The 72,089-nt window shown below is 38.3% G+C and overlaps 2 protein-coding genes across 8 annotated transcripts in view; both read left to right on the top strand.

Annotated features, from left to right (window-relative positions):
• The window catches only part of ANO5 (anoctamin 5), a 60,922-nt gene extending 50,534 nt beyond the window's left edge, over window positions 1-10,388 (top strand). For all 7 annotated transcript variants that reach the window (XM_075048222.1, XM_075048221.1, XM_075048225.1 and 4 more), the window contains 6 exons: window positions 870-967; window positions 1,234-1,364; window positions 3,068-3,273; window positions 4,350-4,531; window positions 5,647-5,752; window positions 6,609-10,388. In XM_075048222.1, the coding sequence (XP_074904323.1) occupies window positions 870-967; window positions 1,234-1,364; window positions 3,068-3,273; window positions 4,350-4,531; window positions 5,647-5,752; window positions 6,609-6,830 (945 nt within the window). In that variant the 3' untranslated portion in view covers window positions 6,831-10,388. The remainder of the gene's footprint in view (window positions 1-869; window positions 968-1,233; window positions 1,365-3,067; window positions 3,274-4,349; window positions 4,532-5,646; window positions 5,753-6,608) is intronic.
• A 19,492-nt stretch (window positions 10,389-29,880) lies between these two features.
• On the top strand, window positions 29,881-61,496 carry SLC17A6 (solute carrier family 17 member 6). The gene is made up of 12 exons (XM_075047116.1): window positions 29,881-29,966; window positions 32,903-33,155; window positions 33,890-34,008; window positions 50,732-50,846; window positions 52,732-52,819; window positions 52,921-53,007; window positions 53,928-54,070; window positions 55,995-56,144; window positions 58,302-58,434; window positions 59,131-59,241; window positions 60,675-60,802; window positions 61,164-61,496. The coding sequence occupies exons 1-12, from the start codon at window positions 29,881-29,883 to the stop codon at window positions 61,494-61,496; spliced, it is 1,746 nt and encodes a 581-aa protein (XP_074903217.1).
• The last annotated feature ends 10,593 nt before the right edge of the window (window positions 61,497-72,089 follow it).

Raw genomic sequence — 72,089 nt, 5'->3', positions numbered from 1 at the left:
TTTTCTTGGCCCCAGTTGTCCTGAAATACCAGCGGATGTCGCCATAGGTCTTAAAAGTGATTGTCTAGGTTGAAGAAACCTAGTATAAATGGAAATGGTGTCTGGCCTTTGGGTGTCTCCTTAGCTTTTTGAGGCACTACGTTTTCAGAGAAACCATTTGGTAAAAGGTACTTCTGTAAGCTTTTGCTTTTTTCCTCATATCATTGCTAATTATGCTGTTTGTACAGAGATGAAATGCAATATTTAATGTGAAGCGTTGCCTGGGAGTCAATGGTGGAGGAAAAACTTCATGCAAAACACAATCAAGTAATGCAGTGCACTTACTGATTAGAGTATCCCCTAATACTGGTCTGGCTGCTAAAGTCTTAAGAAGACCTCAATAAAGAGTTGAAACGTTAAAACTAGTGTTCTCAGCAAACAGCAAAGGCTAGATACTGGCAGGTGTTTAAATACCTCTGGTGTAGGGATATGAATAGAAAATGCATGTGCTTGGTAGGTCAGGGTTGGTCTGGTGCTGAGGGCTAACTGAGCACTATAGATTCACTTTGCTGGGGCTGTGGGCGGGCTGCTGCACGCAGATCCTGCTGCCCCGTCTTTGTGCATCTACACAGTGGTCAGCCTGAAGCATCTCTGAATTACTCTGCCTTCCAATGGTCGTCATGTTTTGGTGTGTGTTTCATCAAGCCCGTTGAGCATTGAAAGCCCTTCTGTAACAGCTTTCCTGAGAGGGTATCTTAGCTGGCAGTCCAAGTGAAAATGAAGTACAAGTTTTAATAACTCCTTTCTTTCATTTATACAGTCATATAATATAGTTTATCTGGGTAACGTCCATTATTTATGTCCATTAACCCCCACTTTGTCTCTGCCAGTGTGATCCTGCGGGCTGTTTGATAGAATTGACGACACAGCTCACCATAGTCATGGCTGGCAAACAGATCTGGGGAAATATCCAAGAGGCCGTTGTACCGTAAGTTATCTCTTACACTGAGATGTCCGTGTTATAGACAGAGGAAATTCTTGGAAATTCTGATAACAAGTATTGCCATATGAAGAAGCCAAGCAATATTCTGTAAATTAAGTACAAATTCTAACAAGTAGACTCATTTTATAGAGGCTTTTGGCCTCTTTTTCTGAAAGCCATTCTTGTAAAAGCATGTTGCAACAAGGAGCTTGCTTAGAGAAAGGGATACTTGATCTGCTTCTCTCATTGTTAATTTTTTTCTGCATATACAGCTGGATTTGTAACTGGTGGGGACGCCGGAAAGCCAGAAATAATCCAGAAAATTTATACAGTCGCTGGGAGCAAGACCATGATCTGCAGATATTTGGAGCCTTAGGCCTATTCTATGAGTATCTAGAAATGGGTAAGTTTAAAAATACACATTTGGAATTGAGGACAAGACACCTTGTACTGACACTTCTAAAACAACAGCTTCAATTAATTGTTATGGGTTGATGCCACCACTTTCATCTGGTAAACAGTAGACAGTTAACTGCTGGAAATCATTAAATAGGTCAGCCCGATTAAAAAAAAAAAAAAAAGCTGCCTTTGCATCTTAGACTGCGGGGAGTTTCACAGAAACGCTGCAAAGACTGTTTTCCCTCATTTGAATGGGGAACATTATTCTTGGTGCAGCCAGCTGTCTCAGTGTCTGTTCTGTTCTTGTTCCCAAGCATGTTCTCAGCTGATGTCAGTGGAAGTTGTAAGTATGGGATGAGTGCCAAATATCCTGTGAGGATGGGTACTGCAGATACGAGATCTACGAACTGGATCAGAAAGAATCAGTTTAGTTTTAGCTTTGCCCTGATTAGTGCTTCGATACAGTCCAGTAGACCAGCAGAGGGAGCATGAGCAACAGAATAGGATTTTTCAAAAGTAACCGTGAACAGGTCAGCACATGAAATCACTTTACGAAACCTGAGAAACTAAAACTAGAAATTGAAGCCAAACTAAAATTAAAAGAGACTAAAACAAAAAATCAGTATTTGTCTCTTAGAAGGACAAAATTTGTTGAAAAGTGGTCCCTTGTATTGTTTTATCTGTACAAAAATAATTATTGCCTAGAGCTTTGCAACTGTATTATTGTCACTTCGTACACTTCATGATATTTCATACAGGACTGTGATCTTGTGAAATTCGTATGCTAAAAACCATCAGTGTTGTCAGCCATGCCCGTTAATAGATGTCCTTGCTCTTCCTAAATCAGAACTGAACCAGTACGCTCTAGCATTGTCCTGGGACTGCTAAGCTAGTAGGAATTCTGTTGCTTGTCTAAGATGAAGAACTCGTCACTGAAATCATGGAAGAGCTGGTGACTGGTGTGTGGGAATTTATTTTTATCCACTGCCTAAACCAGACAAGATGTTCTATTTCCTATCTTTAAAATACAGTGGCAGTATTGGCTCTGCACTGAGGACTGTCACATTCTGTACCAAGAGACATTTCATTTTGGTAATAACTAAAGGGATCATTTGTGTATTTTATTTGCAATTGTTAAAGTAATGTTAAGGCTCCCCAGTGGAACTATTACATACAGAATCGCTATTAATATTTTGACTGAACCAATAACAATAGGTGGAGGTAAGCTTGTGATAAGTGAAAGTATTTTCTCTTTTTCATTTAGGAGTGTAGCCGATAAGTAGAAGGAGAATGGGCTTGCTCCGTACAAACTGCAGGAGAGAATAACTAGCCTGTTTTTGTTTCTCTCTGGTAATTCAGAAACTTGATGTATGAGTACATTCCCATTCCCCTACAGTTATGTTCCGTTCATGAGAGGAGAACTGCAACACCATGAAAGAATTAGTATCTGGCACTGCTGGCAGCATCATTTGACGGCACCCGAATGCCCCGTTCCCTTGAGTGCTGCTGAATGGCAGCCCTAAGAGACTGGAGAAGTCTTAGGGCTGGGGCAGGTTGTCGCTTAGCTCAGGGCAGGGCTGGAGGTGAATTGTGCAGCCTGGCAAAAGTTTGCCATTTGTTTGTGAGTAGCAACCTGCGTGTTTCATTGTCACCCTGAGGGTACTTTCATTGGGACAGCTTTTGGCACTTTTCTTTTCTCCCTTGCAGTCATTCAGTTTGGATTCATTACTCTCTTTGTGGCGTCCTTTCCCCTGGCTCCCCTTCTTGCTCTGATGAATAATATCCTGGAGATTCGAGTAGACTCCTGGAAGTTAACCACTCAGTACAGGAGACCTGTGGCTGCGAAAGCACATAGCATAGGAGTTTGGCAAGAAATCCTGAACGGAATGGCCATCTTGTCTGTTGTCACTAATGTAAGTACGTAAACGGTGCTATATCAACTTTGATTCTTCCATGTACCCAGAATCTGCAGATTTAAAAATCAGCTGATGCTTTTTCTCCTTCATCAGTAGTATTCACTTTATCACATGCTACCCTACAGCGATGTGGTGAAGGCATTTGGGTGGTTCGGCTTGTCCGTACGTTGACAACATGCAGCTTCAAATGCACATTTCACGGGACCATAATTGTTCATTCACTTGTCTGTGTTTTCCAGTGGTTTGGAATGGCATAAGCCAGCCTGAAGCTTAGTCTGATGAAGCACACTGATTGCCCAGAGGGGACTGTAGGGGACAGGAGTCGTGGATTAACTCTGTCAGCCAGATGACGTTTTCTGTCTTGTCACTCTGAGGCCTGTTCTGTGGGAATTCTGCTCGTTCAACTGCTTCTGGATGCCCCTATGGGGGAGGTGGCTCAGAGTACCTTTTATGATCTGGAAACTAAATGCTGTGCTAGTATTTCACCTTAAATATAATGTAAAGCAGACTGCTGAGCAAAAGAGTTGCCTCTTTTTAATGTAGAGTAATAAACAGTATCAGATCTGCAAGTGTCTAAGGCAACAAGCCCACTTGCAGGTATTGCCTAATTAGCAAGGTACCAGAGCATCTTAAGTATCTCAAGTTTCCAGGCAAAATGTGCTGGTAGCCATTGTTTCCTTTTTAAATACAACTGGAGAAAATGGCTCCCCTTCTTTCACGAAGTGATCACACACTGGGTTCGAGTTCATCCTTCCTCACAAGAATTCAAAACCACATCTCCTTTTTCACTAAGGAGTGCTGTTATCACAGGTAGAAGACAGTGTGGTCTGAGGGGATATTTGGTGCCTCTTGTAAGGACTATTCACATATTTTTGTTCACTGAGTGCTGGTCCTTGCAGCAGAGGCTGCAGTCAGCATCTTTTCCAAGGTGAAGTGCCCTAACCATGCTGCTCATCCTTGCTTAAAAGATCCTGGGTTATGCCACAGAGTCACAGTACCAAAACCCTTTTATGAATCTGCTTACAAATATTGTGTGCCACTTCCTTAATTTCTTTTTCCAATTTCTTTTTCAGGCTTTTATTGTTGCATTCACATCAGATATGATTCCTCGTTTAGTTTACTACTATGCTTATTCTGAAAATGAAGACTCACCTATGTCTGGGTACATAAACAATAGTTTGTCAGTGTTTCAAATCTCAGATTTTCCTGACAGAAACAAGCCTAAACTGAATCCGGAAAACTTTGTCATATGCAGGTTGGTATTGGTGTAATAATAAGTATTTTCTTGCTTTCCTTAGAATACAGCGTAAAAAGTTGATGCAGATCCAAGTAGTCCACTAGAAATTAAATGATGTCATTCTCATCGTTCTAAAGTGTGAGAGGTAATATTTAGGCTGTTAGCAAGGCAGTGCTTGAGATGGTAAGAGATCATGCCAGTAAGGAAAAAAATCACCTTTTTCTTGTTTAAGAGCGCCTCATTGCTAATGGTTTTTTTTGTTTGGTTTTGGGTTTTTTACTTAAACTATTGATTTTTGAGTGATGGAGGAGATTTACATCCCTAAGGTTGCAAAATTCAGCCTATATTTTCAAAGCTTTTTTGGCTGCAGTGCCTAAGTGAGCAAGGAAGTATCATTAGGGGGATGTTTAGATTCCAAAGCTGAAAATGAGATATGGTATTTAAAAGCCAATTGTTATTATGCTAGATACCACCAAGGATCTGGGCCATGCTGCTTTCATTAAAAAAAATAGTCCTTTCTTGCTAGAAGCAGCATTGGAGGTTCTAGAAGAATTGAGAAACAACTTTGGAGAAGACTGTGGTAAAAGAAAAGTACTGATTTGATGAAAAAAAAGAAATCCCCAAACAAATGAACCGAACAAAAAAAAAACCCAACACTTTAAGAAGCAGCTACATTTGTACAATGTTTTAGCTTTAAAGGCCCAGGAGTCTTATCCTACTTCTACATGTGAGTGTAAAACACATACTCAAGGCTGTCCTTCCATTAAACCCTGCATCTGTCCAGTCCATAATCTGTCACGTTTATTCAATACTTGTCCGTTACTGTGTGATACGTTCCATCACTCTGTCCTGTATTATTTGATCATGGACTGAAAAAAAAGTAACCTATGTACAAAATTTCACTTCTCACACATCCTCATCTCTGTTGCTGTGAATGTGAGGTTGTTTAAGCAAACATAAGACAGAAACAAATTGAGAGGCAACCTTTTTCTGCAAAAGGAAACAGACCATTTAAAACAAGATGAAAAGGTTCCTTAAATGACAGCTGTATTTGCCTGTAAGTGTCACTGAGCTTGTAGTCTGTCTCAGACTGAATATGACATTTCACCTTTGCATGTCTTTCTGTCCAACAGGTACAGAGACTATCGATATCCTCCAGATCATGAGAGGAAATATTTACACACTATGCAGTTCTGGCACATTCTTGCTGCAAAACTGGCCTTTATAATTATTATGGAGGTATGTTCCCTACAAAATTTCCTTGCGAAATCGGTGCCGTATCGATTCTCTAGGCAGTTACTAATGTTAGAGAAAACAGAATATACTCTGCTGAGAGTATAAAATAGTGCCTTCCCTAAGTAATACAAAACACTCATGTCCTAAATGATTCCTATAACTAAGTCTTTCAACTTCAGGGTGTTAACCTCCAAGTAAGAACAGTGAAAACAGCTGAGGAAGCTGCTAAATTTGATCAAAATAAAACAGTAGAATAAAAAAGGTCTTTATGCAGATGGAAGAGACATGAAGCACCAGGACTAGCACTTTCACTCCTACTGGTTTCATTCAAGAGCTGTATGCAAGATGACTGTATTCAAAATCCAGAAAGCATTTTGCAGTGATGTATATTGGCTCAAAATAGCTAAATCAATAATTTGGATAACTGGCACTTCAGTATTAAGACACTGTCTTACAAGTTCTGAAGGAAAAAGGGAGTTGTTAAAGTGCTGCTCTTACCACTTCTCCTACTGTATCTTATCAGTTCTCAATAGTGTTTTCAGCACGGCCATATGAATTTTCTAAGAAACAACATAGTGGTATTAGAAAGTGGTGCTAGGGATTCAGAACCTGACACTTTCCTCTTGGGTTTGTTAATTCATAAGTTGTTTAGAATTAAAGTTTCTGCATAAAAGGAAGTCTTTTAATCTTTGTGCACATCTCAGATACACATTATTTTGTTATGTATTGTTCCAGGACAGCCAAATGAAATGTATTCTGTTTGTGGAAAAAAGATTCATCTATTTGGGGTTGGATAAGACAATAGGAGTTTCATTTGGTAATGAGTTGTAACATTTCTCCTTTTTTTTTTTTTTTTTAGCATGTTGTATTCATCGTCAAATTCTTTGTAGCATGGATGATTCCTGATGTCCCTGCAGATGTGAAAGCCAAAATAAAACGTGAAAAATATTTAACACAGAAAATCCTCCATGAGTATGAACTTGAAAAACTGAAGGAGAGACTGTGTCAAGGTGATAAACGAGCCACGGAAAAGGAGTTCATCGCCACAGAAGGGAGGATGGAGTTATCCAGAGCAATGTAGTTGAAAAAACAACTGTTTGGGATTTAGCTCATTTTAGCTTTTTTTATCTGTGGTTTGCTCAGTATGCATCATCTTGAAAACTATAGGACAGTTTCAACCCTTTGCTTTCAGTCCAAAGATTTTAGACTTTAAAAAAAGTCTTACTGAGCATTCTAGGTTTAGCAAATCTACTTAACTGTATGACTTCAGCACTGTTTTCTATTTACCCATCACTTTGAATAATAAGTGTAATCTTGTAATCCTAGAGTTCGGATTCCCAGTATAGGGAATGTTACCCTCAAAGGGCTCACAGGATATGATAATGTCATTAACACCAAGCCCTCCCTCTGTTGCTAAATGCAAAGTTCCAGGCTGTATCCCAGCTGAATGAAAAGGATATCATAGAGGACTCCTGCTGTGGAAAATGCTGAGAATTATTATTGTTATGACATGATCATTTAAACAGGAGAACACTCCTGATACAGCGGTTAGGGTTTGGGGCTTTTTTTAATATCCATTAGTCCTTATGAAACATTTGTTTGCAGCTTTGAACTTCTATACACTTTTTAGAAGGAATTGATTTTTAAAGATATATTGGCTTAATTCCACTTGGAATTATTTATAGGCGCAGTCTTCAGTTAATACATACTAATGAAGGAAAAAAGAATCCGTAATTTATTTTCATAAAGATATGATCTGCCAAAGAGTTTGGTCTTTAAATGCAAATATTGTGGAATCATCTAATTAGTGTTTTTTGAAAAGGTGTATACAATTTGGAGAAGTCCAGCTAATTTATTTCTCAATCTCAAAAACTGCCATTGGAAGACCATATGTGATGTTAGTTTTGGCCAAAGGTCCTTCTTCATTTGGATTCTTTGTTTGGATTCTCTGTGAATGCCAACAAAGGGCTAAAGCTGTGTGTCTGTACTTGATGCACACTATGGAGTATGACTGCACAGTGCAGTGGATTGGGAGCTGCACTGCCATACTAATTGATCTAGCCAGATGGTTTGTACGTGGATTTGTATTCAAAAGGTTTTAAGCATGCCAAATAATCTCTGTTTACATTGTTACTTTCCTTATACATAGGAGCCTGGGGTTTTTGTTTTGGTTTTTTTTCTTTTTAATCTTTAAGAAGGATTTTTTTTTTCTGTTTTGTCATGGGGCTTTTCTACAGTTATCAAGTTTATAAATATGTAATAACTACTTGTGCAAAGTAGCTACCAGCTGTTTATGAATGTGCCCTCATTTTATAATTTGAAGCAGTTAGGCATTTTTATGATTTTGCTGTATATTTAAAACATATCAACACTTCCATGCTTAGTGCCTTGTTTATTTGCGTTTGGCAAAAGATGTGAAGATGATCACTATGTGGAAATCAGTATTTCCAAAGTGTGCTTCCAGGCATCGTGATACTGTGAACCTGCACACATAGCTGTACAGTGTTAGCCAAACCATGCCTGCCTTGGCACACTTCTGTTTTAGTACTATGTGAACTGTTCACGGGGAGCAGTTCATACCGAGACTGCTTAGATAAAGTAACACCGGACTGTTGAGTTCTCTCGTGCTGAACTACACTAGCTAGAGAGATTAGAAATTTTACTATATTTGCACTTTGAAAGTTATACTTCCTTGCAAGTATACACACAAAAATACAGATTTGTATTCCATATCAGCCAAGTGATGTACTGTTTACTAGATCCACAACTTAAGGTTTCTGTATTTTGTCTTAGCAGACCTAGCCTACATCTTGGAATACTTGGCTAGTAACCTTAATGTTGTAGCAGAGTTTTAAATCAATGTCTTGAGTGGAACTGTCATTATTAGCAAAGGTTTTCACATTGAAGTGCCTACCTCGAACAAGCATCACGTGGTTTGGCTGTCAGTCAAGGAGTTGAAGCAGATGTACATTTCTCATTACTGTAAGTTATTCAGCTTCCTTCTGTAAGTTTGCTTGATAAATCAAGTATGTTGGCAATTCATGTTCATGATGAACTGACCATGTTCTTGAATATTCAGATACATTTGAAGCAATGGATTTATTGGAGGAATGCATGTATAAATAAATTAGCTCTGCTGCTTAATGTATAAGCCAAAGAAGAGTATCAGTCACCATAATTATATATGCGACACCAGAATTTACACAACACAAGCACTTTGCTGCTTCTCACACATATACTGTTAACTAAACTGCTTAATTTAGATTTCACAGGTTTTTTACTGTTAGCAATGCAAACAATTGCTTCAAACGGTAAGGTGATGAGATGCAAAACGATATTTCTATGCAAAATGTACAATCTGATTGAAGCTGAAAACAGATTTGAAAATTCAGCATTAGGTGCACTATTCCTGCTTACAAAACGTGAGTTTCTTCAGGTCCTGTAATAAAGTGTCCTAATATACTACACTTGAAAAGATGTCAGCAAAATAGATGTATTGTGAATGACTAATGCTATTTAAAAGCAAGATGGAGGAAAACAAGGAGATACCTTAGTTTCAGATACAAGGTTGATATGCGGAAGCTCTGCAGGCAGACCCTGAATTTGAATTGATGTTTTGATCCCTACTTCTTGCTTCTTTCCAACTTATTTTTTGAGGTCACTTCCTATTTAATGCTATACAAACAGATGTTTTGCATATGTTGTATCATACAGTAGAAAGTGGAAAAAAATCTGGGATCAGCTTATTTGAAAATAAATATATGTATATTTAAAATATATCATTACACTTCATAGCATTACTTCTTCATATATAGAAACTGTTGAAAAAAGAATGTGTTGTCATATTAAGAGCTAACATCATGTAACAAAATAAGTCTAACACCTCTTTACATAAGAGTTTGCCTTTACTTGTCATTAAGCAGTATTTTGACAAAAGATTATTAGTATGATTAGGATTATAATGGTTCACATACGTATACATTTCCTGAAGTGTTCTTGGAAAGTGACAAAAATAAGACAAATGAACTGGTCGGTTTGGGGATGTGCTTATTGTTACTGTTGGAATATTTTGTTTTGATGTGTTTAATATAAGTATCTAAAAGTGTCCTTTAACCAAAGTGAAGATAGTTCTCTGTTGGAACTACTCTACTTTAAGCAACAGTAGATTGCTTCATTAGAATCAGTTAGAAAAAGAAAATTGGCCTTTCAAGTGTAATACAATCAGGGATTTTTACTTTTTTTTTTCCCTCAATTTAAAACTTAGTATTTTTACCTTGGAAAGATTTAGTATGGTATGTTCTAAGCAAATGACTGCAAGATAAGATTGCCACTATAAGACACTATACTGTTTTTTCTAGAAGATTTTGTTATTATGCTTTTACTTTTTTATGTAATACTATTAGTTTGAGAAGAACAGAACGGAGTGAAAATAGATGGACTTTCCTACTGTTCTATATGTACTGCTTGTTTTGACTTGTACTGTTATGTAATGAGTGGCATTTTTGTCTGCTAAGTATGTTGCTGATTTACATGATACACTAGCATTGGAATAATTTTTTTAAACATTGCATTCAGCTAACTTATATATGTACATTTAATAAGATCTAGATCTGGCAAATAAAGAAGTGTTTATTTTTAATGTGCTGTCAACTTGTTTTTGAAAATTCCAAGAACTCAGAGAGGAGCTGAAGTATTAAAAGTTAAGTGCCCGGAGAGCCTCATGGAGAAAAGTATTCATACAGATTTCTGCAACTCATTGCAGGATATTTGGATGCTGTATCTAGATTTCCTGCAGTTGTAACTTTGCAAGTTTCTAACTGAGATTATTGAAGAAAGCCCCTGACTGCCATCTTCCACTTGATAATCACATTGGGTAACTGTCTTTTCTGTCTTCATACATTTTCTTTAGAAGGAGTTACCAAGGAAAACCTGTACTAAGTTCTGCATATATTGTAGGCAATGCACATAGACCGAGATGGCATGAGTGTGTGATAGCCCATGAGGGAACAGGTTTGCACAGTCCCTGCATTAGGAGACCTCAGTTCAGTGAAAAAGGCTCAGCACTTTCATCTTCCTTTAGGTATGGTACAAACGGTATGTTAACACGCATTCATTTTCAGCCAGGCTGCTTCTCCCGTCATTCTCTGGCTACAGTTTTTATTCTTGTGATGCCAGGACCTGAGGTGACTTCTCAAGTTCTCAGTCAGTCACACACGCAGTTTTCACACGCAACGCAAGTGGTTCACATACGTGCACTTAAATAGCTTTGAGCACATATCCTGGGAAATATGGCAGAGCTAAAGCTTTTCCAAGGGACTGGTACAGTCTTACTGTTCATAGATACCTCTACATCTTTTACTCTTTCTTAAAACTCACTTCTGACACCAGTGTAGGGCTTTGGATTAAATCACAGAGAATCTGGATTCAAGTTTAGGACTTGCTCTCAGTAGACGGCATCAGCATATTCTCACTCCTGTTATACCATGTTATCAGAACTTCTCTGGGAACAGGGTCACCTGCCAGACTTGGTAGGTTATTTCCTTTGTAACTTTGAAATGATAAATTAAGAGAGATGCAATAGCAATAATCAAATGAAGGAAATGTGTGAGATGAATAAAACAAATCTATATTAAAAAAAAGATAAGAACAAAACAAGGTGTAATTCTGTATTATGCTCCTACTGCTGTGCTGATTACTGAGGTGGAACAGGTTACTTAATTACGTGGAACAGGTTACTTAATTTGGTATCAGAAGGAAAAATAAAGCATTAAGAAAGATGGAGAAGAAAGTGGTAGCAAAAGGAAAGTGGGAAAGGAGGAAGAAAAGACAAAGGTGCTGTTGCTATGCAGGTTATAGGGGATATTTAGGTATTATGAAAGTGTTAACTTTTCAGGTGCGTTCAAGCTTTGCTCTTGGAGGTTAAACCTTGCCTCCATTGAGGCCTGTGGTAAATGGGTAATCAAGTTTAGTTGGGGGTACAATTTCATCTAGAGCCAATTATATAATATAAGAAAGAGTAGCATGGCAACTTGCGAGACATTCGCAAATCCCGGAGCGTACCTGGCTCTTCCCACGATCAGAAATGGTAGCTACCCTTCAAAAGTCTTAATTCTTTCATTTATCTTGTGCAGTAAATGAAGAGATGCACCAAAGTTTGGTGGTTGTACTTTTTGCATTGGAAAAAAAGGAGAGGCATCTAATTTGATCAGTGTCTTCACCTACCCAGATTAAAGGGTCTTTCTAAAAGTAAGTCCATGTTTATTCTATGCAAAAAATGGTAGGGAGCACTGAAATAGAAGAAATGTTTTGAACACATGCATCGCAATCAAACTGGTTTAAAATACATTGTCTTAACAGGAGTAGAAAAATACGTAACCCGCTCACTAGTAGATCAGTGGAAAAGAACAGCAAGATGTGGAGGAAATGATATCCCAACATCTGAAGTATGCAGAATTCATCTCTGTTTCAGACATGTGGGCTCTGCAACAAATAAAATCTTGTCTAATGCTCCTCAAAATGCTCAAAATTAAAAGAAAATGAGTGTTTCTGAAAATAACGTCTTAAACATGGCACCAGAAATACACTGAGGTCAGCACAACTGTACCGATGGCAGCTCCTGCAGTCCGAGAGCCCAGCTTGTAACTGGAAGGAGATGTAGAACGATGCACGGCTGAGGGACGCAGGGGCTGGGGTCAGGGTTCCTAACATCTGGTGTGGCGAAGAGATCGTACCAAGAGAGGGCAAAGGCAGCCCTCACAAAGGACTCATTTAGAAATGAAAATCCTTCTTTCCCTAAACAGATGGAAAGAGGCGAAGGGAAAAAAATTATGATCATTATCACATGAATAATAACAAAATAACTTCCAAAATATTTGAATTACTTCGTAACTTCATTAAGCCACAGCTACTATTTCTTGCCTGTCTTCCTGTGTGTTCAGGGTGGTCACAACAACTCTGCAGCATAGTCTTGGCATCCTTAAAAAATAATAGCTAATTTAAATCTTGCTCTGGTTTTAAATAATCAGTTGTCTCTACCCAACACTTACATCATTCAAATGCAGCTCAGGAAGTTGGTTGTTTTTTTTTTTTTTTTTTATGTAAGCATGTGTACCGAGAAATCTGCTGGGAGATGAGTAGGATGTGAAATTCAGCAGCCGTACCAATTTTTGGACGGCGCATATGCACATTCTGCTGCAATAATTAGTGACTATGCTTTCTCAGTCAGAAATGAGTCAGTCTGAAACATTTAGTAAGGGTATGACTCTTTTTAATTCTTTTTTCAACTCCTCAACAAATCAGTGCTGTTAGCTAGTCAGAAACACGTTTGTATTTAAATTACTGGCTGACCTAGCTTCGTCCTTGGGTGTTCTAAACATCCAGCGCTATTCAGCATTTCAGTTTCGGTACTGAAAGATGTAGGGGACATCCTAGCTATTTCGGTAGGCAAGAGGCATTAAATAAATGTGCCTTTTTATTATGTTGTCCCTTCCATACCACAGTAGGTTCGAAATGCTTGATGTTGCTAGTATATCTGAACCATACCATCCTCAGCAGTGAAAAGCCATGGTGGAAAAGTTCTGTCTCTGATGGCCCTTAGTTCCATGCATCTTCAACACTGATGGCTTTTACTAATTGATCTCGGCTAGTGCTTGGTGCGATGTAATAGGAAACCAATGTTCAAGAAGCACGTGCTGCACGCTTGCTGGCTCTTTTAATAAGTTTTCAAAAAGGAATAAAAATACCCCAGACAGAAGTTTTTATTAGGGAAAACCGATAGAAAGGCTGGATTCTCTGCCACGTTACAACCTCATCACAACAGACAGTTTTGCTATCAGATTCTCTCAAATAAACGTTTCTGTTGATGTTAGCCCATTAGCAGAGTGTCAGCAAACAGTAATGCTACAGTTAAGCCTGTTTTCTGGTTGTGGCATCTATATTATTCTTCAGATAAAATCCTGGCTCTGTCTGTACTGATAGAGATTGTACTATTACTTTCAGACGTGGCTAAGATTTCAACATTTCCCTTAACAAAGATCCAGGTTAAAAAAACCCGGCTGAAATAGGTGGGCCAAGAGATTTCCATACAGTGCACCATATAATGGCAATCTGTTAATTTTAAGGTGTCTAGGCTTCATGCTGCTCTAAGCAAGCTGCTAATGCATTGCCATCAGGAAGGATTCCCTGCTTTGCCCTTTCACATAGGATTGCCTCTGTGTCACGACAGCTTTTTTGCCTTCCTCAGCAGCAGTCCGTGAGACCATGTGGCAGAAGTACCCAACACCGAATCCTAGGTGCCAGGTCACACTTCCACTCATCTGCTGACAGCAGCATCCTTGCATGGGTTTCACTTTCTCAGCTAGAAGTGAGATTCATGTGCCTCCCGATCATCCTTCCAAGATGCTGCAGAGTGTGCAGGGGCACGCATCAGGCAATAGACAATTTTGCTGGGAAGTAGGATATTCGTGATGACGCCACGTTGCGTGAGCATTTCAAGAAATATTCCTTGTATCTCAGCCAAGAACTCAAGGCACTCTGCGGCAATGATGGTTCCTGCCACTTCAACTCCACTGAAGCTGGTGTGTGTAGGTTCAGGCCAGAGAAATGACAAGAGATGATCATGTAGGGTGTGTCAGGGGTGTTTCCTTCAGAAAAGACAAACATTCCAGCCCTCTACATTTTTCTTTTTCTTTTTTTTTTAATGGGACAGTCTGATATATCATCATAAAGGGATTTTTTTCACAAAGATTTCTAAGTAGAAAAGTCTCATGTTTTGAGTGAAGGAACAACAAGATCCTGTATGTTTTATGGTAAGCAATAAGTGGCTCAATGCTTTTTTATCATATTTTTGTTGCTGGGCACTCCATGTGAAAATAGCAAATGATTCTGTGGCTACACCCAGCCTGTCACTATGACTCGTGTTTTAATTAGAAGATGCCACAATATGCCAATTCACCACGTACCAATGAACAACATTCAACTTTTTCATCAAACGAAGGTACTCTCTCTGGGATTGGTAAAAAGATGATGATCTAGTTAATGGGGTCACTACTGTGATTAGACCTGAAGGAGGTGACATGGGTACAGGAAATCAAAGCAGAAAGAAACCTACTCTGTACTTTTACTGTAAATTCACAGTGCTAGGGTTACCTGCTGAACATGTAGAGGGAACTGAATTTAGCAAGAGACTATGAAGTCCTTATTAACGACTTTATCTTCAAAAGGGAGAGAGTGAATAAAGGGAAGTGTAAGGGCTCATGAACTGGAGAAGATAGAAAAACTGAGGCACCAGACGGGCTTGAAGCCGGATCATGTAGAGAAACTGCTATGGAGACTTGTTAATATTCAGATGTGTAGAAGAAGCCTTTAAATGTAAATGCTAGTCTGTCAGCAGGTCTCCCCTGCCTAGGAGACAGCAGCCAATTTTATTAGCAGTTAATACGGGAACTGAAATGGGGCATCCAAGAGGTTGATTCTTCAGGGAAGGGAAAAGCAGGCTTTCCTTTTCTTTTGCACCTGGAAGAAATTAAATGCAAAGAAATCATTTGGAGCATTTGCTTCACTTTCAGTGGTAGGATAAACTCTACTTCAGATGTCTATCCAGCGTAACCAGACACTTCCCTGCGCGTGGAGCAGCCTCGCCTTCTCCTGGGCGCACACCACTCGTCAGTGATTTGTTCATGCGTCTGTCGTTGTAGGGACCTGACTCATACCTGGCACAAAGACAGTCACAGAAGCAAGCGCTTTTCCAAAGAGCTCAGGGTGTCTAATGAGGATGGGGCAAATGCTAAGCAAGGTAACTGCAGTTTCTTTCGTGGAGAGAACAATTACAACTTCCTATAAGGCTACCTTGGAGAGTTTCTTCATTCTGCAATAAATGCCAATCGTTTGGTGTATATTTGGCATACAAATGCACATAATTCTCAGTCATTCTGAAACTTTATAATCAAACCTCTATCGTGCAAAAGGGTTGATATTATTTACCATAAGAAAAGCAAGTGATATGGGATCATTGGCTTTGAAGAATGTATTCCTTGTTGCTCTTTAAAGCATGCTGGAACAGCAGCTGGGTCTGGAGGTGTTCTGATATGGCCAACTCAAAGCAGTAGGCAGGAATTCCTCTGTCAATTTTAATGCCTTTGATCAGACCGTAGTGATTTGTCACTAAAATGTCAAACACCTAAAAAAATTAAGACAGTCCCATCATAAATCTCTTCTCAGAACTGGCAAAAATGATACAGGCAATCACAAGATGTTCATGTTAACTGTAACGCAGAGAGGAGACGTCTGTCACGTAAAGTGGAAACATCGTGCTTTATGTCTCTGCACTTGGATAGAAAACAGAGACAGATTTTTGTGGGAATGCAGATACCATCTTGGACGCTGTTCACAGGACTCTTCTTCCAGGGACTTTTTCTTCATCCCATCTGTGGGGCTGACTGAACATCTCTGTTATCTGGATTTTCATCTTCCAGGGGAAATGCCGGACTCAGAGAGTATGATTTTCCCTTGCAGACTGGTCTCAGCTGAAGCCATGTGGATTCTAACCCTTCCCTTTCTGATTGCCAGCTGCACTGTATCTTTTGAGATGTTTTTTGCAAGATAACCAGGACAGTTTACTGTGTTTCCTACTACAGTAACATCTCTTTTGTCACGTGTCGGAGCGTGGATCACTATTTGGCCCTGATGCAGCCGCTGAAATCCTTGAGGGTGTCAAACAGCGGTGGGTTCTGACTTGCCTTCCTGTATGGACAATGACTACCCCGACCAGTGTGCCAGTCACCTCCATTGTCAGTGCTCAGACGTGTCCAAACACCACCACTAGTTGTTGCATCTACGTAGCTTCCAGCTTCACCTCTCCAACGCTCCCCCTTTTCTTGAGCTGTGCAGTTTCTGGCTGCTTACCACCCTTCGTTGGTATTTGCTACTGTTAACTGCACCAGCATCAGCATGCTGACAAATAAAGCCCTCCTTTCCTTTTAACAGGAATAAAGTCACCAAATGTAGGTATTCCACTCTGATCATTTTTTGTTTTCCTTTACCCTTGAGAAGAAACACTTGTGTCTTTTCGAGAGCATGGTGGCCTACTGCCAGGAAACCCACTGGGTGGGTGGATACTTTCTGAAGATCGCAGCACACAGCCTAAATACTTGCATCAATCCTTTCTTCTGCTTCTCAGCCGGTGGGGATTTTTAAGAAGACGTTGCTATCCGAGCAGCTTCCTCATTTTGTAATGGCACAAATCAGAAAACTCAGCATAGAGGGCATCGGTATAACCAGTATAACTCCAGCCTCCCACATTATTAGCTGAAGAAATGAAAACTTTTCTGCCATTGAAATCAATATCAAAGCCCCATCTACTTCCCAAGATGGGATCACACCATATATGTAGGAAACATACTGACACTCATGCTTCTATTCTAAAGACTACTGATTTGGGCAGCTTCAGGGATCATGCAAAATGGCTTCAGGCACCGCAATTGTCAATATCTCCAACCCTGAATATTCTGTGATGTACTATTAAAAATGCCAGTGAAAGGAGTTAGCACATTTTAACCCACCATTTTTGGCAAATGAAATGATTCCCTTAATTTATTTCCTCGTTGTTAACCCAATTTTTCTAAAATCAGATTTTTTCATGAAAAACAAACTTCTATGTGGACAGTTTTTAAACTGAAAAAGCTTTAAATCATACAAAATGTTCTAAATGGTTGTTAAGTATGCTTTTGAGACTATTTTAAAATATTAAGAGTGGAAGTTTTCATTGTTTTTCATTATCATCAAAGGCAAAAAGTTTTCTACTTCTTGCAATTCTTGATCTTCCATCTTGTTCTGCAAGACTGAATTACCAGTTGCCACATTCAGGTTGTATTTCACCTACTGGCATGTGCGAGTTGTCATGTGGCCATAATATCAGACAGATTATATATGATTATTGGCCCATTCATATTAGCTGGAGAACTCATCTCAGGCCAATTCATAAATAAAAAGCCTAAGAAGTATCAGGTATTCGAATGTAATCAAGAAGAAAAAAGTTTTTGCACATGCTCAGTTTACTCAGTCTTCTCTCCTGATGCACAGAGAACAAAGAACCTCTGAGCCTGATTTCTCTTGGAGTAGCTACTAGCAGAAAAACCGATTAAGTTACACTTTCACCAAGTATTTGTTAAGGGTATCAGAATTGGGTCCAAATGTTTAGCAACTGTTTAGAATTATTTTAATTTTGAAGGTGATCTTTTCCTATTTATGTCCCTCTAACCTTTTGTGAAATAACAAGGATTTAACTAAGAAAAAACTTCGAGAAGAAGGTGATTCAGCTGTCCTGTACATTTGCCATCCCACTTCTTCTGATAGACATTCATTCAAACGCTGGGAACCACTGGATCTGTAAACTGCTTGTTACCCTACTACAGGGAAATGAAGTAGATGAAGCATGGAATGATGAAGCATGCAGTATTTTGGAAAAAAGGAACATATATGTGAAACAGAAACCCCCTTTACCCCCCCCAAAACGCCTAGTTATGGTCTGCTTTCGGGTTGATAACCTGCCTGTGGTATGGGAAAGCAATTCCAGAATGTGAATTGTTGTGAGATTTCCTGCAAAAATGCTAGCACTCGTGAGAAAGTCCTGTTGTATTTAAGGTCATATTCCTTGATATTGAGTTTGAGTAGAGAAACCTGGGCTGTTTTTCACACTATCTGACCTCCCCTGTGCCCCACATGGACTTAAGAGAGAATCCTGCTCTCTTTTTCCCTCACTGGTCATATTTTCCCATCTCCTTCAGTCTGTCTGATTGGTCACCCATCCTTTCAGTGAAGAAGGATTAACGAGGATCATTTTGAAGTCTACTAGAAGTGCTGGACGGTACAGGGCAGCTTTTGAAAGACAAGCAATCAATTTATGAAGCCTTCTGGAGAACACTAGTCAGTGTAGAAGACATGAGTGAAGGAAAGATGCCCATGTAGACCAGGAAAGCGTGCGCTGCGTGAAGCTCTTAGGTGTAATGTTAACCAGATGCAAAAGTACCTCTCAATGATTTATGATGTGCACTGATGATGGAGCATGCACCATTCAGAAAGTGATTAATATTCTTGTCATAAACTGAAAGAAATTGGCAGCCTGCCAAGGAAATTTGTCTGTGAAAGCAGAAGACCAACTCAATCCACCAAGAGTGACTCAGTAATATGAGACTGATTGAACTCATGGATTCAGTAGAGATTTTTATTAAAGATAAGCTAACTCCAGGAAAGGTGTTTCCATAAGCCATGGGGGCCTCGTAGTAAAGGAGAATTTGGAAGTAAAGAAGACATGACTGACAGAATGGATTTTTGGGGACTACTTGCTTTCCAGCCATTCAGTTTGGGGACATGCATTTATTTCAGAGCTTTGATTATTGTATGATTAACCCTAACAGAAAGTCAAAAAACCATCATGAACCCTGTTGTTCCAAAGGCTACAAAAGCTAGCCTTTGTAATGTTTCTGATGGGTTCAGCCCTTCACAAAGCAGAAGACATCCAGAAAAAAAAGGAGTATATAACAACATGCTAGGTGTGAATGAATTGGCAGTCTCAGACCAGTTACTGGACACATGCATCACTCCAAAACAAAATAAAACAAAACAAAAATAGGTACAACTAGTACCTTCCTTACTGAGTTAAAAGTCAGTCTATCATGATAAGGGGAAAAAAAATGATCTGCACAGAAAACATATGGCATGATTCAGATCACTGTAAGAAAATTTAGATCCTTTGTTCTGGAAATAGCCCCAGCGATTTTATTGGAATTATATACAAAGTTAAGACCTACAGTTTGGAACTGTAGGGAAATATGAAGTGAGAAAGAACAAGAAAACAAACAACTAAATTTAACAAGTTATGTGTTGCAGAAATTAATTACCTAGCTGCAGCCCCCCAGGGTGTGATCTCAGGACATCTGGCAAACAGCAATAGAACTGTGTTTGTAGCCTACCTTTTCTTACATATTTATACACATTTCAGTCTTGATTTTTGCTTGGCTGTAGTGTATTGCATATTTTTCTTGGATAAAGCAGGCTTAATATCTAAGAAATACCTATTCATCAACAGGGCTTTAGAACAACCAAATGGTAAGAGAATTTTTGAGGAACTGGCATCACTTCTGAAAGGAGAGCGTAGAGGATCTGAAACTGTGTATGGAAGGGTTCTCCGCTAAAGATAGACCACTGGTAAAATGCAATGTGCACATTAAAGTTAGTTCCATAGAGCAGGCCAAATGCTGAATTTCTTTCTTGATATTTTGCAGAGAGATGCCTCCTGCCGAGTTGGATAGGAATACAGCCCAAGCAGAGACTTTGACATTTGTCTTTTTCCTCCTTTAAGTTGTTATTTTTCTAATGGATTGAGAAGTTTCTGTAGCACTAAACCAGAGAATAAGTAACATTGCCTTATAAAAGCTTTCTATCTATACTTTAGTATTTTTCTTTGGCAAACAGAGTGGGATTCATAGATCATACACCACAGCATACAGAGATAGCACTAATGGTAATACTCATCACTTCTCCAGCTGTGAAAAAAAAGACAGTTAAGAACTGCCTATAAAACAGTGCCCTTTGGGTAGAAAAGGGAAGCAGACAGAAAATCTTCGCTACAAGGAGAGCCAGAAAGTGACTCAACTACAGAATGAGTTGTAATAATTAGACATAACGCAGTAAAAGTCCATGGTGAAGGCCCAGTAGATATCAGCTGCTAAGGTGAGGGCTGTTGGGATGAAAACCAAAAGAAAAAAAAGCTTGTCCTAGCTTTCACGATGAAAATGCCAACTTAAGAGACAGACGAGGAAACCCTGAGCCTGGTAAGGGCTGAAGGTTCAACTTAAGTCTTTTGAACTGTTTGAACTTCCAAGTCTTGTAAATAGACCACTAAATATGTAATTAAAGTTCACCACCCCTGAAGGAGAAACCCTGGAATAGCTAAAGACATCAGAACTGGTCCCAGAGAGACTGAGTCACACAAGAATCAAGGAGCTCAGTTTGACCCAGATGGACCTGAATAAGGCAGAGGCATTTCTTGAAGCATTTGAAGTTATGGCTAACTACATCCAGAGGAACCTGGGAAGGAAGGGGAAGGACAGACGTGGAAGTGAATCAGAACTATGCTCTTGAATGTGTGGATGTGCCTGTCCTTTATCTGGTATATCTACATATAAAATGAAGATGCTAAATAAGGGTCCAGAAGCACTCCACCCATTTCAGTTTGTGCCTGTATAGCCTGATCGCGCCAGGGCGGTGCCACTGCAGTGTAGCTGTCAAAGCTAGTATCACCCTGTGGCACTACACAATGCATTTGGAGCCACAGCTTCTTCTAGTGGAATCAAGTAGTTAATCCACCAGATCTGTGGTGATTTATTTATAACAAATAAGAAAAAATAGATATAAAATATTTACACTTAAACACCGGATTAAAATGAAAAGCACATGAAGCCTAAGCTTGAGGGCATTTCCTGTGACATTTAGAAAAGGGATATGAACTAAGAACTTGATATTTTTAGTTACATTTAGAGATCACAGATATTTTGGAATGGATGGGTTGAGTGCTTTGGCCTAAAGCTAGCTACATGATACAACGATCTTCCCCCCTGCCCTGTGGAACACAATGTGATCACCATTGAGCTCATTAGCAGTGCCCTAAAATAAAGCAGAGATTTTCCTGTCATCATGAATTATGTGCTGCACTAATGTTTCCGGGAGAGAAGGAACATCTTACATATTCAAGAAACCAACAGGAATAGCGGTTCTGTGCTCAGATTCCCTCAAAACCTTTTACAGTCTTTGGTTTTGCTTTGTATCTTGTGGTAAGAAAAAGAACATTTGGATTTTTCTGCCTTCAAATCCATGGACGTGTTCTCCGAAGAAGGTATCTAGTACTTCTTAAGTATTTGTCGTATAAAAGAGGGGAGCGCCTTGTGGTTTACAGAAAGCAAAGGAATTGTTTCTCAAGAGATAAAGTAATATCAAGGATAACTTCCGCTATTAATGAAACATGAGATCAACAAACACAACAACATCTAACACTGATTGTTTCAGTCCAATTTTCTAATGGAATGAGACTTACACATTAATTTTTGTGTCCGTTCCCCTTCTTAATCAGTTTTGAGCCTATTTTGGTCAAATTTGCCAGAAACATAAAAACGCCGGAGTTAAGAGTTCCCTACAATTTTCAGAAAAATAGTCTACCAAAAGCAGTTTTGTAAAGACAAATAGAAGGGAGACGATGAGGGAGAGGGAAAAGGCATGCTGATGACATGACGGGAACCAAGGATGCTGACAGGAAAGCATTACGGAACATGCAGGGGAGGACTGGGGTTCTCATAGATCCTGACCAGGGCCTGCTGTGAGGAGGGGGTAGTAGAAGACTAGGGTTACTGAAGACAGGAAGCCTCAGGGAGCCAGATGCATTCATTCTGGTGCTCATAGAACAAGCAATATTTGATTATATATTATAAATAAAATTATGGGACTCTTTTGATTAAAATACTAGTCATTTGAAGATATGCTGGCATTGCTAGCTTGGATTAGTATTATCTGATGCAAATGCAAACTTATGATATAAGAACACACACCCCACCCCACCCCCCAATTCCTTATTTTCCTATTTTGGATCCAGACTGGAGACAATTCTATAAGGCTGATTCCAAGAAAATTTAAGAGATGAAATGTGATTACATTCAGTCTTGAATTCATGTGATGGTCGTCAGCTTGTCAAGAAATAAAACTAAAGAAGGAAATATGGGATGAATGGAAGCCTCCTCAGTGAAAAACATGGTTCTTTCTTGGGAAAGCATAAGAATCACTTTCTACAGACTCCACTAGCCCCAAACATCAACTGAATACAAATGCTTCCTCCTCATTTATTTTTTGCTACAGTTATACACACTGCCTCAATATCCTTCTACATAGAAAAGTTATGGTATAGCAGTTGAAAATACACAAGTGTCCTTAGAACACTGGAATGTGTTCTGGCAGAGTCTACTGGTGAAGGCAAAATGTGTTGGCTGTCTGTATCACTAGCAAATTATACTTTGTGGATATAGCTTACTAATTACAGTTTTGTGTATTTGTTTCTCCTTAGAGAAATCACTTCGCATGTAATAGAATCGCCATACATTCTTCCTACACAGCTTTTTATGTATTTTGGTTTAATTTAGTCTATTGACAAATCAATATTTGTCCTAAAGAAGGATTATTCTCCCTCTTTCATAACCAAAAAACCTGAGGCATGGAGAAACTGAGTGACAAATTCAGGCTGTAATATCAATCCCAGACCCAAGACTGCAGTCCAAGAGTCTGCCCGCAAACTCAGATGTCAGTTCCCTGTTGTACTAAGCACAATTATTTTCCAAATATCTATTACGAGTTGTATAGCACTGTTTTCCCCCACCAGGAATAGTTTCTTGATCAAATGATGTATCTGAAGTTACCTTTGGTATCTCTTTAACAGTTCTCCTAGCAAATGAACGTCTATAATAGATTAAAACCCTGTTCATATCAGTGTGACCTGTGATCTGAATCAACAAAAATTCCTCCCCAAACTTCTCTTAATACATTTGAAAAAAATATTAAGAGACAAGTCAACAGAAAAGAAAGGACTTCTGCAGCTTTAGAAAATCTGGTTCCGATTTTCTAATTGTAGCAATAAAATGGCACCATAATACAGGCTTCAATTTGTACATTTCCCTCAAGGTTTTTCATGCAGTGAAAAGAGACCTGACTGTCACTAAGACCAAACTGATCCTTGCATAAAAGCCTTGCCTAAGCTGTTAAACAGTCCAATGATGGACATAATGGAACAAGAAAATAATGATAGATTAATGATATAAAAGATCATTAACCATCATATTAATAAAAGATAGGCTAATATGCTGCAATCCTTGGCTAAATTTCATTGTGAGTAATTGCATCCCACTCACCAAGTGTTACATAGCTTTCTTGTGTACTAAGAGAATTGTTACTCCAGCTCACCCCCAGAGCTAGGTGCGTTTCTGTCTGTGTAACATGACAGATGGCTTGAATTCCTTTGGGATCCTTTGCATTTAACTCATGGAGCAGTACAGGAATTCAAAGGAACAGATGTTCCTGTAATATCTGGGAAGAAGATAAGCACCCCCATTTACTTTTAAAAGAACTGTATTCGATACTGTCAAATTTCTCCACAGATATACCAAAAAAAAAGAGATTTTTCATATGAATATCATTGCTTTTGTGATTTAAAAGGTGTTTGCCACTGGGTGGATTTTTATTAGATTTTTTTTTTTTTTTAATCTTGTTGCTAATATTAAAAACAAACCAGATTTTAGACAGGAAAGGGAGGATGGAGGAACTAAATAAATCTTTATGTAATATATTGGGAAAATTTCCAGCCATGAAGTAGTCATATATGGTAACTGCAAATCACCCAGTGGGTTTTTATTTCACAGTGAAATCCGCTGTACTAGTAGGACATCAAAATTGTCTGCACTTCTAGTGCCTTAATGGCTTTTACCACTAGAGGGCTGAAGCAACAGCTTCAACACAATAATGAACCTGCCCCTGCTACGCGAGCCAAACACACCTTGGATTATCTGAAAATTAGGCATTGCCATTAGGGTTACACTATGAATTTATATGCTTAAAACCAAGATATTCCTTAATACAAAAAAGGGCAGCTTTCAGATACTTTCATGCCTTTTTTTTCCTTTTTTTAAATGACCATTCTTACCTTCTCAGAAAGCAATAGCAACTTTCCAAATACTGGGGTTTGTAGCAAGTCGTTAGACTATTTCATCAGCTGTGTTAGTGCAAAGATTTCTGGGCAAATTGCCTCCAGTGTGGCTTAAAACTAGAAATCACCCTAAAAAAATAGTGTGCAACTTCTATCTTCTATTTTGTATCATTTCTTGTGCTTATTAGGCTATTGGCAAAACAATGTAATAATGTTCTAGCAACAGAATGGAGGCATCTGAAAGAGAGTAGCCCAATTTACAAGCTCTAAGCTGTCATATATCACATTTAGCTGAAGTAGTGGAAAAGCTACACAAGTTTGCTTGACAAAATCCACAGTCATAGTTTATTTTGCCTCTGCAGCCAGCTTCCTGCTAGATTTTTCTATTTGTCCTTGTGATCTTGGCCCAAAGTTCCAGATTTCTATTTCCAAGAAGCATGAGCTGGTTGAAAGTGACCTTCCGTGTAAATGTGTTTGTTCTGCTGAGACGCATGCATTCTTTAGCATGTTTCAGCTCAAGCCTGTTCTCTTTGGGGCACAAAACGAGAAAGATGAACAGTCTTCATGCTGTTGCAGAGATACAGAGCCAAGATGTGATCCAACAGTTCAACTTCTGCCATGTTTGCTCTATAGCATATAAATTACCAATCTGACTCACAGTTCAAGAAACTAAAATATCATTCAAGATGTAAGCAACACAGATCAGGAGGAAACAGAAGGAAATTCTGTGAACTTCTAGCATTATGGCCCATTACAGCTACTCCTTCCAACACCGTTGTGTAATACACTTCTCAACAGGACATAATAACCACATTGTGCACGCAGCCTAGGTTTGGAGTTATATCCACAAAAAAGAATAAGGCCGTTTCATAAAATATATGTTTCGCCACTGCTGAATATATCTCCAAAAGGCAAAATCATCTATAAAGTATTGTCAACCCAACTTCATGTAGTTTTAGCTGGGATTTGGGACTCTTTACAGGTTGGAGTGCAGGATTCACCCTAGACACATCTTTAATGTGTCAACACGTGGACACTACATCTAAATCCTCAAATTGCTCGATTGTGTGATTTTTTCAAGAGACTTGTCCAGTTGTTGCTGTGAACCATCATGATGCTGGAGGATAAAACAAAAGCCCACCTAAGTTGTTCTAGGCAGTGACACTCACAATCTTTTAGGGAGAATGAGGAACCTCCTGGTTTAATACAATCTCTTTGTCCCCCTTTTCTGCCTCTTCAGTCAAGGGCTTGGCACAAGATTTTATTTCAATAATTTTTTGAAATATTGAATATTTATTTTCAATAAATAGTTTACTGAAAAAGAGTTTACAAAGCTGTTGCTTCTTCCAGACAACCTTCTCCCTGGTGGCCTGACAAGCAAGATTGCTTTTGGATTTTGCAGTTCCATAGTTCCAAAGAAAGTAAAAAATTTCTTTGTTCCTAAGGTGACATCAAATTCCATTGGATTCAATGGACAGCTACCATAAATAACAGTGAGAATTGGATCATAATTTTTAAGGCATGTTTATGCTATACTCAGTCCCAGATGACTCTGTATTACAGATATGCATTTGATGGCATAACAGATTTTAAGCACATAATTTATTTCTGAAGAGGATACTGTATCATTAAGAGCAGTATTTTGTCACCTTTGAGTAGATGTGGAAAACAAAATTTCTTGCATTTTATATGTATGATCATAGGAATTTTAGTAACACATACATGATTATTTTTCAAAGTGGATCATAAAATACATATTAATTTATAAGTTCTGCATGCATGACACTTGGGAAAGAGCAAATCCATATTGCAGTGTATCAGCAGCTAAAATAAGGTCAATATGGAATTTAAATAATTTGTATTTTTAAATCACTGGTATGTATCACTGATGAAAATTTTAGCTTAGGGTGTAGTTTTCTTCAGCAAGACTAAAACTTAGAGAAGAGAAAGGTATATTGCTGTGTTGATTTTGTAGTCCTCTAAAAGGATTACACTATATTTAGACACTATTCTGAGGGTTATTGGGTTATTGTAGCAAATGTTGAGATTAGATATACAGCAATAAGAAAAAAGGAGCTAAGAACCACATCTATAATTCTTCATCTCTTTCAATTAACTTGTTGAAATAGCTCAGTCTTGTAAACTTGTAAAAAGGAACTATGTATAGAAACAAAAGGGCAGGTAAATACTCAATCCTTTAACCTTCACACAAGGAAAAGAAAAAGAAAATCTTATCAGGAGAAGAAAATTGTATTTAATTACAATATTTCAGGATTAAACAATAAGCTTTCTGCTCTATGTGAAAAACTGCAGGCATCTGCAGCATCCTGCATCATACCATGCCGTTCCACAGATATTCTTAGAGCTTTTTCAGAACTCCATTTTTTTGCTGGGTGACTTCTGACTGAATCTCTTTCCTTCTGGTCAACATGTGAACATTTAGTAGTGATGTCTGGACCAGAATTTTCTGCGTAATGTCCTATTTCACCTGCCACTGACAGCAGTGGAAAGAACTCAGTGATCTCACTGGAGTTTGAATTAGGCCTTTTGTGAGGGGAATCTGTCTGTGAATAGACACAATTATTGATAACAATTTTGATAACATATATATTAATGCTATGTGTTGTTTCTTCTAGAAATGGCTTATTCTACCAAGGTTAAATAACTAACGTATAATGTTAAAAAGCTGACAAGTCTGTACATATTTTATAATACTAATGACATTAGCTTCCTACTGCTCTTATCAGTGCCTCATGTGAAACCAAAACAGCTGAGCTTGATCAGGGTGTGACTCAGTGATATCCAAATATAACATGTGATAGACATAAAATTTCTACTTCAGATGGCTACAGCAGCAGCCTAGTCAGTGTAGCATATTACTATACCAGGGTTGTTTGCTATTTTGCATATTTATCCAATTAAGGACTAGCTAATTCTCCTCTAGTAAGTAGTCTACACCAGGAATGTCTCATCTGGTCTTTAAATTCACTTTCGTGTGATATGATAAATTATTTATCTTCTTCAAATCAGTCATCATTTACTTATTAAATGCTATTATTTCACTTTAGTAGCCACAGCATCAAAAACATGCCAGTACTGAGCCTTCTAAAAAAAGGGCCAGAGCTCCTTGTACGTAGTGTGCAAATAAACAAAGCACCCTGGCCCTGCAGACTTTACAGTGTCAAATTCCAGCTCAGAAAAGTGCTCAGTACTTTTCTGAAAGGCTTGCATTACGGAATCCAATCCCATTTCATCCCTGCTAAACAATTTCCTGTTCTGCTGCCCCTCAGAAAAAAAAAAAAAATCTATTAATACAGGTTTCCTTTGAGCATCTGCAATGGCACACTAGAGCCATGAAACACTGGGAAGACTTGCTTATATAACTGTGCAGCTTTGCATGTACTGGGAAAAATCCTTTCAGCAGCGTAATGGTAGTGAAGATGCTGTACTGAAACCTGTGCTGAAAACCACACTCAGTACCTACCATGATTTAGAAATCAGCCCTGTGCTATGATGCTAATTAGTGGCATTTCAATTACATATTGTTTTAATTTATTTTCTACTCTAGTACTTTGTAGTTCTTTTACAACTTTGAAAGGAGATGCTGAAATTCGACACGGATTGGTCATTGTGGGAATTTCAAAATTAGAATAATTGGCCTTTCTTGTATAAACGTGCTTTGCCGCTGTAAAACTTCATTAACCCTCCACCAGAGGGCAACATCAGAAAAAAATATTTGTATAAATCCAAAGAGCAGTTGCTTTCAGGATATTGCAGCCACAACACACGTTTTCATCAGGGACTCTTACTTTTAAAATAGGCTGTTTACATTTTGTCACCAGCTAAGCAAGTGAAGAAGCTTAATAATTTTAGGCGGCTTTGTTTAGAGCACAAGCTCTACGTTATTTTTTTTTTTTAATTAACAAATCTACAGAAACTTTAGGATTAACATGAAGCCTAAGAGAAATATAATGGTTGTGACTTTTAGAAAGAAATGCTACGTTTTGCACCTTCAGTCTGCTTCAAAGTGAATAAAGTTGGAAAATTACTACTAGATTCTGGAAAGAAAAATGATCCCGTTCAGAATGTGCCCACCTCATTCCAGGGCCGTGAATATCACAAACCAAGTCTAAACGTTACGCTGGCCTCCTCAGAGGCATGAAAGCAGAGGATGCAAAAGAGACGGAAAATATTAAATGCTTAAGAGAAAGCAGCCACTAATGGCTGCCTAATATGCTGAAAAAAAAAAAAAAAAAAAAAAAAAAGCCGTTTGGGTCAATACGGATGTAGAGATAAATATACCTTTAGAATAGATGTTATCTATTTACAGCCAGACCACCATTATTTGCAGTCAATGCCCTGATTCCCCAGAAGCGCCACTGACTGCGCGAAGGCCGTGTCCCTTCTCCACCCGTGTCTCCGGCCGGCCCCGAAGCCGGGACACACACACACACACACACACACACAGACACGACACTGGGTCCGCGGGAGGCCCCGCGGTCGCGGGTGGGAGGCGGGGGCGCGGCTCCCCGTGGGCTGCGGAGCGCGGTCCGCCCCCGCGGCGCGCAGTGGGCGCGGCGCTGTCCGCGGTGCTGAAGGAAGGAGTAGGGGTAACCGGAGGGGGTGCCGGCGCTGTCCGCGGTGCTGAAGGAAGGGGTAGGGGTAACCGGAGGGGGTGCCGGCGCTGTCCGCGGTGCTGAAGGGGCGAGGCGCGCCGAGGGTGCCGCTCGCCTCCGCCTCCTCCTCCGCCGCCGCGGCCGCGCTGGGAGCAGCGCTGCTGGGCGGGGGGGCGAGCGGGGGGGCAGCGCGGAGGCGACAGGGTTTCTCGCCGTCCGAGGGATTCGGCCGGCGGCTCCGGGGCGCGGGGGTGCTTCGCCGCTGTCTGCCTACGGCGGCCAATCGCACCCCTCCTCCCCCTCCAGCCCTCCAGCCGGGGACGCCGCCAGCGCCAAACCGAGACCGCTTTGAAACGCTCCCGGCAAAGGGATCTCCGTCCCCTCCCAGCCGGGCATGGCACTGCCCCCAGCCGCCGCCACCGAACCCTGCGAGGCCGAGAAGACTTTCTGACCGAGCCCGGCAACTCCGCGCTGCCGGGAAAGCCGGGGGGCTGCCTGCAGCGCGCTCAGACTCCCCGCTCGCTGCCGCACACAGGCGCGCTCCCTCGCCCTCGCCCTCTCCCCCCCCGGCTCCGCACGCCGTCTCTCCCTCTCTCTCGCACACACGCACACACACACACACACGCGCACACGCTTCCTCTCGCTCTCCCTTTACCCGGAGGTGCACTGATAGCCATTTAATGGGGGGGGAAAGTTAAGCGATTAAACCAATATGAACCCTCGTTGCTCGTAGCAGTGCCCTATCCAGAGCAGAGCAGAGTCCAGCGAGCACCCCTGCAGGAATGGAGTCGGTAAAACAAAGGATTTTGACCCCTGGCAAGGAGGGACTGAAGAATTTTGCTGGAAAATCGCTTGGTCAACTCTACAGGTAAGACTGAGATCTCTTAGAGGACCCTACTTCCAAGAAATAATTGGAAGCTTTTCTTAACCGCCAGCTGCTGAAGGAGGTCGAATGCTTTGGGGAGGTTTGTGGTGGAGGGGCTGGGAGCTGTTGAGATACCGCCGATATAATCTGGAGCCTGGAAACTAGTGCAGAAGCTTCTCAATATGGCACCCTCGTAACTTCTCTATCTGATTCGTAGATGGTGTCAGTAAATATGTAGCGAAAGATTACCCCATCTTTCTCCCACGAAAACAGGATCCCATCTTGAAATCATAATCAGGAGAGAGCAGCTCCCTGTATTTTTGTTCTGTGTTAATTTTGCAATGCAGTCACAGAATCTTTCCCGCTGCCCTTACCAATCATTAAAAAATAATAATAATAATCTTTCCTGGTTTCGATTAGTCTTGTCCCTTGTGTAATTTGTCGTCAGAGGAAGATAAACATGGAGATGTATAAATAATTGATATCCGAACGATTTTTTTTTTTCTCCTGAAGCTGAAACATATAGAGGGATGTGTTTAATTATTTATCCGTCTGCCTTGAGAAGCATCCACTTGTCTTATAAGTAATACACAACTGCAATTGCTAAACTCAAAAGCATCACTCCACAACAACATGTTTCTGTGTGTACAGAACATTTCTACCATCTTCGAGCCCTGTACACACAGATAAACTAGCCCAAATTCTCGCATACCTAAAAAGTGTATGCACTGAAGTTGACACACCGTGCTCCATCCAATCTGGGGACTTTAGTGACCTCCGGGACGTTTGAGAATAGTCTGTGAAATTCCAATGTATTTTCGATTGTCCCCTCTGCTAGAAATTACCCGAAGTGGTTTTTTGTTGGTGGTTTGGTTGGTTTTGGGTTTGGTTTTTGGTTTGGGTTTTTTTTTTTCCGAATTACAGATCAAAGGTAACTGCGGATTTATCTGCCTAGGGCAGGTCACGTAAAAGTCTTTTTTCCATACCTATGCGGCAGTGTTGGGCACAGGCACAAGGCTGTTCCACAGCATGAGTCACAACTTCTGCTGCCATTTTCAGGAAAGGGGACATATCAATGAAGTGGCAAAGACAAAATTAAGATTTCCATTTTAGTAAGAAGGGTACAATTTTGAAAAGTCAAAAGCAAAACCAAAGCCACCAACAATGCAGTGAAAACCCTACAGTTTTTGGTCATATTTAAGTCGTTTTCAATGGTCAGAAAAAGAAAAAGAAAAAATTGATAATCCAAAATAACTCCTTAAAATATAATTAAGGAAATCAACCTATTTTTCGCGCTAAAAGGCTCTACAAGATATAAACAAAACGATCATGTCTACTGCTTTTTATATAGTCACACAGTGAATAATGGAGAAACGGTGTTTGTATTTTCCAGCAAAACTCCGTTTGAACTCCCCCCTTGATTAACAAATGCGCTATTTACTAGTCTTTTTCAACGCACGGGGCTGAAGTAGTTTGTTGCCGATTCTTAGAATTAAAGTAGTTTTCCTGACCCTTACGCATTGATTTCTAGTGTCTTCCCGAAGACAAGAAGCCCATTCAGGGAGAAAACATTTCTACACCATCTTTTATTCGCACGAACGAATTTTGAACATAAAACCACGGTGTTTTATTTTGTTCACAACTTTAAGACATTTCTTAATGCTGCGGTCTTTAAGCATGAAAATAATTATCCCAGCAAAGAAAAACACGGGAGAATTTCAAGTGAGTAACTGTTGTAGAAAATCCCTGTATTTTCTCCAGAACACGGAGAGCCTTTTGAGCCTTTTTCTGCTAATTGTTACTGCCCCATTAGCCGGATGAGTTAACCTCAAAGAGATGCTCCAGGAGGAGAATTTCTGACGTGAGAAAACACTCCTAGACCGGGGTGAGGGCAGGGGTAGGAGAGTCCAGAGTGTCGGGAAATGGTCACATATTCGCTCCTCAAGCTGACGGAGCTAGGATGGAAGCGGTTATTTTTTCTGTCTTTTAAATATCTCGGTGACTACAAAAGAAGATTAAGAGATTCAGCATGGGACACTTGCTAGATAAACCCGATCTTTCTTACTACCGACACGGCATTTTTAAAGCTTTTCCACCAAAGAAGAAATAAAATGAAATGTTCTAAACCACCTTTCGTGGATGGCAGGGGTTTTTTTCGGTATTTTTCTGTTGATTCGAAATAGCTGCAAATAACCATTTCCCTTCAGATTCCTACACATTGTTTTATAGGAGATGGGATTCTCATGCAAAAACAAGGGAGTGGGGGCAATGAGATCGAGTTTAAAGCTGATCTGGGAAGGTTAAACCTGCTAAGCAATCACGCCCTCACAACGTGTAGCTGAGCAGATGCGATCTTTTGGAAAGACTTCTCCGGAGATGCCAGTTCTTTAAAGACGGTCATGTTTTCTTCCACTGCATGTGACAGCCATTTTGCAAATCTAAAATAAGTAGCAATACCGCCCCTCCCCCTTTCTGTTAATATTTCTTTTGTTCCCAGACCTGAAGCGAAACGCACACCAAGATGATCCCCCTTGGTGTTCCTAATAGAGCAAAGAGGGAATAAAACCTTCTCCAAAAGACTGTTTCGGTTTCCATACTATGCCTCTTGGGCTACCCAACATGGCGCCTCTGCAGTGGTTACAGATGATGTCTTCTTAATGCGTCCTACATATTTAAGCAGAAGTCTTTAATGATAGATGAGCAATTCTCAGCTAGAGCTCCTCCCTGGGCTCCTGCGGCGGGGTGGCGGGGGGAGTTGGGGATGACTAATCCTGACTCCCACAGGTCACTGCCAAAGAACAGTTGAAGGTGACTGGAAAACGAGGAATAAATCCTCAAATCAATCCAAAGCGAGCCAAAGGGGCGGGGGGAGCGGGGAATTTAAGCCTTCAGCTACGCGAAGTGGCCAGGGCTTGACTTTCCCTTCTTGTGTCGGGCAGAGTCCTAGAGAAGAGGCAGAAGCCCGGGGACACCATCGAGCTGACAGAAGATGGGAAGCCCATGGAAGTGCCCGAGAAGAAAGCCCCGTTGTGCGACTGTACCTGCTTCGGGCTGCCCCGGAGGTACATCATTGCCATCATGAGCGGACTGGGATTCTGCATTTCCTTCGGGATCCGATGTAATTTGGGAGTGGCCATCGTGGATATGGTCAATAACAGCACCATACATCGAGGAGGAAAAATTATTAAAGAGGTGGGAACCCTTCCCTCGTAAATCCCGTGTCCTCCCAGTACAACTCCCACATCAAGCACCTTAGCGCAGGCGAGACGGGCTCTGATGGTTTCGCAGAATTTCCCCCCGCTTCAACCCGCGATGCCCCCCCTCATCCCACCCACCCCCCCCATGCCGCCCTTTGTAGGACGGAAAGCCCCGTCTTGGAAGAAAAACAATTTCTACCGCTTATTCCTATTTTTCCTTTTGGGTTCCCAGCCCCATTTTGCGGTATTAATTTGCGGACAGGTTGTGGGGTTTTTGGGTTTTTTTTGTTTTTGTTTTTGTTTTTTTTTTTTTTTCTTTTGAAAAACGCAGATAGCTCGTAAAATACATGTAGGGGATGGGGGAAGGAGGGTGTCGAATAAGCCACTGCCAGCGGCTGCGCCGCGCTGTAAGGGAGACGAGGAGATTGTGCAGGAATTTCTGAAAACACCCGGGTGAAAGAATTTACGTTGCTAAAAGGCGTTAAATGATACGAGCCCCTTTTGAAAGCGAATTACAGCGTAGTGAAAAAGAGGTGAATGCTCAAGACAAGATGAGTGTTAAATCTACAAGTCCGGAGACAAGCCAACTTACTCCTTGTACAGTTTACTCCTTGCACAGGGCGAGAGGTACGAAGTTACTGCGGGTGAATGCTTTAATTTGGCACGATTACAGCCTTCCTCTTCTTTTTTTTTTTTTTCTCCTTCTCTCCCGGGCCCTTGCATTGGAAGAAAGCGAAGTTTAATTGGGATCCTGAAACAGTTGGCATGATCCACGGCTCTTTTTTCTGGGGATACATAATCACCCAAATCCCCGGCGGGTATATCTCCTCCCGGCTGGCGGCTAACAGGTAACGATGGTCTAAATAACCCCAGGGTCCCGTACGAGGGGAGGGAGGGGGGCTATCAGTGGCTCAGCGCCCCCCCCGGGAGCTGCCCTGCATCCCCGCAGGCAACCCGTCCCCGGTTCAAAGACAGTCACGTTAAAAAAAAAAAAAAAAAAAAAAAAAAAGGAAGGGACGCTTGCATGAAGTGTGGAAAGGCGGATGAGATGAGGCATTGATCAGCTATCTTCAGACTACCCGCTGGTTTTGCGGGGGACATCTCCTCTTGGTTTCTTTTTCCTTTAAAAAGTCATTTACGGAGGTTGTGGCAATGATATTCAAACAACCTGTATTCAGAGGCGAATTCAAAGATTCATTATTTCAGCAAAGCTTGAGAGATTTTTTTTTTCCATGATTGAACGAAAGAATTTTATGGGTTTTGTTTTAATGAGAAGGAAAACCATCAGCAGGAATTTTCCATTAACGGAGAAATGAATTTAGAATGGTCGAAAAACATGTTTCAATGAGACTTCCACAATGAAAAGAAAGTGCAGATGGTGCGGGGACTTAAGGACTCGTTTCTATGGTGTCTGGCAATTTTTCAAGCACCCAGGGTGCGATTCTACCTGTTAATTAGATCCACTGAGTATTCAAGACACATGAGGCTTTCACTTTCATGCTTAATGCCATAGGCTCATCGTTTGCAGAAGTAGGGAAGGTCCTAGTGCCACTCTTCAAAACACTAACAAACTAAGTGCAAATGGGTACTAAAATCAGCAATATATAGCTTTAACTCTTCTCAGGAGAGTGTAACATCAAAGGTAGGCTTGGATAGGCAGAGAGGCTTTGCCTGGCGAGCGAGCTTACTTGTGTTTGTTTGAGAAAGAAGGGGGGGAGAGAGGGGACCTGCGGCAAAAATGCTCTCTCCAAGGTAAATACCTTCTAGACAGAGACCTACATTAAAAATAATGAGTATTTACTAATGGAGAGATGCTTTGTAACTGAGATAATGCTAATAAACCTCTTTTTAAAGCAAATAAAACAAAACACAACTTTCATTAAACAGGGGTATCCATTGCCAGTCTGTTTGCAAGTGCCATCTTTCTGATAATGGTTCAGAAATGTAAAAGGCCATTTCAAATAACAATTAACAGCCAGTTAAAGGGTTCTTCTTTTCTTCTTCCTTCGAGCATTTTTGCATCTTTACACAGTCTGTAACTCCTCAGGATTAATTGGAGTTTTGCCTGAGTAAAGGCTGCAGAATTTGACTCAGAGAATCAAAAATCTGTATTCATTCACCCAAGCAACATCAGTAAAGTCATTTGAATCAATTCAGATTTAAAGTGGTGCAACTACAAAGATTTGCAAGACAATGGCAGGGACATTCCCAGGAAAACTCAGTGTTAGAAACACACAACCTGGCATATGTGAGTCAAATTTTCCTCCTCTTCACAAACATTTACAACAGTAAATGAGGACTAGTTCCAGTTATTAACCTGGGTATATTTTAACTCAGCAATTTTCACAGATTAGTGGTTAGTTATTACTATTGTGGAAGCCTCTGAGACAACTCCAACACAAGGCAAATGAGTATGTAAATCACAGGTTTAATTAAGGAACTAGCTACGACTTACATGCCAGTAATTGCAAATAGTAAACTGTGGATAGTGGCTGTGATTTATACTTAGTTTGTAGATAAAAATGGCAGAGAATATAGTGCTGAAAGCTAGATGTAGTGGTTTGAATAACAGGGTATTGAGGAGGTGAAAATACAAGTTAGTTCCTGAATGCTACAAAGAGATTCTGACATCTACACATTCAACTTGAAATGAACAGGATGGCTGTAGGGAAAAGCGGCACCCAAAATAGGGTGCAAGCCTTGATGTCCGTACCCTTACCAAGAAACTGCATGAGAAAAAGTCAGACAAGTGAGTACGCAGGTCTAGAGGCCTGCAGCACCAATAGAATATGAGCTACTATAAAAGTCTCTGCTGATTTACATGTCTCGTGCTACAGCCACAACTGGTCCCTTCGCACTGGTGGATGACAGCCAAGTAACTTTTTTTCTTTTTTTAGAAGCCTCACTGAATATCTTTGTGGCATCAATGGTTTCCTTTGCATTCAGAGCAAGTCTGAATTCATATAGAAAAATGAAGTTCAGATGTGCTCTGTGTAAAAAATTAATAGACTCTAGAACAGCATCACCAGATTCAAGACAATCTGTGAGAAACTCAGTCTTGAGCTCAAGAAAAAGGGACATTTTCAAGAGATTCATTCCCTGGAAGGGAAGAAGATAATGATTACATGGAAAAGATAGCACAAATGAAAAACTGACTCCCAACTGCTAAGAGTGTCAAGGAAGGAAACCGGGAGGAGGGTTAAGGTGTGCTTTGCGAGTTTAATTTGTTATTGAAGGGGATTTGCTGAGTGTATGGCACTGAATTTGCTTGACATTAAGATTCAGTCTAGCAACCAATTACAGAGATTGGGTTGACATAATTTGAGAGTTTCTCTAAGGTATAACACATGAAAGAAATGACCCTCCTGTGGTATCAAGAAAACCTTTATAGACACAATGCATTAATTTCAAGCTGGGCTGAAACCTTTTATTTTGATTCCAACCCTGTTTTAAAATGCTTACTGCCAATCAAGAATTAGCAAACTTGAGCTCTGAACTCTCTAACATATTTTCTTCAACTGAGTCTGTCAATGGGTAGCATTTTACTGAGATCCTTTGCTAATTGTAGAACTCAAGGCTGCTGTTGCATGGTTATTCTGTTCTGCCTTGACCCACTGCTCTTATCGTGCATAGCTCCCCATTACTTCTGACAGATTGGATTTAGTGATTTAGAGATTTACAAGTAGTAAATGGAGTTTCTCAGGAATTTGCACTTGATAGCTTGGGTCTCAATTTATCTCACTGCTTCACTGAGAATGTTCTGTTATAGAGTATTTTCAGCCCAACACTAAGAAAAATGCTTTACTTAAAAGAGGTGTATTTATGCTGCTATAGTACCAATGAGGTCAAAAAACCTGTGTTTGAAAATTCCAGAGAACATTCAGAAACAACACATCTCCTGAGCACTTACCTCTGGTGGGCAATAGAAGTTTGCTAGTATGCTACAAAGGTCAGTGCTCCCGAACACCTGCAACCTCTGTTGACTTCCGTAGGAATAGAGAACCTTCAGCACATTGCAAGACAACATAATTTTTCAAAAGACACGGATTTGGCCTCAGGTGCCCCCTCATTTGCAATCAGTGAAGCTTTAAACTTGCATCCCTTGAGTAGTGTGTGAAAATAGAAGAGGATTCCCTTTTGCCAAGAGGCTAGAGACCTCTTGTCCCAGAGGAGGATCTGCCTCTGGAAGATCCTGGTATGAAAGCACTATGCAACTGACCACAGCAGACTGGGGGAACAAAGGAAGCGCAATGCGGAGTCCCATGGGTAGGGTTTATCACAGCTATACCTTTTCTCAGGGTTAAGTTCTCAATGAAAAATGAACAATTAACCTTGCCGTCGATTAAGCATGACACGATGGTAGCAGAGAGTATGGAGCAGGCTCTAGTAGTTTAGAGAAGGCATCTTGTCACGTGGACATCCAGGTTTGCAGGTAATCTAGGTTACTTCTCCTATTTGAACATACGTACAGCCTCACACTAAAAAAAGCACCCTTCTCCCCAGGCTGCAGTACACTGGGAGTAGAATTCATGGTCCCCGCAGAGATGTTTACGTAACTATCTTTATCAAGAGAAAATCGACTATGATTCAGAACTTTTGAGACTGTAGGGGCAAGCATAGACAAGCAGATTCCAGAGACAAATCCAAAATAATATAAATGTTTCTTGCTTACACCCTTTCTGATTAGTAATAGCAAAGCTTTCTCCCCAAAAAGTGAACGAAGAGTGAGACTTTTTTTTTTTTTTTGAGATTGTTGGGGATTCAGTGCTATGTTTTTCATTAAATCACAGTGGATTTTGACTAGTGTGAGCAGGGTTTTCAGGAGGAAGGAATTGAGTTGCTTTTGCATTGTTTAAAAGTATTTTTCCTTGAAAAATACAAGAAAACATGGAAATTCAAGTGTGATGACCTAATACCATGTGTCCATACTATTTAATCAGCTGAGCTATTACTCATAAAGGTAGTTAATGCCATTTAAAAGCACATAAATCTCATTTGAATGTTTTTAAACTACAGGTTTTAATATCAGCATTACAGAGGCTCCCACCAGAGGGGTTGTCATTATATGATTACAATGTGATGTGAACAGAAAGGGTATGAAATGCTGACAGTCCTCCAACCCCACTTAGTCTTAATTTCTACTTAGTCCACGTGAAGAACTTCTGCTAGCGCTAATCAGAATTCATCTAATCTTTACCAATTAAAAAAAAAAAATCATCATTCTCAGTGACTGAAATCTTATTAAAGGAAAGAAAAATAAATTTGTGGTTTGGTGACTCTTCAATTCTTATAATTCAAAATTTGATTTAAATGGAATGCATTTAAATACCAATGGCCAAGATGTTTAAATGTTCTGACACAATGCAATGAATACAATATTCTGGTGAGAAATTCAGAAATTTCATTTAATAATTACATTCTTTTGTAGTATCTTAACAACTGTATTATAGACAGATTTTGCTGTTCTGATGCTTTGAAAATAGCAGACTGGAAACTGGTGCAGTTTTTCCTGACTTTGAGCTCCTCCAGGAAGATTTATACTGTTTAACTAAGCAAGTGAGTTAACAAGCACTTCAAACCTCAGGGGTATTGCATCATTCCCAGAATATGCATATCCCTGCCTGTATACTATATAGGGACCCCAGGTTACTTGGGGTATTTGCCTGGGTCATCACATAGTGTGATGAAACCCCTTCTTCTTGTGTTTTGCACTACCAAGTGAATGCCTGTAACCAGACTAGTGGTATTTATCACACTGGGAGACTGATGATTAACTGGCTAGTGTTTATGAACCTTTCAAAGATTTAGATACCATTATGATACCACTGAATAGTCTTTAAATAAGATCTACTATGATCTTCACATTTCATCAGCCATTTCAGGAGTACGTATAAATGCTGATAAACTTGTGCGTACAAAAACGACCAGACAATCAGATGATATATTAAACACCATTTGGTAGACTGAATTCTGTTCAATATATATGACACTTAAGTGCAAAGTAACAGCAGGGAGTGGGAAACCACCCTGGGAAGCAGTCATGCTGAGTGGGATCTTAAGCCATGCTGGACTAGAAACCCATCATGAGCTTCCAACACGATGCGCTGATAAGGAATTCGATGTAATCCTGGGTTATTTATTTTTCTGGATTTAGTGCAGTGAGTGTATTTAGGTCAATGACACTGACCTCGGATTGTTGCGGGTAATTTGGGTTTGGGTACATGAATATTAATATGACTGTTGAAAAATTAGAGATTGATTTAGAGGTCTTTACTTAAAAGATGATAGGATTGTAGATAATGTCACATAATGAAAGAAATAGCAAGAACTATGTATTCAGGTTATCAGTATATAAAAAAGAATACTAGGAGGCGATCTGATTACACAGTATGCGTACAACTCCACTAGAAAAAATTGCTGGGTATAAATGTGTGCTTTAGTCCCATGGAAAGATATAACAAGAATCAGTAAATGACAGCCATATAAATGAAAAAAGCATAAATATTAACAATCATGACTAGCCACCACTGGCCCAACCAGAGAAATTACATGCAAAATTCTTATTCTTTGGTTGTTAAATTCCTATATTGGAAGTTATATTTCAGTTATTAGAAAATGTTTTCAGTGCAGGGATAATTAAGCAAAATGCAAGGGATAATCAAGTGAAACATAATGGTTAATGCCATAGCGAATGTTAGGCTAGATGGCCTTAAAACTAAGCACTTGTTTTGTTTTTAATCTAGAAATATAATAATTTTATTTAAATTAATATTTTCTATTCCACATCCATGCTATTGCAAAGCTGCAGCTGTCTGTGAATAAACGACCTGCTCTGCTGTCACACATATATGGAAAGGTGTGAAACTGTACTGGTTTTTAGCACCTCATCTCAGGATAATTTAAATATTGTTATATTTTAACTTCTGAAACACTCTTTAAAAATTCTTTAAAAACCATGCCAGAAATCTATAATAAACACCTTGCCCTATCAAAGGCATTATCAAAATGCTGTGGCAGTATTTCCTCACTGATTTCCTAAGTGAACAGTTTAAATACTGTAAATCAGGAAAGATTCTCTGAAATTAATGGGTCATTGTTAGATTACACAGGATAGGGAATTGATTCCCAAGTTTGCAGTTATATATTTAAAATAGAAATGCAGGTTTTGACTGTACATGCTAAGTGCTGTTTCAAAAATAGATCTGCAATAATCAGAGACATTTTTTTGGTAAAACAGACCTGAGTGACCATTTTAGGTGTTTTGTGTATACTCAAACATTAGAACTTTCTTACACAAAGAGATACAAAGGGCAGAATAGAATGACAATTTAAAAAAAAATTAAAGTCACCTTATAATTCTACCATAATTCTATGATAATGACACATATTTCTCATTATCTGTTAAACCGCAAAATCCTGGCACTATTCACATTAAGAATCACCGCTACATAACTATACTAAATTTCTCTACAATGCAATTATCTCTCATCTATGTTGAACTCTTCATCATTGTCACATTCTAACCTGAAGGAAAATATATAAATCAAACCTTTCACTTCAAATTCATCTTTGTTTTTAAAGTGCCATTCATCTTGTTATTAAGGGCTAAATCCTTCTTCCCAGCAAGTAATCCGATAGGATTATTTGCATGAATAAACTGAATGATATTTCAGACAACTGTATGTCAGTGCATCTCATCTCAGAGTCCCAAAGATTTTCACTGAAACTGTGTCATTAGTGTGTCAGTGAAATCAGAATATTTCTCCCTAACTCAGCCTTAATGACAACAAGCATAAAAAAATGTAAGGTAAAGTATTGGTTTAGAAATACAAGTACAAAGATTTCCTAGAACTTTACATCTTTACATTTTTCTGTTTTAAAAAGAGAAATTCTTCACTCCCCTTTAGCAGGTAGACATATTGTGTGTTTTTCTGATTTGTAAGTGATGTATAATTCACGGCATGACCAGGGCATTTGTGAAAGGTTAGACAAGAGCCAACTTCTGCACTTCTGAAGACATAAGCTGACCTTGCACTGTAAGAAAGAACCCCCGAAGTTGTAGTTGCCAACCCCACCTTTCACATTCAGTTCAAAATCCTCTAGATTAAACTGGGCTCCTATCCCAGGCACTGGTGTTCATCTGTTTCCAGGCAAAGAAGCCAATATCGCATGAAAAACCCAAGACGATTTTGTCACCTTACTGCATTGCAGGGTCTTTTAAGCACCAGTCACTGCAAGAAGGGGACTGGGGAAACATCTATGGGTGGCTGGTACTGCTGCTCCCTCTGCCATATGGCTCAGGGTCCCTCTATTTTTCTGTCATGAATGATGAAGCTGTTTTCACAATTTAATGATGCAATCCAAGGGATTTGGATGGGGGTTTTGGTTGATAAAAGGGGGCCTCAGATGTGTGACAAAAATTAATAATGTATCCAAGCCCTTATTATACTAGATTAGATGGCGGGAGGTCGGCTTTTACATATTAATGCTTCATGAAGGGCTTATAATAGGATTTACTATGAAGGGCACACAGACACACATCCCCCTCCTCCCTTGTACACATATGAATGAAAATAACCTGTTTTATCATGTTTTTAAAAAGCCAGATAAAGCTGCAATACTATGGCTTCTGGCCACAGACTATTATTAAAGAGGATCGGTTTTAAGCAATTCTTTCATGAAGCACGTTCAACCTAAGACTGGCACTTGGGAATAAGTGTTGCTCTCTAATGTCAAAGGTAGCTTATTCTATCTGTTTTGCTGGGCAGCTGAGTTCATCAACCACTTCAATATTCATGGCATAATCCCAGCTTTGTTAGCCCTATGCCATTTTATTCAAATTAGAGGCCCGATTCACAAAAAACCCACTACATTCTGTCTATCATTTATGAAGCCATAAACTGTCAGGGTGAGCATTTCACAGGAATATGTCTACAGTAGAGGGGTCAACAGAGGCATCAGGAAATTAGCCTATACTAGAGAAAAGTCAGAATGATGTTATATGTTGCAGAATACCTAAACAGTGTCTCCCCATAGTGGGTTCTTTTTCACTTAGTTCATTTCAAATACATAAACTTAAATAGAAGTTGTGCCAAGAAGGGTAATCAGCATGATTACAGACTGAAAAGGCACATAGAGTAAGAGAAATATTATCAGGAATATTTAGGTTGCAAAGGAGATGAACAAGTGACATGATAGGTACATCCTTAATAAACATCAGTGCAGGTAATGTAAATATTCCAGATGAGTGGCTACTCACAGTTTGCAGTCAAGGAGGTAACCACTGATGTACAGGGGAACAGCTGAAAAAAATGCAAAAAATTGTCACAATGTATTACTGAGGAAAAATAATCTTTTCAGAAGTCAGTAAGAGCTCTGTTTGTATTTACATAAATTGGAAGCAAGTAAACCATCATTAATGACATTAAATTTTTAGCTTCCAAGCAACTCTCAGGCAAGAACATCATAGGCTAAAATATTATTTTCTCTGTTACTGAGAAGCACCTGTATAACTCTTAGCTGACAAATGTGGACTTTCAGAACTATTTGGATATAGAATGGCAGTGATCCTCAAGATACTAAATGCAGAGAACTACATTTACTTTTGATGAGTTATTTCAGGACTAAATATAAACATTTCAGAATTTGGCCCTGCTTGTTCAGATAGAACTAACAGGAGTAGGATTATGTCTGAAATTTGGACTTATTTTTGCATTCTATCCCCCACTGATCCAAATCCTTTGAAATTGGTATCTGTAGAAAATTTGCTACACAGTTTACATAAAATTACACCAGGTGTTTTCAGACCAAGCTGACAAAGAAACTTATTATTTATTGGGATTATATCATCCAGATACGTCAATGCTGCCAAATAACTTTGCTCCCAGTTGTCTCCCAGGTCCCGAGCCTCCATGAATCCCTACTGCATGTATGATAACTCATAACCAGAATCCCTTTCAGAGGGGAAAAGACTAATCCTCTCTGAACCGCCCCCCCCCATGTGTGCTTCTGACATAGTAAGCTCCAGGCACTCTATCCAACAGGTATCCTTAATCACCTCTACCTGCTTTGATAGTTCAGCCCAATACAACAGGTACACTGGATTTCATGCAACAAAATGCTGCTTAGGCTGGTTGCATAAAAACACTAACGTCACAGTCACTTTGCTCTGAAGGAATCTGCATTTGCTCTGAGCAGTCCAGGTCCAATCAGCTGTAACACGTGGCCCATATGTGAGAAAACGCTCCACAAAGCAGTACAGGTGTAGCTTTGGAGTCCAACGCATAGCAGTTATCCTCCCAACCAGCTCCACAAAACATTTGAAAGATAAAAACACAGGTGTTTTCTTTGATAACTGTATTATATATCTCTAAATCAACAGAGACAGTTGAATCACAGTCTAAGCCCTAGAACTTGGCAAGGTAATTTGAATGAGATGGTCTTGGTTTGAAACATGACATATTTAAAGAGCAAGCCATCCTAAAGCTAATGAGCTAGAAGAAATGAGTCAGAGTTTTATCTAGATATATATGGATATAATGAGTTGTAAAACAAAATCGCAGGTTTTAGAGATTTCCCAGCTGAATTCAAACAGGAGAGAGAAAGGGTTGATAGGCCAATCAGATGAATGAAGAATAAAGAAGATGAGGTGAAGGGGGCCTGGCTTGCTTAACGATGCAAAAGAAAGAAGATAGGATTGCTATTGGGGTAAACTTCAGAGATTAAAACCGCTAAAATAAAACAGCATGGGTACAAGATATCTACAGAATGTAAGAAGTAACAAGCTGGAAAGGCCTCCAAAAAAAAATAGGGCAAATGCTAATTACTTCTGAGATGGAACCTGATCTGCTTATGAAAGGATGATGTAATGCACTTGCTGGTAAGAGCAACGATCAGAATTTAATGACCCAGGAATCTTTTACATTCAGCATCGATTGCAATGATGCTGTCATCCAGAAGTGCCCAAGTTCTTCATAAAATACACACTGACATATCAAAAATAGGTCTGCGAACAGGCAATGGAAGGTGCAGCCTGGAAACTGTTTAGGGTTTTGGTTTGACCTGTATGAGTCAGTGGCATTAGAGGGGCTTGGAGAAGACAGAAGGCGAAAGGGACTTTGTGTTACTGATACAGATGGACTTAGTCTCTGCAGGGCATTTCACTCTGGTGATTGATCCAGTCCTTGTACGGTCCATGTGGTTAAAAGACTTGTGAATACTTTGGGATTTACTTATCTTCAAAGCTGGCAGATCAAATCACAGCAAATTCAGGTTGTCAAAATTTTCATGCTCTGTATCAAAGTCTTAGAAGGCCCTCATCACACCTGATATGGGTAGAGATACACTTTGTAAGAAGGGAAGTGTTAACTGGCAGCTAAACCCCTGAAACTTCTATGTATTCAGTCACTGCACAACTCAAAGGAAAAAATAAGTTTAAAAGGATGATCATAAATGGTCATTGCTAGCAACATTTGCAGAAGGAAGGATTCTGAAAAACTGCTGCATGCCTACAGGCATGCCAGCTAACTCCTGTGCTGTTTCTCCCTAGACATTTTGTTTTACTCAAAAAATAAAGCATTTAATCCAGCATTCAGCCTTGCAGTTCCTCTCAGACAAGAAATTCTTTGGGTTGTATTAAAATACAACATAATCAGTTCTGTGCTGTGTTGTTGGCCTTTTGCAGGAGGAGGTCTGTCAAAGATGAATGATAGTAGGTAGACTCAAAGATAATATATCTTAGAAATCTTGAGCTGACAAAATAGTCTAAAAAGTCACTTTGGGCAATACATGTTCAGCTGCTCAGAGCTGCTGCTGCTCTGGGACTCTCCCGAACAAGCACTGTTCAAGAAAGAACACCAAAAGATAGTCAAGACTCCATTTATTTTTTATATATGTTTGATAAAATAAATCTTTGTTCAACATATTTTATGTGTTTTCTGTAAGAAATGGCAATAATCAGCTCACCAACTTGAATCCAAATAAATTTCATTTTTTTTAATGACAGAATTTTCATCTCATCTTTAAACTAGGTTGGGAAAACCTTGCAAGGAAAACTCATGTTTTCACTCCTTTTTAGTTTCCACTCTTACTTAACAGAGGACTCTCATCTAAGACTAGGAAAAATATTTTATCACTGTTTACAAATAAAGTATTAGTTCAATACAGATACTTTACCCAATGAAAATAAGGTCCTCTATAATATGGTCAGTATTACTATAAAATTGTCAAGTACAGAGGTTGTATGTCCCAGAAAAGAACATGGGCTACATTTTCCGTAGGTTCCTGTTCACAGTCAGAATAAACCACCTTATAATATTTTGATTTAATTTATTGTAGCGGTACGAAATGTTTTCACCCTCTGCCATGATTCCCTAGAAAACTAACAAAATAATCAAACTTCCCTATTCTGTAGATAGGTCTTCCATGAAATGATGATCAGTGGCTTTTCAGAGGTGAAAGCTCTTCAGTTACAGTCTTGAATGAATTTTCTATTGAAGCCATTGAAAACTTCTTTAGGTTATCATGAAGAGTGATGTGAAACCTTCTATGCCTTCCTAGTTCTCAATGTAAATCCATTAAAATATCTGCAATCTTGTTTTGTAGCTGTCAGTTACCAACACCTACTATTCTTTAATTATTTTGGATTTTAGTGAAATGGCATTCATAATTCATTGATACAGCATATACTTAAGCACCTTAAACCTACAGTATTTGGTCTTTTAAATGTATATAAAAAATGGTGTTTTGAACAAACAGAGTTACTCCTTGATTTTTATTTTTTTTTTAAGGATAAACTTTAGTTAAGGTATTTCATATGCTTTAGAACAGACATATTATTTGGTTTCCATAACAGTTTTGTTTTCACAAAGTTGAACCACTTATTCAGAGAAGAGAGGCATAGATAATTGTGGAATTTGTCAATTATATTAAAAAATTACATAAATAGAAGTACATAGGACTCAACTGAGGAATTGACTCCTCCCCATACACATAGGAAAGGGGTTTTAGCTTTATGGAGTCATTGTAGCAATTTTCACTCCCAGTCATTGGGGTAAAAGGATGCTTCCAACCAGGACCCCTTACTTTCTGATATCGTATGTGTAACCCATATGTCACCCATCTGGCATTCAGTATTTGGCATGCATCTGTACTCCCACTGTTCTCAGCTCACTTTTTGAGCTGGCACTTCTTCCAGCCAAGTAACGATATCTATAATGCACTTCCATGCAGAATACTCATGTAATATGAATTGCCTGGAAAAGGTAGATGAGAATAGTGGGGCTGCACAGATGCAGAGATTAGAAATCCAGAGATGAAAATAAATACATTTCTTTCTCTTTAGTTTGTCCCCAAAGAGAAAAATGAGCCAATTGGCTTGAAACCCAAAAAGATTAATTGCCCCTGAAACTCATTCCATTCTAAGCATTTTTCCTGAATTGTCAGAGTCATTTCCTTCCTCTGCTCCCATCCCAAACGTCTCTTAGTCAAATATGATTTTGCTATTATTACTACTTGTATTACAGGAGGACTAAGTCACAGCTCATGACCTTCGTATAATGCCAATGTCAGTAAAACACTGAGGATCAATGTTAGATTCTGTCTTTTGGGACTGAGTCTTCCAGGTCTAAAATAGAAATAGATAAGCAAAGCACAATTCTTTGTTTCAGGGCTTCTTCTGGTCATTATGAGGACCAGGATTTACCTTTTTTTCCCTCTCCTTGACATACTTCTAGTGTATTTATTCATTTGTCTTCTTCTGTATATGGTTATTTTCTTCTCTATATAGTTACACAGTTGGTGCTTTTGGGTCAGAAAGGAATTTTCCCCCAAGTCTAGGAGCTGCTGAAGGCATGTCAGGGCATTTTAATTTCCTCCTAATGCCAGGGCCAAGAATGATGGCAATGTCTTTGGCCTCTCCTGCTCTGTCTCTGCGGCATACCGTAGTTTTCCCAGAGTTTACCTTCAATCTGCTAAAGCTCTTCATTTGTGCCATGGCATTAAAATATGTTTTGTGGGGTTTGAAGTGTGCCCAGCATGAAATGTATGTTCAGGGACACCTCTGAATGAAAATTCAACAGCACGGCTACATGGATTTCCTAGGCTGAGCTCATCCCAAGGGACACCATGCAGTAAGGCCTGGTTCACTCTGTAAGAGATGTGAACTCTAGTGGTGTTCGTGCTGGAGGTATAAAACCTTCTCCACAAGCCCATGCCTCTGCAGAAAGCACGATCGAAGAAATGCATGACACGGCCTGGTAGCTTTACGACTGTGTATCCCATAAGGGTCACACCTATCCGTTCAGGATGATATCAGAATATCAAGAGGACAAACAGATACATGTATAAAAAATGCATTGGGGTGTGGGATAGGAATGAACACTCCTAAACAGGTTGAAAGTCTCACTTTAAACAGGGAATCATGTCTGTCTGAGAATGAACATAATCCGTCTTCAATTGCAGTAAATACGACTATGGAACCCACATACTGTCAATTTGCCATGGAAACATAAGGATCTTAAAGAAAAACATGGTTTCTAACGCATTGTTGGAGCTAACATTGTAGCAAAATTGAGCAAATGAGAATTGTTTGAGAAGCAGAAGTGAAACATAACAGATCATAAAATCAATAGCTTAATAAACATAACAAAAATGTAGGCACGAAAAAAGAATGATGTAATTTGGGGGTTTGATGCATGGGTCAGTAAAATGCCCTAGAACTGCCTTAGAAACAATCAAAATGTTCCATTTCCCAATTAAATATATTCAAATGTGAGAAGCATTCAAATATATTTAATTTATTGCAGCTCAAAATCATTCTTATTTGACCTAAATCATAATAAATGTAGATAGCTGAGATATTTAAAACAATAAAACTGTAAGTTTGTACAAAAACCAGAACTATATCACAATACTCTGTTAGGAAGAAGAATTTAGTATTTATGGAGGTGACATAAATGTAACAAGACAAAAGAGTACAAAGGAGAACTACTGATTATATTTATGGATGTGCATTGAGAGATGCAAAGCAAATGCAGGAGGATGTATTTGCTCTTGATTAAGAGTTGTAAAGGAAACCAACTCACTAAAATAGCCATGCACTAAATTCATGGTGCAGCTTTTAATATGCATTCAAGAAAAAGGATAACGCCATTTCTGACAAGAATCATCATTTAACTCTAACTTATTCTACCCTTAAATCCATAGATCTTGGGGGGGAAAATTGATCTATTTTTGAGAAGGCTGTTCCTATAAAGCATAGTTCTGAGAGAGAATTGACTTACAAGTGACATTGTGGAAGTATTTCATCATCTGCTTCTCAATGTAACTAAATATTCACTGGTACTTATATGTCTAAATACAGGCAAGATTTTCACTGGTAAGATGCATATCTCTGATCATTCCTTAAATTACATTTTCCTTTCTCTTCTAGAAGGAACAGACTCAAGAAAACAGCTTCTCTTTAGTGAACATGAGAACAACAAAGGCAATTCTGGGAAACACAGCTTTCGGTTGTGGCAAACAGAAGCTGATTTCAGATACAGAATTGAAAAACTAGAGTAGATTTCCTTGAAGAAACAGTTACCTACTGTAACAATTTTGTAAATCTCACCCTTATGAAGAGATGGCATTTTTTAATACTCTATCTTAGCACGATTTTAAACAGAAATAGTGATTTAGAAAGAGTTGCACTGATTCACACTAGCTAAGAATCTGCTCCAGCAAGTCTATGCACAATCACAAATGTAAAACGGGATTGCTGCATTAGGCATTTAGCTAAATAACTATTCAGAAAAGAAACAGGAAAGGCTACAAACCAAACAGTCCTTTCTTCCTGCTTACAAGCAAATAAGGATTTTCTCGATGAATCTTGAGAATAGTTACAGTCTATTGCTCTTCAAAAATTGCTAACAGGAACATCAAACTTTTTAAAAGAATTTGTAAAAATCACAAGCAAAGCTCCTATGAGTCCCAAACCCTTCTCATTAATAAACAAAGAAAAAAAAGCAAATGAAAACCAAGACACCATTGTGGTTTATGTGAACATATGGGGGTATTAAATTGTAAGGAAATGAACTGCACGTACCTTTGGAGTGGAAACTTACACATAAAGAAATTCAGGCCAACATAGTTCACACAGTGTAACACAAACACGTGCACCAGTCAGTCCCAATAAACGTATTGAACACGCTGCCAAACAAAGCCAGAAATGTGCTGCACAGCCAGCTAGATGTTGTTTAACATGAGATGGGGATCACAGGGAACACAATGAGGAGACCAGATTTAGAGCTATTTAACAAAGCTTCCTTACCGTGCCAAGAAGCTTTTTTTTCTGCTGCCCTTTAATATTTCTCACATAGAAGTGGCGTATGCTCAGTTAGCTATTTAAAGATTCATGTCAGGCTGTAATTCTAAATAGAGAACGTGAAACATAGACGTCTCTGGGAAGAATTTTTGTCTTGAAACTTAGCACTGCTTCCTGCTTCTTTAGCCCAAGGTCTGTTTCTCACTAACTTATGGCACTGTACCAATTTCTGAAGAACACATGCTGAGGTTAAAGGTTTCTGTCAAATCAGTTCCACATCAGATACCATGATGTCATATGTTAAGATATCTCCAGGATTTATCTTAGCATTACATAGTTTTGTATAAAGAAAGTGGCCAGTCATTGCTACTGGTTTCATCCCTTTGCATAGTTCCACTGAAGGGAAAATGGGGGGGGGAAATGATTATTTCCACAATAAAGGAATGAATGAACATGAAAAAATGATATAATAATGCTGGAGAAAAGGATTCCTCCTACCAGGGACAGATCTTAATTGAGTCAAATTAAAATTCAGTCAAAGCAGTGGAACTCTGAAAATGAGTCATCACTTCACACATTTATTTGGACCTTGTAACGTGCCTTATTTGAAGTCATTCCTAGGGTGCTGTTGGAGTCAAAATCAGCAATATTCAATGAGTAGCCCCTGAAAAAACAGCAGAAAGAATGAGCTGTTTTCTATAGGTATGTGTTTCCAGATTGATTAACTCTTGTGTCTAAGAAAATCCCAGATCTGTTTGAAATTCTTCCTGCTGCTTTGGCATTTATAAAAGTGGATTCTCTTCTGCTTTATAAGTAGTGAATGCACGGAGCCACTTTCTTACAATTAAAGCACTAATGAGAATCTCTCTTTTACTTGGCCACCTGTTTTTGCAAACAATTTGGAGACCTAATCTCTCTAGAGGGTGGCAAATCCAATCAGATTTGGTTGAAATAGATATGAAAATTAACTAAAGGAAAGAGGGGGGATATATAGGGAGAGTAAGATCTATACCTATGACTGCGTAAGATGTATTTCCGCAGGAAATTATGCTAAAGAGATGTCTATGTCCATGTTTGGTGTGGGTCTTATCAGACAGGTTATTACACTAGATGGAAGTAGACACTAATCCAGTCCAGCAGTTAGTATATTGCCTACATAGAGAACAAATGTTTAAATACATCTATATTGATACGTGAGCGTATGTGGAATAGGTCAATTGGAACAACACTTAAGTTACTTCCTTTCCTTTTTTTTTCCACCTTTGCAGAGTATTTGGTGCTGCTATACTGCTGACATCCTCCCTCAACATGTTAATACCATCTGCAGCCAGGGTGCACTATGGGTGTGTCATCTTTGTTAGGATCTTGCAGGGCCTTGTAGAGGTACGGAAAAATTATAAAATAACCAGTAAATGTGATAGATGTTTGTTAGCCTTTAATTAGCAATTGTACCTTTTGGGGGAAAGTAAAAATTGCTTTCGGTTTATTACTGATTTTCAGCGTAATGGATTTCAGTGTATGAATTACAGCTATTTGATTTTCCTTCACCTATAAAATTGCATAGCAAAGTTTTCTCTTGCTAAGAAGCCAGTGTGATATGTATTTAACACTGAAGTTTCACTGAAATCCTGTACTGCATAGGGTTTATACTGGTGCTATTCTCAACACTTATTTGCTGTCCAGCCTCACAGATTAAATCTATATTAAAGAATTAAGCTTCTATCATAAACCCTGACCATGCTCTTGTTGGAATGAATGAGAGATTTACCATAATTTAAAAAAGAAAAAAAGTTGACCCTGCCTTCTAAATTTATTTGTTTGTTTCTTTACTGAAAGACAGATTTGTAGGCCTGTGACTGCTGGTTCTTTGTTCCTCAGGGCTACACACTTCTGTTGCATGAGCTGATTTTAACTTGTGCACTTTATTGTATAAAAAGACTCCAAAAGAGGGTGCAGAATATACCTGAAAGTTAGATAATGGTCAATCAAGTTCTTAAAGTATATGTGTATAAATCTGGATCCATTCCTGAAAAGTGATCTGCATGTACAGAGGCGTGCTGGACTGCAAAGAGGAGAGGAACGGAAGCAAGTGGGTAATTAAAAAATAAAATACCTATTTTACACCCACTCATTTCTGTGATACTGTTCAAAGGAATTGTGAATGCAAGGCATCTCAAACAGGACCGTCGGAAGAAGGTTTACAATAAACCCTGACAATGTTAAGATTATTTCTTTGTATTTTTTTGAAAAATTGACAAAAAGACTGAAATGAACATGAAATTGGTTATTGGATCGTCTTTCAAAATGGAAGAATGTATTTTACAGCCTTTTGCATATTGAGACCAATAATCTCAACATTTATGATAACCTCAATATTTGCAAAAAGTTACTATTTTTTTCTACTTTTTTTCATAGGAAGAAAAACATCAGATTAAGAGGAAAGTGACTCTATATAACTATGCATACATCATAATAATTCTTAAGTAGGAATTTTGTGAGAAATTACTGTACATTTCATATTACATTTTCTAAAATTTCAACACTGCAGGATGTAACTTTTGTTTGTTTGTTTGTTTGTTTTTCTCTTTTTTTTTAGTTTTTCTATTAGTAAGTTAAAAGCTGGTTTTGAAGAGACACCTAAAAAGTAACTGGTTTAAAATCAAACCAACTAACATCATTCCATTATTTGCTTTAAGTGCTCAAGAAGGTTCATTAAAGACAAAGATAGTGAAAAACTTCTCTCTTAACATAATATTTTTAAGCTCTTATTGACCTTATTTTCTAGTTTTAGAGCAGTGGAACAGTAATCTGTATTTCCTAAATGATACTTTAAATGTTAGATTAAAAAAAAAAAAAAAAAGTTAGAAGGCCACTAAAACCGAGGGTTGGAGAAATCAGCCCAGCATTAGAAAGACTCCAGAGGGTCTGTGTTTTCATCCTTCCTTTGACTCTGTACTTATGCATTAAGATTCTTTTTTTTTGATTCTTTGCAATTCTTTCCTGGAAGGGAGAGGGGGAGTAAAAGGAAATAATTATGTTTTATATCTGTTTCATAAGGCCTCTTTAATAATTTGGAGTGATATACAAACCCCATTTCATCTTTAATACAAATTGAAGTTTTTCTATGGCTATGCTGAGACTTGTCTATAGAAATGCAAAGCATTCTTAACTTCTTGTTTGTAGCAATTAAAACAAAAAGTATCATGCAAAAACAATGAACTGAGTGATTGATCAGCATTAGCTAACTTGTGGCACACCCATTCCCCAGGGGGTCACCTACCCTGCCTGCCACGGTATTTGGAGCAAGTGGGCCCCCCCATTAGAAAGAAGTAGGTTAGCAACCACTTCCTTTTGTGGTAAGTAACCTTCTATTTTTGTCTTTCTTTCATTTGTAATGTAAAAGTATTTTGAGACAGAATTTTTCTCCCTTTTCATCCACACGTGTCTTGTTTTGTAGGTTCCTATGCAGGAGCTGTTATTGCAATGCCTTTAGCTGGAATTCTAGTGCAATATACTGGGTGGTCTTCTGTGTTCTATGTGTATGGTATGCATTTTTGCTCATTTCATTCCAATAATGTATGACCTTACTCTGCCCTTTCTAAAAGTGTAAAAGCTACTGTTAAGAGGCCAAGAAAAAGAGAAGTGGGTCTGTAGAGCTAAAAATACAGTCTAGAGAAAAGGACAAAGAAAGAATAGAATTTAAAGGAGACAGTAGGAAAGCAACATTATTAAATGAGAAGAGAAGCTAGTTCGTGGTGAAATGTTCATCACTTCTAGTACAAGTAGTGCAAACTGCTATGCAGATCTATAGTATCTCAGATCATGTAACATAGCTCTTTCATTTATACAACTGTAAGTTTAGAGAACCTGCCCTGACTAAGATGTCCTGATTTTTATCTGAAGAACTACATAACTTCATCCACACTATTTGTGCTACCTTAACTTACACTGATGGAAAAAAAAATGTCCCAAAGGAGTTCATTTTGCAGTGTAAAGTTGTTGTGAATTAGGGGAAAACCTTATAGATATTTAATAAACTAGTCATGAAGTGCATTGCTATGTTGAAAACAATGCCACAATCTTGTATTTTGCAGGCAAAAAAAATAGTGCAGTAATCAAACAGGAGTGGTTTAAAGCAGAATGGAACTTCATTTATGGTCTGGTGAAATGAAATGGAAGCTGTTTCATTGCATTGCATTGTACAAATTGATGCTAAAATATCAGTGAATATTCACTTACAGTGAAATCATTCTGTAAATGAAACAGAGAAGACTTCAATGTGGTCCAGCTCTGCATGTATTTTGCACAAATCTTGTTTGCAGGATCCGAGTCTCTGTTAGAATGACTCAGTAGAAGAGCAGTAACAACAATTGCCATTTAAATTTGTTATAATTATTTACAGATTTTTTCGTTGTTTGCTGCTTTACTATGCATCTTTTAAAAGTCTTTCTTTCCATTCCAAAGGGAGCTTTGGTATAGTCTGGTACATGTTTTGGCTTTTGGTTTCATATGAGAGTCCTGCAAAGCATCCTACGATCACAGATGAAGAAAGGAGATACATAGAAGAAAGCATCGGAGAGAGTGCCAACCTCCTAGGTGCAATGGAAGTAAGAATATTACTTATACACGTTTCCTATGAGATAGTAATAAAACACCAAAAAAACCAAATAGAAACAACAACAACAACAAAATCAAACATCCTTCTCTTTTAAGAAAGAAAAACAAGTTTCAAACAATTGAATGGCTTTGGGGTTGTAGTACCTTGAGTTCAAGTGATTAATTTACTTCCTATAAAATCCCTTCTGGAAGGTTTTCCTCTTCCTAAAAGTAAACTGGTGGAAAAGCATTACTCAGTGTGTCCTGAGGTCCTCAGAACATCAGCAAAAAAGCAAATCCTGACTATTCTGTTTAATTTGCAAGGAAGACTGTAAGTTGCAATACAGCATGCTGGGAGAGTCATAGGAACATTCCCCATTATTGTGGTAACTTTGCTGGAAACATGCTATCAAGCCTCTCATAATCTGACTTAGTTCTGTGCTGTATTAGTTCTCAAGAACTCCTAAAAAATTAACTATGAACTCAGAGAATTGTCTAGCTACTTAATATTCTCATCATGCTAAATAATAATTTTCTTACTTCTTCAACTATTGAAAAGCTTTAAAGAAACTATCACCATGCTTACTAACTCAAGAAAGTAAAAAGTTTTGGTTCTTTAGCCTCACTTTGACTGCTCAGATTTTTACACCATCCATTCCCGGTAGACCCTCACTACCACTCTTCATTATGTTTTCTAATTGGTTCTTGACTGAACTCAGGAATAAACCATTTTTCTCTTAGTAAAAAACCTTTGATACAGATTAAATAGGGAACTGGAAATATTACAGAGTCATTTCTTTGATAGCTGACATTTTTAGGTGTTCTTGAGGAAGTGTCTGGGTTAATATTCAAATGCGTTCAGCAGTGTTGATGGTTTCTTATACCTACAAGTGCTTTTGAAAATCTGACATGAAATGAGATACTTTGAAGGATGTCCATATAATTCTTACTTGGGTTGGATAATTTCTGTCTATTTTTTATTGTTGCTCTTTAACTAAACATTTTTTTGAAGCGATTAGTTAGTATCAATAGTTCAGTTGCTTCTGAAATTTTTAGGCTGAAATTCTTCCCATAGTACCAAGTCAGCTTTTCTGGCTGGCTTCTCATTAATTAAGTCACTCTTAATCCTTAGCTCTTAATTAAGTGTAATTTATTAGGTATACAAGGTACTGCATAGATCCGTCTAGGAGCTGTTTTTCTTTGAAGAAAAGCCAGTATTCAATTCAACAGTAGACCAAATCCAGCCTGAAACCTTGCTGAAGCAATTTTCAAACACTCATCTGGGTCTGGATGCTGTGTTTGGATCAACACAGATGGGCAGAACCCTGGGCTCATGGAGAGGTGCTGGGACTCAGCAGGACTGTAGTTCTGTCCATCTGTCTTTTTTTTTTCATTATGAAATTAATTTTAAAAATACAACAAAACAAACAAAAAAATATACTGACCAAGCAGTTTGAGCTGAGGTTTGATAAAAAAATTATTCAGAATGCTGGGATTAAGATTTAAATGCTAAAATTCTTAAAATAAATCTGGATGAAATTGTGTACTTAGAGAGTAAATCTGACTGTTGCCTTAGATAGAACAGCATTGTCCTTTAAAGTAAAATTATAATTTTGGACTTAGTATGTTCATGTTTACATGATTGAGATAATGGCAGTTGCACATGAGTGTTTTGATACAGCTAAGTATCACTGAGTTTCTCCACTTGTGTATTTTGTAGTAATTTTTATTTGCATATGTTTTTAAATTAAATCTTGATCACCCAAATGTGGATGCATGTATTTTATGATAATTGAAGTCATTGGAATTCAGATAAATAAAGCTGTGTATATATGAGCTTGTTGGAGTACAGGTAAAAATAACAGATATGAAAGGGGGAGATAAGTAGTTGATAATGATCAAAATGGTGACTGGATCCCCCTTTCTATGTTTCAGAAATACAAAACTCCATGGAGAAAATTTTTTACATCTATGCCAGTCTATGCAATAATTGTTGCAAACTTCTGTAGAAGCTGGACTTTTTACTTGCTGCTTATTAGTCAGCCTGCTTACTTTGAGGAAGTGTTTGGATTTGAAATAAGCAAGGTATGTAAAAATAATGTAAAGCTTTTATCTTAGCTGAATAAATATCAGAGTTACATTTGTGGTATTTATTAGGAGAAGAAACGTGTTCTGCATCTTTATCATGGGTTTACAAGTCTTAAATCTTATCCCTCCCAGTTACTGTTTCCTTGACCAGCACATATAAGTGAAGTAATAACAATGACACAGGGTTGGATAGGGGAAGGTGAAGGCAGGATGAGATTAAGTGATGATCTACTTGGGGCCATATTGTAAAAAGACTTTCAGTTAAGTGCTTGAAACCAGATCATGCACCGTATTAGAAAGGTATCGAGAGACCCATTGCACTTCTGTCCCCGACACCCCAGGGGATGCAGGATCACACCAAAGCTGTAAAGAAAGCATTGACAAGTGGTTCCATTTTTCCAGGTGCATTTTACAAAGCAGGACCACCTAGTTTTAGAAAGGATAGTACAATTTATCACCTTCCTATATCCCCCTTTAATGCGGTGAGAACTGCTCCCCCTTTTTCACTTAGGAAGTGAAAGAGATGGTGGCAAAATATAAGACATAGAGATGATTCCCTAAGGGAAGGTTCCGTGTAATTCATATGGATTTTGGATCAGACCTGTAAAGTAAATATAGATACATGCACACAAGCCTACTAATACAGATTTCCTTTTTGTGAAAGCTAAGGGGCTTGTGCTTTTGAGAGACCTGTATTCTTTTGATTGTGTTCCATGAGGTATTGTCACCCTAAATTGTGGTGTAACTGACAATTAGATGAGTAGCTTCCAAAATGTTGCCATATTATGGAGTACTGTCAAAATCATGTAATGCCATCCTGCATTTAAGGGTGGGCTTCCATCTTTAGCTGGAGTTCTTTTAAGAAGCATTGCTATGCTTGAAACATCATCTGTTATGCATGCAATGAGTGGTCACATCCTATAGAATTAATCTGATCATTTTGTTCTAGAAGATTTTTCTCAGAGTGTATTCAAAGAAATGCAGAGCTTTGTAATCAATGACAGCAAAATCAGTTTTTACCTGCTGTGGATATGGATTCCTATAAATGAATAGTTATCATTTAGTCAGGAACACCGCAAAGCAGTAACTGCAATACCATAGTTACCTCATAGTTAATATCTGGCTTATTGGGAGAAACTTTTATTAACATGAAGATAGCTGTCACAACATAGTTGCCGCATATATAAACTGTAGGGAAATATACAATTTCACAACTTTAATTGAAGAGTAGAGAAAACTTGTTTTCTTTTTGTTCTCATGGAGTCTGTCTGCTCTGCACACTGATGTAACTCAAAAGTCAGACATCAGGCCAGCTGATACACTCTTCAGACAGGAATTATGCAAATAACCCCTCTGCTTAAGCACTTTTTCACATATACACAATAATCAGCACTCCCCGTTAGAACAAAACGCCGTGTGTACTAAATCAAACTATTTGCAAGGCAGTTACATTGACAGGAGATAGCAAGCGGCAGTGCCATGCTCACAGACGCCCTGTCCTGCTTTGAAGGAAAGGTCTTCAAATATATTATTATATCTTGGAACAGTCATCACAAAATTACTATGTCTTACTTTGCTAGTATGTAAAGCATTGTGAATATTGTCAGTGGATATTTAGCCTGTTATCTTTCACTACGTACAGAGTTTCTCAGACATATCTTTTGCCCACGTGAAATTGAGGGGTGGTCAGAAATCAAAGGCAAATCATTGTGCATGTGAGGATGATCCACAGGGAATCTGTCTGGACGTGTTAGGTTTACTGGGCAATGCTACACCAAAGACATCACCAACAGAAATGTAGCAATTCAGTTCAATACATTTGATCATAAATTTTCTGAAAAGAAAGGGCAGAGGGGCTATAAATCGGGGGGGAAAAAAAGTCATTAGCTTAAATATAAACTGTGAAAACAATCTATAAACCAAAAGTGTCACGACACCAGAGGTTCTTCAAAACTCTGGCTGTCTTTCATAAAATACAACGACAACTTAAGATAAACAGTTTTTTTCATTTAATAAACCAAGCTAAGATTTTTAGTTTTAGCACATAGCCTGAAATTGAAGAGAAACAATTAATTAGTTGTTGAATGCTTCAGAAAATGAAGAATCAATATTTTCTTACTGTTTATACTCTGCTAATTCTAATATTTATTTTAGGTGGGTATCTTGTCTGCTGTGCCACATTTAGTGATGACAATTATTGTTCCTATTGGGGGACAAATTGCAGACTTTTTAAGAAGCAGGCAGATTCTGTCCACCACTACTGTGAGAAAGATAATGAACTGTGGAGGTAAGTCCTCTTTTTCTATTAAAAAGCTTCTTGTACAGATTCAATGTCCATATAGTACACTGTATACAGTAAACAAACAAACTGCATGGTTTTATGTACTTATGAAGCGATATGTTGTACATTTTTTGTGTATTACAGATGTGGTTACTAAATAAAAGTAAACACAGTTGTTCTTGTTCCCAGTTTCAACATAGATGTTTGGTATTTGAAAAAGCATTTTGACTGTTAAAAAAACAGATGAGCTTTGCGGGGGTAATTTGCCTATCCTTAGCTACTTACTGAATCTTAGCTCCTCATCCAAACACCCTCTGCACTAAGAGAGCCCAAACAATGACCTGAGATTACATATCTGACTTCTGAGCTGAATCCTGGCTGTGATAAGGGCTGCAAAATTCATAAGCGAGCTAAGTGTATATTCCCGTTAGGGTTGGCTGACATGACCCAACCAAATCACAAGTATTTCTTTTCATCTTAAAGCTGAGAGGGAGTAACAGTAAATTAGCATACAAAGAATAAAATAAGGATTATTTGAGGCAGCAAGAACATGTGGTTTTTAAGGATGAAAGAAATATCTGACTATATTCCACTCTGAGGTAATGTTTTGCCTCTTCCTATGAAATATCGCCATATCCTAAGGTGTGCAATATTTGAGAGGAAATTAAATCTGATGCCTGGTTTTGTTTATGATTTCCCCAGGTTTTGGTATGGAAGCAACTCTTCTTCTCGTAGTGGGATATTCTCACAGTAAAGGAGTGGCTATTTCATTCTTAGTGCTTGCTGTAGGCTTTAGTGGATTCGCCATATCTGGTAAGATTATATTACCATCATTAGTAGATTATTTTCTCTTAAGAGATAGAACACCTCATTTGGTTTTTATTCATTGATAGTGATTTAAGCAAACCTCAGAATTCCAAATGACATTATTTATGATCATTACAAAGGAAAGTACAATCAATACATCTTTTATATTAGATTATTTTTGTTCAAATACTTCAATCTTTTCCATATTCATTGCAGCAGATTAGACCTTCTTTGCAGTGAGGTGCTAATGGTACGCCGTAGATTTTTCTTGAAATCAAATGTATGACACAAATGGACTGGCATTATACAATGATACCTAAATGTACATGTCTTTGTTTAAATATAGGCCCTTTACTATTTTTCTCCACTGTATATTAATTAATGCTTTGTTGGTGTTGCATTATTTTATTACTTTGGGGCCTAATTACTAGCAATTTTTTTCTGATTTAAAATTCAGCTCTTCCCCTTTCCTGCTGATATATCACCCCTTTGCCTCTGTCTTTCCCAAACACAAGTCACCTGGCTTTCCCTTGTTTTCCCACTGTGATCTAAGTATCCTCTCCCATGCTGGTTCCTTATGTCTAAAACAGGCTCTCTTTTCTTTTGTGCCAAATATCTAAACTCTCCATAATCTAATCTGTCCTCAGTCCCATGTATTCTGCAAGGTATCATGCCTGTTTTGTACAACTTGAAAAGTGTACTGCACTTTCTTTAACAGTTATGCATATCCTACTGCCTGCCTTTCCCCTTTTATTGCATTTCTGTATCCAAAGATTCAGCTTCTGTTTTCACTTACATGCTTATTTTGGGGACAATGAGTTCTGTCACTTCAGAGAAGCATGTTTTTTTTCTAAGATTATTTAAATAATTATTGCATAAATTTCAACAAAATTAAGCTCACTGAAATGCAAGAGAACAAACAAGTTTTTATAAAAATAATTAATAAATCATTTATAGATACTGTCTTTTTACTCCCTTCATTTTACCACTCAAGAACAGAAGGGAACTCCCTGCTGCTGGTCTGTGTAACAGAAAGAAAAATGTGGGCAATAGGAAAGTGGTACAAGCTGGAAGAAGAAATGACATGTTATTTACAGCATGAAATGGTCATGAATGATGCTGCAAAATATGAACTTTCTCCCTGCCTAAGTATATTCTGGGTTCTCTACTCCACACAGCCACTACTGGGATTTTTTTAAAAACAGCAATTTTGGGAAGAAAATGTATTTGGTATCCTTTTATAATATATTTTTTAAAGAAAATGAAACCCTAGAGTCTCTCTAGGAATATTTAACCATTATAAGCCTTTTAGAGAAAAAGAAATGCAATTAAACAGCCCAAATATGTCATAGTAAAATTGTCAAGTGATAGCATTACTTTTCAGAACTGAAGTAATGCTCTGCTTTTCGTATGGATGTTTGTTGACCTTTGTATTCCAGGATTCAATGTCAACCATTTAGACATTGCCCCGAGGTATGCCAGCATCTTAATGGGGATTTCTAATGGAGTCGGGACCTTGTCTGGAATGGTTTGCCCTATAATTGTCGGAGCAATGACAAAGAACAAGGTAAATGGCAACACAGTTTTCAGATCCTCCAGTTTAATACTATTGGTTTCAAGAAAAAGACCTTTCCCTAGTACAACTTGCCATGTTATCCATATTAGAGTCTGGGACCCCCAGGGGACAGCATCTAGGAACTTGCAAATTTGAAGCGTGTTTCGGTATATGCTCACCAGGTCAATGCTTTTGCAGGCTAATAAATAGTGATTTTTCAAAGAAAGATAGATATAAATAACTGGAAACTGGACACTTAAATGTTTTAGGTGTGCTGCCCACCACAGCCTCAATCCCTAATTTAAATCTTTCAGCTCAGAAGAGTCAGATAAGTCTATGCACTGGTCTGATTTAGCAAATTTCTTCTTTACAGACACGTGAAGAGTGGCAGTATGTCTTCCTCATTGCTGCTTTAGTTCATTATGGAGGTGTTATCTTCTATGGCATATTTGCTTCAGGAGAGAAACAACCCTGGGCAGACCCTGAACAGACAAGTGAAGAGAAATGTGGCTTTATTCATGAAGATGAACTTGCTGAAGAGACAGGGGACATTACTCAGAATTATGTAAATTATGGTACCACCAAGTCTTATGGTGCTACAACCCAGGTCAACGGTGGTTGGCCTAATGGTTGGGAGAAAAAAGAGGAATTTGTACAAGAGGAAGTACAAGACTCATACAACTACAAGGAAGGAGATTATTCATAACAAACCTAAATATTGGGTATATTTTGTAGTGTTTGTGATTAAATTCATTGTGATTGTTTGCACACAGAAATAAAATGTGGTATAAACATGTAAACACATATCAAACAGGAAGGTCTTACTGTAAAAAAATACATCAAAGTGCAATCTGTATGAGTTGTGACATGTCATCACTTTCATTAGGTTATATTTGTTCTATAAACATTAGAGTTTTAAGGGTTTACTGGTCAAAACTATAGAGGCAATTAGATACTTAAGGTATACAAGAGCTAAAACTCATAACTAAGGATTAAAGCACAACTAAGCAACCAAGTTGGCACATCTAATGCTCTTTTTAGAAAGCCAAAATTACTTGATCATTAAAAATGCACTTATATATTTGTTACACTGTATTGAAAGAGATTGTGTTAAATACACACGTTTACTCAGTGCAATGTAGGAATTGTGTGTTTAGTCTAAGACAAGAGCTTTCTTAAAGGAGAAAGGTTGAGTCCTAGGCATTTACAGAGGATTGATCCAGTTCCTTTAATGGCAATTGTATCAAGCCTAAAGAACAAATAGGGCATATTGTATGTTTATCGTGATTACATGCTGCAGGCTACTCTGTGATGAATAAAGGAATTATTTAGGAGTTTTATACTGAATATTTGGGCACAAATTCTTATTTCTATTCTTTACAGAATCTTATGAAATTATAGGCATTGTCATGTTCTTCCCTGCATTTATCAACTAACATAAAAACAATATATAATGCTGTCTGACTTTTCATGCAGACTGTCAAATTCCTTTATCCAAAACCAAGCTTTGTTATTCTGTTCTTTGCAGTATATTCCAACTTTGTACTGGTGTCTTTAGAGAGAAAAAACCAATATAACCTAGAAGAAGATATAGTCTTTTACAAAATTCCAAAGAGAAATTTACTATGAGCAAGTAGCCCTATGAAAAAGGATGTATTTGTTTTGCAGAATATTTTGAAGCCAATAGAAGAAACAGAGAATAATTTAACCCTTATTCTTCCCTTAATAGCTTTCATATTTTTACACATCGTGCCACAGTTGTATACATAGATATAAGTTTATTGAAGATACTGTAATTATAGAAAATGTTGCTATTTTAGAAATCCCTGAAATAAAAAATGTATTTGTCTTTCGGTTAAACCTAATAATAATGGACACTGAATATGAGTAACATATGAACTCACAATAAACCAAAGTGGTAAATAACTAGTGTTGGGTTGAAAGAAGCCAACAAGCATCACGCTTGACTTTTTAGCATAACTCAACAGTGACTGCAACATTAGTGTACCAAGCAATAAGTGCAATGCATTACAAAGTGCATAATCTTCTAGACTATATATTAACCTTCATTTAGCTTGTTGTATATATTTGGGGTTGTTGGGATTAAACCAAACTGAACCAACTGAATTTAGCAACACCAGACCACTTCTTAATACTCTAAAATGACAACAATGATCCATTTCTTAATTCAATCAAATGATTATTATTGTATGTAATAATCCATTCTGGATTCTTGGTCTGTTCATTGTATCGTGCTAGTGATTGGAAACCCTGCTACCGCAATATACAACTTGAGGATTGTTTCTTCTCCTTTTTTTTAATGCAAATCATACCTTGACCTTAAGAAAAAAGTATTTTGCTTTGTGCCTCAAAGTGATGTAAAATGTGACCATAGCTTTTGCTGTGTTTAATGAAAAAGATGTGGACTGTGTCACTTTTGTTGCTGCAAAAAGTGTTAATAAAATGCTCTATTTATCCTTTTATATAAAAAAGGACCATTGCAGTTTCTTGTCATTGTTTTTTAGATGTGCTTTAATATAGAGGACTAAAATTATAGTCACTGCAGAACAAATCCTGCTATCGATATGGAGATAATACCTTATGTCCCATCCGGGAGCTATGCTGAATACTCAGCATCCTGCATTGTCTACTCTCGCCTCTGACCATGCAGAGGTGTGCGGTGGGAGAGGCACCTAACTCCAGATTACTGTTCCTCCTCTCATAAGGATGGTTGGAGTAGGTGTGGAAAAGAAAGGAGCAGGAGGACCAGTGTGCCAGCCAATGAAGCGAAACTGGGAAAGACAAGTTAATCTATGTTAGCTAAAGAGCTGGCGTGGATCAGCATCCTCTAAAGAAAATAAAAAGCATCACAGACTGCTGTTCTTGGGATTTGCTCCCTTTCTTGCTTCTGGAACAAGACTCCTTAGCCAAAACATAATGTTACTTTCCCTCCATCTTTAGATAGGCCCTACAGGAATCAGTAAATTCAAGAAATCCTCTATTAAAAGTAAGTCTTTTTCTAATAAAATTTTTACTTTTCAGTAATTTTCTTGCACCAAGCAGAAGAATGTAGAAACATCAAACTGAACAGAAGGCTGCAAAACACTAGACAGAACAGTAATGTGCTCAGCGTTTCTCACCAATAGGCTAGTTGTCATGAGATGCTGAGTCAGGTAATGCACAAAGTTACTGCTAATTGTTTTGATGGACTCGTGTGATGTTGCCATGGAAACTTCCTGAAAGATTCAAAAGTGGGATAAATAGGGGCTGTAAAAGTGCTGTTGCATTTCTCATGGTAAGTGGACAGCTCAGAAAATGAAAACTAATTAACAAAATTAAAATAAATTCTTAGTTTTCAGTCTAATCTTACACGTTCTCTATCTTTTGGAATTGTTTCAATAATTTCCTATCTTTAAGTACAGGTAATTTTTTCTTTTCTTATTAGCTTGACACCTTTTAATTACTTAGAACAAAGGAGATGATACTTTAATTCAGGCACTAGACACTGCACTGTTCAGCCATGCACTACTTGGTGGGAACTCAAAAATTGCCTTTAAATGCTACAACACTAAAAGATCCTCCACATTCTCTTTCCAGCTCTCTGCTTCTGTTTTGACTCCTTTACTTCCTCTTTAAATGGCCGTGCAGAAGAATCTGTCCTTCTGGGAAGGAAGAGGAGCGCAACAGGTTTTAAGATTTTTAGTTCTTCACAGACCCCTATTCACAGAGAAATACAGGAACCAATCATCAGGAACATGGCTGAGAAACAAGAAGGGGAAATGGACAAAATAATTGGGTTCTTGCGAAGGATGATTAAGTGAAGACAAGCAGCAGCAGCTGGATCTGTTTTACAGAAAAGGAGAGTTGAGGTGACATGACCCTTCATCTAAACTCCTTTATTTCTTCTCAGTAAATACGTTTATGTTTCTCCCTTGCTACTTCATTTTTATAAAGTAGTATTGCTAAAATATACCTCTTCAGCCTCTTCTGAACTGTACCCTCTGTGCCCAGAGATTTCTCTTTTACACTCAGATTCAAAGACTAGCTCTGAAGACAAGTTGCACTCCTGTGGTGTAATGTTCCTCTTTTGAAACTCTTAGCAGCTCCAATCATCCCCCTTTATCAATCAGACTGTGTTCACAGTCACTTGATCATTTTGTCCTGTCACCTGTTTCCATCCTGTTCCCCTATCTGGTACTCTCTGCTCACTTACTACGTTGAAAAAAAAGGAAAGGAATTATTACTCACATTTTTATTTATCAGTTAGTTATCTTTTCAGTGTAGAACAATAAGTAAAAGGAAGGGGCAGAATCCAGGCTCCATTAAAATTGTTAGAAAAGCTTTAAGTTTAGATGGGCTAGAATATCACCTCAAATGTTCACCTTTGAGTCCTCAAATGATTTCATGTAGATAGTATCACTCAATCATCAGTGACAATTTTTAAAATATTTGAATCTGCATTGGTCAAATCCCTTCTGTTAACACATACTCTTTGTTGCAGAGATAAAGCTATCATAAAGTGCTCTTTGCTTTCAGAAATGATCATGAAATTCAATGGACCAAATTTCATAAAAACACTTTTCTATGGGGGAAAAGAAAGCCTCAAGGTAAAGGTTGAATAACAGTGACAAAAGAATATCTGCAAATATGAATGAAGTCCTCTTTCAGCATGAAGCTAGGAATAGGAATGAATGTGGAAGTCAGAATAAATGTCACAGTTCAAAGCCATACTGTTAGAAAGATAACATCACAGTCTTAGTTGCGGCCTCTGAAAGATGAAATGTTTTGTTCCTTTCAGGATAAGCGGTGAAGGAGTTTGAAGGCTAGTCTAAGTCTAGATTAGCTACTTAACAGCAGCTGCTTTTGTACTTATTTTTAATTTGTCTGTGGTTTTTGCTTGAATAATTTGCATTGCACTGGGAGATTTAAGAGTAAATAATCAAAGGATCTAGAACTACAGTCAGATCTTTTAATTAGATATCTATGTATATCCTCTCTGTCCCAGCTAATTTGTCCGATATTGCTATTCTAGCTTTGCTTAACACTTGTTCACTCTGTTGTAATGGAAAGCACGGCAAAGAATGAAAGGTACCATATATATTTACATACATACAACTACTGAAGCCTGTGTGCTTAGTTATACTGAGGTCAAGTGCTTAGACAGTATCTTCCATGTTTGAGAATTAATGTTACAAAATGGTTGTTGGAAAATGCCTCGTTGGTAAGGCTTTTAACATTAGAAACATATAATCCTTGCAATTTTTGCTTTAGGTGAAGCCACGTTCTCTCAAATGCCATGGGCGAGGCATTAGAAAACAATCCAAAATAAGATTTTGAGCGACAGTCCAACCTCTGGCAGGCTCTTACCTATAAGAAAGTAAGTAGAGAATAAGTATGAAAGGCAGATGTAATGTCAAACATAAAATATAAGGATAAATTAGAAATTACAGGAAATAAAGTGTAGGAAATCTAAGGAAAAGTTTATAGAAGAGCTGCCAAATTTCCTAACTTTTGCTCATGGCAGTAGTGAGAAGAAAAAAACTGAATATGAAGTCCTAAATATCTGGTCCACCCTATCTTGAGTCTAAGGTATGACCAAAGGTTGGCTCAGAAGCTGATTACTGTGTTCTGCCTGCACCCTACCTTATCCTAACATAGTTTCTAACACATTGCTCTGTCAGGGCCATGAGGCCTTAACTGCCCTGAGCATCCTGCCCTGGGACCCCCCACCAGGAGCCCCATTTCAGCTCCGGTCTGGGCTCCCCTCTCTCTGTCCTGTCTCCTGAATAGAAGTTGAATCTGTGTTGTGTCCTTGTCTCCAGTCCTGCCTCTGGCCCACCTCCTCTTGCCTCTGAGAGGACTCTCTGGATGGACCCTGGCCCTGATTCATTCCTTGCTGTCTCTGGGACTGTTGGTGGAGCTAATACCCTGCTGGTACTAGCTGGGGCACCCTCAGCTCATGGCTCATTTCCCTAGGGAGCTGCCCTTATCGCTCCTCCTGCTCCTTGTCGGACACTTCCCATGTTGCGCTGGTGAAAGTCCAAAGAGACTTATTAAACGTCGCGTGTGGTCAATTCACAATCCTGAAATTAATCTTTACACTACTTCTGGCTGGGCACTGTTGCACCATGGCATACTGTCGGCTCACAAAAGTAGGCAAGAAAATGATGTTCTTGATCTTTGCACTAACCAGGGTCGGCAGTTAAAACTGACGGTTTGCAAAACTGGCGATCAAGGCATTATAAAGAGTAACACAACCTTGTACGACTGACAAGGAGTTGATGACGAGGTGTTGCTTGTACCCTGAGGATCAAATGGTAGGTTCTGTGCACAAAGAATAGTGAATGAGATGAACATTTGACATGGACAAACAGTACAGCTATATTTGGTTTAGCAAGATCCCAATTTATACTAAGCAGTATGAATTCATTCACATCTACTCTGACTGTGACACCTTGAACACTCAATATATAACTTATGTGCAAATTTACTTCCTCTACTGCTTTTCTTTCAGAAAATACAGACATTGCACGTCATTAGCAACCTAACAAAATAAACTGGTTAACTTAATCAGCAACAGGAAGAATTTTATTTCAAATGGTAAACATATCTTATATGAGAAAGATACCAGCTGTCCACAAAAAAGATGATTATTAAAATTAATCCAATTGTAAAACTTCACTTAAAATTTAACATGAACCATGTTCGAGTATTTTTCTAGGTTTGCATATACATACATGTACATACAATATGCATATATATGTACGTACTATACAGATATTTGGAGCAGTAATAAGAGAGAAATCTTAGTGTATGCAGAAGGATTTTAGATCATTTTTGACCTCCTCAAAATCCTAATGTATCCTCAGCAAGTTCAAATAGCGCTTATATAAGTCTCCTCTAAAAACCATTACAACTGACAATAAACATGGGCATCAGCAACAAGTAACAAAAATTTTAAATCACACATAAGAAGTTTGGTTGGTTTTGTTCTCTCTGAGAAGATCTTGCAGTCTGATAGCTTCAGGGAACTTCAGAACGGCAACCTAAAAAGGTCCGTAAAACTGGATGGGGATATTGGCAGGAAACACTTGGTGTCATATTGCTTATCTTGACACTTTCACCTTTACATTTTGCAGGTCACAAATGTAGAATAATCTATTATTTATTTTCCCCATAGCAGGAACTTAGTATGTAGTACTTACCTAAGTTGATACAATTAAGGTTCATAATATTTCTAGAGGTATTAATAACCTAATAATATTCCCCAATTTAAGGGATCTCCTTGAATTCAGAATGTACTTTTTCAGAGCATCTCTGTTCTCTCTTGAAAAAGAAATATGAAAAAGAGCTTTCCTTGAAGAATGAAATTTCTTTCACTTATTCAAATGCTTGCACTCCTCCTGCCAGGGTTTTCAAGATTCCTGTGCATCATGCTTGCTGAAAAATCTGAATTGATTAAGTAGGACATGCACAGTAAAAGTGATACCAGGAAATGTTGGAATTACTATTTCCATGCCATGCAGGTGAGTCGCACATGCACTGTAAAAATGTGTCAAGGTCCACAGAAATAGTGTCTGGTTTAAATCAGTGTTCAGAAGACGTGAGTGGGTGGCTGGATGTCCAAGGGTCCAGAGAGAGGAAAAAATTCCTCATATTTTGAAAAATATTTCTGTGTGATACAAAGAGTCATATCTAGAAGAATCGAGATACATGTGTGATAGCCCTACTCACTTATTTACCTCTCTCCACCTTCCTGTAGCATCTGGGAAGGCCAGCAAATCAAAGAGGAAGGTCACTATTATGCCAAAAACAGATGTGAAAAAAAAGCAAAAATGGTGCTTGGAAGCACAATATGAACTAGATAAGAAAGCATTTAAAAAATAAAAGATAGCATTGTTAAAATTGGAAGATTGCCATTTAATTAGAGTTTGTCTTCTATAATCAATTAAATGTGTCAACACTGGATAATTGCCATAGATGGCCATGAACTAAATAAGTTTGTGAGGAGGGTATGATAATTTTCTTCAAGGTGAACATCAGAACAATCAACAGAACTGCTTTCAGTTTTAATCTGGAAAGTTACGATGTTATTTTCTTTTTTGTAAATGTTGCTTTGTGGAATTAAAACTGAATCAAATACAGACAAGCTGAACCAAAGCTCAACTTTTTTTCTCAGCTGGGTTTTCCTGTGCAGTTATGTCTGACCATAGGATCAATAAAGCACAAACTGTTTACTCTGTATAGATGAAGCACCAAATTAAATGTGATGTATGAAAAGATGCTTGTCAGCATGTGCAAGTCCTACACAGAAAATCACAAGGCAGCACTGTAAGGTGAAGACTGACCATCTAGCTCTACTTTAGGAGTCCTGAAGACAATGGTCCACAGTTATTTCTTGACTGGTAGTGTGATGGTATATAATAGGATGGGGCTATGAAGAAGTGGACTGGCCGTGCTTTGTGAGTTAGTATTCTCCATTGCATGAACATGCAAATCTCAATTACTGTTGACATATGCCCTTTAATAATAAAAATATAATAATAATCTCAGCCTAAAGTCTGAAAGAAGAGCTAATTCATATAACATATATGTATACATCCTCCAAAAGCTTTTCAGCTCACTTTAAGCAACCTGAAAATTAAAGACATTAAAAAATGAATTAAATATTTGTTAGAAACCATGTGTTTCAGGAAATATAATTTTGATATTTTTTTTCTTCTTTCTGTTATACCTCAATCATACCTGCCCAGTTAAAACCAGATCTCTCTTTCTTTTTCAGATATGGCCTGGGTCATGCTGAAAAGCTTGAAATTTGACTTTTTCATAAATCAATACACCTTTCTTGTAAATCAAATAATTATTTTTATATACTGAACACATTCAGTAATGAATGAGACAAATGAAAATCTAAGAAACCAGAATTACCTCTTTAGGCCAATTATTTCAAAGGACATTCTTGTGTGTGTGTGTGTGTCCGTGTTTTATATAAGTAAAAAGAAAGGGTATATGTTTAAAAAGCACTTTCTAGTTCATTTATTTTCTTGTCTTGGAATATCTTTATTAACCTTGAAACTTGTTCATATGATGCCAGCCTTATTGCAACTGTCATTTACTGTTTATATGAATAAATGTAAATACTCCATGTTTTATTTAGAATAAAATCCTTCGGGCCATCAGTGGTTTATTTGTTCTTGTGCAATAATCTGATGTGAGAGGATACAAAAACTATTTAGCAGAAAACATACAAGCTGAAATAATTGCTGTGGAGTTGGAATACCAGCACTATTTAGCATTCGACTACTGGCACTCATTTAAGATCTATTCCCTAACTGATACTTTAATGCACAGACCGTGAAACTTTGGAGAATCGGGCCCTAGCCTCTATCAAAATACCCAGTTCTGCTCCCTATGGAGGCAATGTGTTTTGAAGACACTGACTTCAATACAAGGAAGATAAAGCAAGTTTCTCAAAATTGCCACTGATTCAGTGACTGAACACTGTGCTATCTAACAGCCAGACTGCAAGCACTGAAATTCTGTTCTGGAATAGCCCCCACCAGGTAGGAGATTATCTGCAGTGCTGCTTCTCACTAGATTTCAGTCTATATTCCCATTTAACAGAACGGAAGAACTGAAACAGAGAGAAAGCCCTAACTGTATTTTCCTCAAATTGAGAGCTCCTGGCATTTGTTAGTTCTCCGTCAGAATGAAAGCTTTCTCTTCACAGGACTTTGCAATGAAAGCGAATCAGCTCCAGAGTAGTTCTGGGCTGCTGCTGCAGTGAATCAGAGCCTCAAATATAAGCCTCTCATATTCCAGGCAAATGTTCAAATCCTTCTGTCACTGAACTGATCTTCTGTAATCTCCTGATCTCTTCTGTTTACCTAGCGTGAGTTGGTAAGAGTAGTTGAAGCAAAGAGAAATGATGTCTTTGTGACACAGAGTAGAACTGGGGAAGGTACGGCTCCTGGTCACCGAGCGAGGTATCCGTGTCCGCCTGCCACGCCACCCAAATGGCAGATGTTCCAGATGTTCTGATTCCAGCATCAGTTAGGTAATGCACCTTAACGCACACCTCAGTTTCTGTCAGTAGTGACAATGGTAAGTCACACAAGAAAGACAATCCCATAAAATAACAAATGAAACAAGCTAGAAGCATTATGTCATCAGAAAAAAACCCTGTTTGACTAATAAGTGAACCTGGAGGTGCTGCTGGGAAATGTTTATTTTCTCTTTTGTTATTGATTCATTTCATCTTGTGAATCTATCACTTTCAATTATGTTATAAAAATGAAATAGTGGATCATATAGAAGTTGATTAACAACAATATGTTGGTAGCATGACTTAATCATTCCCTGTGGGATTCCTATTTGCTTTCTTGTTTCTTTCATTTCAAGCAACTTTGGACTTCTTTTTCTGCAATGAAATCACAAATCATGTGATTTGTCCTGGAATAATCTCATAAAAATTACCAGAAAAGCATACAGAAAAAGGAAAGTGTGAGAAAGAATGAGACAGAAAAGAATCCTCCAGCTGACTAAGGGGAGAGATTTAAAGGTCACCATTGAAACAGGCTGCAAAACCAAACGTCAGAAAAGACAAATAAAATCCATTAGTAAAATTGTATTGTTGATGTTTGAAAGTTAACTGTCTTAATAACAGGGTACAGACACATTATGTATTCAAATGCTTTGGGGAAACCTCAATTGCTTCCAAAATAAAAGCTCTATGTAATTTTTATTAGGAGCTAAAGTTTCTTTTAAAAACATTTTTGATGTGCATATGTTAGGGTTTATATGGACAAAAAGTGTTTCTAGAATAGCTTGAAGCCTGACATGCTATTAAGTGTGACTTTGCTTCTGTTGCCTGAATAAACAGCGTAGGACCCACTGAGACTCTGTGACATCTGTAGTGAAATGGTGTTGATCTCCCCAGGAAAAATGCTGGAGTCCGTCACTTCATTTGTTGTGTGTGGCCATTAATTTAATTTGTGATTACTAGCAAAGTACAGGAAGATACATACAGATGAATTATTGATCTGCTTTTGGGCACTAATTAGAATAGGTTTACAGCTAATCTCTGAAGCACTCTTTATCTTGTATGCAATAAAAAGCAAAACAAATTTAATTTGTCCTCTGTTGTTCTTGTGTTTAATTGAATGTATGAAAACAAATCAACATTATATTCCTAATAAGGCATTTGCAAATGAACATTTTGGTTTGCAGACATCATTCTGCTTATTCTATATCTGTAGAAAGAACAGAGATTGTCAGCAACAACTTTGACAGAAGGCAG

Source organism: Buteo buteo, chromosome 16, assembly GCF_964188355.1.
Source record: "Buteo buteo chromosome 16, bButBut1.hap1.1, whole genome shotgun sequence".
Taxonomy (NCBI): domain Eukaryota; kingdom Metazoa; phylum Chordata; class Aves; order Accipitriformes; family Accipitridae; genus Buteo; species Buteo buteo.
The sequence above is the reverse complement of the archived record's forward strand: the minus strand, read 5'-3'. Positions and strand labels throughout refer to the sequence as shown.

Excerpts from the sequence above, each read along its gene's own strand:
- SLC17A6 (XM_075047116.1), top strand. The coding sequence starts at position 29,881 with ATGGAGTCGGTAAAACAAAGGATTTTGACCCCTGGCAAGGAGGGACTG. Across the intron at positions 53,008-53,927 it reads TTCTGTGTTCTATGTGTATG|GGAGCTTTGGTATAGTCTGG; the intron begins GTATGCATTTTT and ends TCCATTCCAAAG. Across the intron at positions 59,242-60,674 it reads TAGTGGATTCGCCATATCTG|GATTCAATGTCAACCATTTA; the intron begins GTAAGATTATAT and ends TTTGTATTCCAG.